The sequence below is a fragment of the Halichoerus grypus genome, chromosome 10, assembly GCF_964656455.1.
Source record: "Halichoerus grypus chromosome 10, mHalGry1.hap1.1, whole genome shotgun sequence".
Classification (NCBI taxonomy): domain Eukaryota; kingdom Metazoa; phylum Chordata; class Mammalia; order Carnivora; family Phocidae; genus Halichoerus; species Halichoerus grypus.
The window spans coordinates 133891667-133962862 of record NC_135721.1 but is presented as its reverse complement, the minus strand read 5'-3'; positions in this window follow the sequence as shown (position 1 = coordinate 133962862).

Below are 71196 nucleotides of genomic sequence, written 5' to 3'. Positions count from 1 at the left end.
GATGGATGCAGGGCTATAAAGACCTGGCCAACACGGCCCTACTCAGGACGAGTCCCCCTGGGGCAGGCTGAGGCTGTCATGGAGCCTGGACCTCCACCTACTCCTCTTCCTCCTCAACCTCTTCACCCGTGTGGGATCTCAAGAGCCCCTAATAATCCTTCTGGTGCTTACCTACCTGCATCTCAGAGCCTGCTTCCCGGGAGCCTTGGCCAAGGCAGTCCCCATTTCTCTGCAAAATCCTCCTCCTGGAAGTCTCTGTTCTCACACCTGCTCGATGGAGACAAAAGTGACCTGAAAGCCTAAACAGAATCCTGCCACATCCTAGATTGACCCCTTCTATCACTTCCTATTGCATTTAAAATAAAATTCCGGGCACCTGGGTGGCTCAGTTGGTTAAGCGACTGCCTTCGGCTCAAGTCATGATCCTGGAGTCCCTGGATCGAGTCCTGCATCGGGCTCCCTGCTCGGCAGGGAGTCTGCTTCTCCCTCTGACCCTCCCCCCCTCATGTGCTCTCTCATTCTCTCTCTCTCAAATAAATAAATAAAATCTTTAAAAAAAATAATAAAATAAAATAAAATTCCATTTCCATTTAGCCTGTACACACTGAAATGTCACCTCCTCCAGGAAGTCCATCCTGACCACTCCGGCCAAACCACGCTCTGCTCTTTGTCAGCAAATGGATGTAAGTGTCACATGTACTCCCGCAGACATTCATTGGGCAGTATTATTGTTATTCTATTAGTTCATTTTTCCATCCATCCTGCAGAGTGAAGGTCACCACGAGGAAGCTCTGTATGTTGCAGCCAGCCTGATGCTTTGACCAGCAATGTCTGGAACCCCAGGGGTATATGGGCTCCATCGTGGGATGTCCCTTGTCTGCACGTGATTAGCAGACCAGCTTTGACCAGCTTTGAGAAGGCACTGAGAGTCTTACCATCTAAATCTGATCTCAGGAAAATTAGAAGTATTTTTTAAATTATAAAAAATTAAAAGTAAATTATAAGTATTAAAATTAAAGGTGTGTGTGCACGTGTGTGCGTGTGTGTGTGTGTCTATGCGTGCAGTTGGTCAAGGGCAGGGTAGGCAAAACAGCATTACTCTCCCTCCCACTGACTTGAGCTCAAGCCCTGAGCGGCTGCAGGGTGTGAGTGCGGGAACAGGGAAGCGACTGCGTGGGTCCTGATCTCTGGCTGGCCGTCAGCGGGGACACCGGACACAGATGTCAGTATCTACAGCAAATGCGAGACTATTTAGGTACACTTTGGCAGAAACGAGTCATCCTGCAGACATAAACATTTTAATCAGAGTGACAATTTATTCAAACAATTTGACAATGCTCACACATGCAGAACAGATGGGCCGGGGTGGGGGGCCCAGCAAGCGAGCTGGTGGGGGGGGAACCCCCAGCAGATACTGGGCAGCCTGCTGGGGGTGCAAAATGGAAGATAAGGGGCTCCCTGCCCCTTCCTGCCAGCAGATAGGCTCCTGGAATGAGCACAGGTCCTTCCCCGTGGGGAAACCTGCCTGTCTGTTCAGGCACCTCTGTTTGATGTCCAGACTGCTGGAGTGCGAAGGAGATTATGGATAGAGGAAAGCCAATCATTAATTCATTCACCTATTTGGAGAATTTGCTGAGCATCTGTTATGGGCCAGGTACCGTATTGGCTGGTGTGTGTGTGTGCACGCACATGTATGAGTGGGTGCACATAAATGTGAGTGGGTACGTGTGTGGTGTGCATGCACACGTGTGTGTGCAAAGCCTAATCCATCATTAACGTCTTCGGGTTTTTGCATTTGGAGTCCATAGCTGTCTGAAACTGGCCCAGAAGCAGCCCCAGGACAAGGACTTTAGTCAAGGGGTTCATTTGGGAGGTAAGCCTGGGATGCTCCCACAGGGTGTGAGGAAATGAGGGAAGGAAGGGCTGGAGGCTGACCCAGGGTATGTTAATGTGCAGGTCACCCTGCAGGCAACTGGGGCTCAATCTCGCTGGACCCCTGGGAGGTGGAATAGGGCACGCCTCCGGGGCGTCCTTCCCCAGGGGTGAGGCAGCTAGGCACTGTCCTTCACTCCCACTCCCTTTCTCTTGTATCACTTGTTCTGGACAAAGACACCGCCATGTTGAGGACACTCAAGGAGTCTGTAGAGAGATGCTCGTGGCAAGGAGCTGAGGCCTTCTGCCAACAGCCGCGTGAGGTGCCATCTTGGAAATGGGCCCTCCAGCCCCAGCCTATCTTCAGATGATACAGCTCCTGTCGACATCCTGACCCCTACCTCACAAGAGACGCTGAGCCAAACCCACCTAGATAAGCTCCATCCAAATTCCCAGTCCACAGAAAATGTGACACAATGTCTGCGGGGTAATTAGTTACACAATAAGTAACTTGTACAATACCTATTTCTCCAATTAATCCTAAAGGAACTTGCAAAGTACTTAAGGACTGTCATTATCCTCATTTTGCAGAGGAGGGGATAGGGGCAGAGTGACACAGCCAAACATTTTCAGAGCTGGGATTAGATCCCGGGTCTGTCCCCCTCTGAGACTGCATTAGTCAGGGTACTCCAGAGAAACAGATCCATAAGACATATAAAGGAGAACATATAGGATAGAAATTGCCTCATGCGGTTATGGAGGCCAGGAAGTCCCATGATCTGCCATCTGCAAACAAGAGACCCAGGAGAGCTGTTGGTATAATTCAGTCCTAGTCCGAAAGCCTGAAAACCAGTGGGGTGTGGGGTGAGAGAGCTAGGGGGTCAATGGTGGAAGAGCCCTGGTCTACCTCTCAAAGCCCAAGGACCAAGAGCACTGACGGATGTCTCAGCTCAGGCAGAGAGAGCAAGTTTGCCCATCCTCTGCCATTTTGCTGTGTTCAGGCTCCCAGTGGATTGGGTGCTGCCTAGGGGCAACGGGGAGGGCATCTTCTTTACCCAGACCACTGATTCCCATGCTAATCTCTTCCAGAAACACACACACACACAGAAATAAGGTTTTATCAGCTGTTTTGCACATAAAATTCACCATCACAGAGACCAATTGTCTTAACCCAGCGCATACACCTCTGTCTGTCCCAACACTTGGTTTACAGCCAAGAGGAAAAGCGGGGAGTGACACTGAACTGCATGCAAGTAATTTCGGCCTACATTTTTCTTTTCCTCAGTGATAAGTTCACCGGGAAAGAGCCGCGAGGAACGGGCGAGCCCCCGGCGTGCAGGGTAGACGTGCTGTAAGACCCCCTCCTCTGAGCAAGGGTGAGCTGCAACCCCTCCTCCCGCCGCATGTGTTCTGAGGACAGACTCTTCCCATTTATCTCTAAATATAATCACCAGTTACCCACATCCCCCCTCCCAAGCAAGTGGAATGGTTTTGCAATTTAATTTAATCACCCACTGAGTTTCCAAAATTAATTTCCTCTTAGAAATAAATATTGTACTATGAATTATAAATCAGACCAGGCGGTAATTTACGGAGAACCTGTAAATTAAAATTTTGACTGTTGTTCTCTGCCGCAAATTGAAGCGGGAACACTGAGGGTGTCCCCAGGATTGAGAATACTCGTGGACTCCCAGGGAAGGTCAGGTCCGAAGGGACACGTCGTCAACAAAGGAAGGCCCGGGCTGCCTGGGGTGGTTTCCCAAATGATCTGCTTCTATTTCATGTGATTCGGATCGTCCAGCGCTTGGAGCGTGTTCCCTGTGTGTGGGCCACTGGGCGTAAATGATGAATAGCACGGTCCCTGCCCCAGGCCCCGGGAACCTCCTGGTGGCGTCCCCGTGGAGTGGTTGTGGTGGTCAGGCCCACGGGAAGGGCTCGGGTTGTGCTCAGCCCTTGCAATGTCAGCTTCTATAATCTTCATGGGCACCCAGCATGGTAGGTTCTATGATGAGTCCCTTTCATGGATGAAGAAACAGAGGCCCAGAGAGCTCCAGTCACATGTCAAAGATGGTGAGTCTGCAGGTGGTGGTGTCCAGGGTGCGTGAGGCCGCCAGGTTCCAGAGTTGGGGTCCCCATTCCCACACTCAGTCCTGGCTGGTCCCCTCTCCCTGCCCCACTGCCCACCTGAGGCCAGACCACTGCTGTCCATCTCCACCTGGGGGGCCATGTTGCCTCCCAACCAGTCCCCCAGCGGTCACTTGTCCCCCTCCTGTCCCCTCTCACACACACACACCAAAGAACTCAGGGAGAGCTTTAAAAATGTAAATTTGAATGCGAAAATCCACAGTGTCTCCCTGCCCTCTGCTCTCACAGGAACAAGACCGCATCCCCGCCCCAAACACCTCCCGGGGGGCAGGGGAGACAAACCCACAGCAGACGGACCCGCTAGCTGGAACCTGGCAGAGGGATGCCGGTTGTTTGCACTGTTCACAGAAAAGTGATGATCTTGCAGGTTATGGGGGGGTGGTCCTGGGGGCCGTTAGCATTTACACATGTAAGCATTTCTTGGGTGAGCAACTGTCACAAATCAGTGGTGCAAAGCCTCAGCAACATATTTATTGACTGGGTGCAAAACTTTCAAAAGTGGGGGGCGTTTATGATGAATGGGACAGACAAGACCCTTGCGCCAAAGTAGTTCCCAGTTCAAGGAAGAAGATAGAAAATCTGCGGATGACCCCGGGGCAGTGTGAGGAGTGCGGGTGATGGGGAATAGGAGGCCTGAGGGGGGCTCCTAATGGCTTCTCACTTGCGTCCCCCTGCAGCCCTATGAGCCTGGAGGTGCTACTATCATTGTCCCATCTTGCAGGTGTGGGGGGTTCTGAGAACTGAAGTGACTTCCCCTAGTCCACATTGCCAGGGCATGGCAGACCCCAGGCCTGACCGAGCAGCTGGGTCATCATGAGCCCTGCCTCTTCTTCCCCAGTTCTCAGTAAATTGTTGAGTGAGCTGGTCAGGTGAGGCCCACAGCTGAGAGGCCCTGCGCCCCAGGCAGATTACTCTCTCCTTCCAGACAATATTTGCTTATCAGTTAGGCTTTCTATAGCAGGTGCAGAAGCCTAAGAAATAAACTGAGCTAGTAAACTAGCTGAGAAACGAAAGGAAATTTGCTGGCTCATTTTTATCAGGAATTCCAGGAGTATTTGGCTGCAGGTATGGCTGGATCCAGGGACTCAAGCTCTGTCTTCTGGATTCTTTGTCTCTTCTCATCTGATTCTGCTTGGCTTCTGCTGTCTTCCAGTGAAGAGGCTGCCCTGCCCCACAGTAGAATGGCAGTCCCCAGTGTCTGCAGGTGTTCTTTTTCTCCACCTCCAAACCCAGCCGTAAAGGCCCTGACTGGCCATCTGAGTCACCTGCCCACAAAGCTTCGCTGACTGGGATTGGTTGGACAGAAGGTTGCTATCATCACCATCCCTCCCTCCTCCTCTTCCTCCTCCTTCAGCCTTACGATCCATGGAGGCTGAGTTACAGCCGGCAAGGAGCACAGCCCCAGCCCCAGTATGAGTGCCGTGCCCTCCAGGTCAGCTCAGAGGGCAGAGCTGGCACCCAGGTCTCCGACAGCAAGCCTGTGCTCTTTGACTTCTCCCCACGAGACGGAAGTGGTGTCCCTTTACAAGGGGCCACCTCCCACGCAGTGAAAGGGCCAGCATGGTCCCCAAGAATGTGACCGGCTGTGGCCGGAACAGCTGGGCAGAACATCTGGCTTTGCTTCTTGCCCAATTTTTCTCAGTGCATAAATTCCTCTTTCTTTGCTGCTTTCATCTGGCCCCAGGCCTGGTCCCCTGGGGGCACAGAGAAGCAAAGCAAATATTTACCTGAAGCATACTTGGCTTCAGTTTAGGCTCAAAGCCTTCTTAAAATGTGGAGTGGAAACAGCCAGACCCTCTGGGCGATGTCCTCGTGGCCCCGTCCTGTTGGTCCTAGAACAGAGAGCCCTGTGGGGTGGCCTTGCTGGGGCCAGGCTCCGGCAGTCCATCACTGCGGTCTCAGGGGTTGGGGGCCATGGTGTGGTGGGGGCTCTGAGGGGAGGCAAGAACTGGAGGCGCCTGGGACCCCAATCTGTAGCAACTCGGGTTCTAGGCAAGGAGGTGAAGCTTCCAAGCTGTTGATGGAAGCTTCAGGCAAATCAGTGTCCACTGTTAACCCCCAAGGGTCATGTTTGCAAAGTCAAGAGTGGCCTTTGGGGGAACTTTTTAAAAAAATTGTGGTAAAATATACATAACACAAAGTTTACCTAAAAAGTGTACGGTTCATTAAGTACATTAAGTACACTTCATGGGGTTGTGTCACCGTCACCACCACCCATCTCCAGAACTTTCCATTTTCCCAAACTGAAACTCTGTCCCCACAAAACAACTCCCCATCTCCCTTCTCCCCTCAGCCCCTGGTGTCACCGGTCTACTTCCTGTCCTCACGAATCTCCACCAGAACCCAGCCATGCTCGGCACTCCGCTCTTGGACTTCCAGCCTCCAGACTGTGAGAAATGAGTGTCTGTTGTTTGAGCCCCCAGCCTGTGGGATTTCGTTACAGCGGACCCAATGGGTTAAGACCCTCCTGTAAGCGAAGCCCACAGCACCTGTCCTTTTGTGACTGGCTTCTTCCACGGAGGACAACTAGTTTCGAGCTTCATCCATGTTGGAGCCGGAAACTTTTTGTCAGTCCTTCCGGCTGGAATGTTTGACTTGTTTACTTAGGGACCAAACAGAATGATCCTGGGTGCATTGAGAGTGGGCATAACCATGTCCTTGAATGATGGACATTCAGGGCTGACCCTGTGACAAATTTCCATTTATATGACCAAGAATAAACCTCACGAGAGACCCTCCTAACTTGGGCCACACCAATGTTAACTGTTGGTTTTGAGTGACAACAGAAATGGTTTGGGAAATTTTCTCCAACCTCCAGTCTGCAGACCTTCTCTGTATTTGCAGTGCTGTGGTCCCCTGGGACCCCCCTCCATCTGGGTACTCGGCAGCAAGGCTGCACTCAGACTCCCTCAGGAACGGCTCTTTCTGTTGGGGCTGCACCAGTTTGCCCGAGTCTCTCTTTCCTTGGCGGGAGTTCTCTCCCTGCAAGATGCATCTAATTCAGAAGGAGAGGTGCATATTGACTTTGCCGATCAGCATTTCTCACAGTGCACCCCATGGGCCACCTGCCCCCAAATCACCCGAGGGCAGGGGGTCACCCACAGAACCTGCGGTCTTAATCATTTCCCCAGAACATTCTTTGCCCACCAAAGGCTAAGGACCAACAGATTCTTTTATGTTTAAATTTTTTACAGCAAAGTTGTGTTACTTTTATAGTCAAATAAAAATCAAGATACATAGAGGTTTTCCTTCTTCCTTTTCAGTCTGTTTCCCTTCTTCCTTTTCGGTCTGTTTCCCTCTCTCTCCCTCAACGCCTGCCTGCCTTCCATCCTTCCTCCCTCCCTCCCTCCTTCCCTCCCTTCCTGCCTTCCTTTTAGAGAACAGAAGTTAAGACCTTGCTCAGAGATGTCCCAGCCCCTCCCTGCCCTCCCCTCCTGATTCAGGGATGGTTCCCAGATGCTGTTGAGTGACATGGGTTTGAGGTGAACAGGGAGGAGAGTTTGTCCTCCAGGAAGCTAGGAAGCTCAGGAACCAGGCCGCTCGCTGTGCTCCCTGGGAAATCTTCCTGCGCACCAGGCTCACTGCCGGTGTGGGGCACCAGGGCCCAGATGAGCTCGAGCAGACCAGCAGGACCAGAGGCCTTTGGGCGGCCATCCTCTTATTCTTTTCTAGAGAGCAAACAATACAGCTGATAAATTTGGGGGCCCTTCCAGCAACTTCTTAAAGGAGCTGCCCCAAGCCTCCGTGGTCCCGGCAGACAGGCCTTCGGAGAGAGGGCTGGGCGTCAGCAGCCCTATCTTCCGTTCTGAGGCTCTTCCCTGCTTTTTACCTTCAGAGCATTCGGCCCAGCGGTTAGCACACCAGTGATTTCTTCATCTTCCACGGCGTCAGTCCCCTGCCCTGTGCGGCATGCTCCCCAGGGCTGGGGACTAGGGCCGGGGCCACGACTGTGGTGTTTGCCACTGTGTCCCCAGGGCCAGGCACACAGTAGGCCTGCAGTGTGTGTTGCTCGGTTAACAGATGAAGGGCATACAATCCCCCAATCCTCCGAGTTCGCTGGATCACAGAACGCAGTCCTCCCGTATCTCCTGAGGGCCTGCTCTGTGCCAGGAACTTTGCTGAGCCCCGCTGGATCTCTGCGTCTGTGAGCTGAGTGAGCTCATGGAACAGACACAGGCTTTGGAATCAGAGAGACAGGATTTTGAACATCGTAGGCCACTTACCTGGGTGTGCTTGAGCAGCAAAGCACCCTGAGCCTCAGTTTCCCCAGCTATAAGATAGACATAGTGGGAGTATCTATTATGTCTGATCGTCGGGCAGATTGGAGAAATGTCTGTACTGCACTCGACAAAATGCTTAGCATGTAGTAAGTGCTCAGTAAATTACCTCCTGTATTAATTTCCTAGGGCTGTTATAAATACCACAAATTGGGTGGCTTAAAACAACAATTTATTTCCTTATGTTTCTAGCGGCCAGACGTCTGAAATCTGGTGCCTTGTAGAGGCTCAGAGAGAGAGTCTGTCCATGCAACCCCCCTAGCACCTGCTGGCTGCCTGTTCCTTGACTCGTAGCAGTAAAACACCAATCTCTGACTCCATTGTCACCTGCCCCCTTTCCTGCATGTCCCTATGTCTTCGTGTCCCTCCACTCTTATAAGGACATCAGTCACTGAATTTAAAGCCCACCCTAATCCAACATGACCTCAACTTAACTAATTATACTTGCAAAGATCCTATTTCCACATAAGGTCACATTCTGAGACTCCAGGTAGATGTGAATTCTGGGTGAACATTGGTCAGCCCAGAACACCTTCTATTGTTCTCGTGCTTGGTGCTTTGTAGACATCATTTCATTCCATCCTCCAACCCCCCTGGGAAGAAGGGATGGCGAGGAGGGGCAGGCAGCCCTCAGGACGGGCCCCTGTTTTTGCCTGGGCTTTGAATGCATGTGATTTTCAGAGACAGACCTGCACTGAGCCCCCACCTGGACCCCTCTCTCAAGATGGCATCTTCCCCTGAAAGCACAGGGAACAACATGGTGCTGGCTCCAAAGCGCCCTGCGTTCTCAGGCCCCACGGCCAGAAGAAACGTCTTGGTTATAAAACAGACTCGGAGCCGACCAGCTGGAGGCCCCCCAAGAGAGCAGGAGCGCGCGGCCTACTTCCAAGTTGATGTTGGCGCAGAGAGCAGAGCCGGGAGCTCTGCGTGGGGGGTGCTTTCTTGGGGCACAGGCAGAGGCCCGGCCGGGCGTCCAGCCTGGCTCGCGGGTTCTGGGTTTACACGCCCCGGTGTGAAGAGCTCTTGCTTTCTCCAACATTCCGGGAACCTGGCCTCAGCCTGGCACAGGCCTCATCCTTCCTGAGGACACGATGAGTGTTTGCTGCTTGACGTCAGCAAAATTCAACCCCAGGTTGTTTCCCCTGAGGGCGCATTTGTGGTGGGTTGATGTGAACCCGTTCTGAGGACAGAGGCAGAGGGATTCGCTGTGGCTCTTGGGAGGAGCCCGCCGGGTAGCTCAACCCCCACCCAGAAGAGAACCGTTTCTGTGCATGGATGTGCCGCAGCTGACCCCGGGAGGGTAACCCAGACAGATCCTGGCTCTTGAAACTTGACTTTTTCAGCACCTGTTCAAGTATGGGCCTGCTCTCGTCAGCCTCCGGACAAGCACCCGTCCTGTTTCTCTAACCTGAACGCCACTCCTTACACTCCAATCCCGGGGTGGGGGGCTGGTGACAGGCAGACTCTGGGGCCCCTCAGCCCGTGATTCTGACTTAGTAGGTGGGGTTCAGGAATCTGCCTCTATAACAGGTTCTCTGGGTCACTGATCCGAGCCGTCTGTGCAAAACCCTGGGACGAACACTGAGCTAGCTCTGAGGGGAGCTCTGGCAAGATTCTAGACCTCCCAAGTATTATGCAAAATTAGATTTTTTTTTTTTTTAAGGGAAGATCCAAACCAGTGTTTTCCAAAGCATAGGGTCCCTGGTTGCGGGTGAAGTGGTTTTCAGTGGTGCATGCACGTGGCGTTGAATGACACTGGCTCAGGCGGTGCAGAAATTATGCCCCTTTCCATCCCTCTGGGTGGTTCGGGGGGACGCCTCCTGGGGCATGAAGAGCCTTTAGCGCCTCCTGATGCTTCTAATCTCCCTTGTGACCCAAGAGACGGGCCCCAGGCCCGAAGACTTCAACAGGCAGCCACACCAGGCTGGCACGGAGTGATACTAGTTTAGAAATACTTATTTCTCGGAGTTGTGAATAATAGAGAAATTATTATTTAAAATAATCGTTTCAAGGCATGTGCTTCTGTAGTTACCTTCTATTAATGGCAAGGGACGCTCATTTCCATGTAGGATGGTGATACCGAGATTCCTTTTAAATTAAATTAAATTCCTTTTAAATTAAAAGTTGGTGAAAAACCTGAGGTGATTCGCAGAAACAGTGGCTGGGCCAAAAGTGTGGGGGTGATTCAGGAAATGCTAATCCAGGGGAAGCTTCGAGTTTTGTGTATGGGAAGAGAGAGGCCTCGGGTGGGGAAGGGACCTGCCCAAGATCACATAGCATCTGGGGACAGCCTGCGGTCCCCTCTAGGTCCCCACTGTGGATGCCTGTGAGGCCAACGCTGCCCAGGCCGGTTCCTGTGAACCTGGAGTGATTCTCAAGACACCAACAGCTTTAAAACAGACCCAAACGAAGCGGCCAGAGGGACCTCCCCCCAGCATGTGGTGGCTGCTAGGAGCGGAGGGCTGTGTATCTGGGTGACCTGCTGCACGGGCACGCCTCTCCGTTCCCGGTCACCCAAAAGGCGGGGTGGGGGGGCAGGGGCAGGGGGGCGAGAACATTCTTTGGGACTGACACAGTGGTTCCACACTGACCTCACCCCAACGACTGAAGGCTTGTTATTCAAAACTGAATTTCATTTCGTTTCTAAGTGCTCAGGAGCTGTGGCTCATGAGCAGCTTTTGTCTCCAAAACGGAGATCCAGGTGGCTCTCCACGGCTGCAGAAGGCTGACTTTGGCATTCGCTGGTTCTGGTTCTTCCCCAGCCCTGGGAGAGACACCCTGCTGGTCTTATGGGGCCCAGGTGTGGTTGGAGGGAACCCCCGGGGGCACACCCATGTGGGAGCCGTGGGAGGTGGGGTCGCCAGTCAGGCTCCAGGAAGCAGAGCCTGAGACAGGGGTTCTGGTGCGGGTGCCGAATCCCGGAGCAGCTGGAGAGGCAGCGAGGGCAGGGAAGGAGGTGAGGTCTCAGCTAGTGTCCAGCCTCAGCCGGGTCCCACGGGGAAGGACCCCAGGAGTGTAAACTGCCTCGGGTGGGAGGCAAGGCATTCGAACCCCCTTGTCAATCAGTCGTGGGCTGTGGGGTGCCCTTGCGGTGGGTGGGGAGGCTCCCCCCAGTCAAGGACATGTTTCCAGAGAAGGGGTGGTAGTCCTAGGGAGTGACAGTGTGCTGGGAAACCAGTTTTCCGGGCGTGGGAGGACCAAAGTCCTGATTTGTAGCTTTTGCCATTTCTGCGGTGTCCACACTCCCTCTGTGGCCGATTTCAAAGCTACCAGTGGTGTAATAACTGGCCCACAAATTCCTGGCTATTTGACAGTTAGCTCTCACAAGCCAGGAGGAGCTGAGCCCGCACAGCCTCGCCGCAGCTGGAGGGAGCAGGGCGGGTGGAAAGCGGCCGGGCGGCACCGGGACAGCATCCCTTTGGCCCAGTGACCACAGCTGCCTCCCTGCTTCCTCTCTCAGCCCTGGAATCTTTCCTTCCACCACGAGCAGAAGCGCATTTCGCACACAGCTCCAGCATGCCACCCCTGAATTACACCTTTCAGGCCTCCCCATCACCTCCAGGGTAAAGTACCCCCTCTGCACCTGGGTCCATGGAGCCCTGCCCTGCTGACGCCTGCCCACCTCCCCAGCCTCGTCTCTGCCACTCCCTCTCTCGTGGACCTCCCACTCGGCCACTCTGGGCTCTCTTCCATCCTCAAAGTCTTGACACCCCCCTCACTGCCAGGCCTCTAAGCCCCTCCCCACACAGCTGTCCCAGCCAGGAACACCATTTCCCTGCCCCGTCCTCTTCGCCCAACCAGCTTCTATGCAGCTTTGCTAGAACGTCCTTCTTGTTCCTGAGCAGGGCATTCAGGCCTTGCTGGGCCAGCTTGGGCCAGTGCACCCCTGTCTCTGGGCTCAGTCCCCAGTGTCTTCTGCTCTGGACTGGCTACTCCTTGACCATAAAGACCTTGCTTGGCTTCAGTACGCCTGAGTCCACGTCACTCAGCGTGGGGCCTCAATGTAGATAAATGAATGAATGAACAATTCAGTCTATCAAGAACTTTTAATGACTGAGTGATCAAGGCACCGGCCCGGTCACAAATGTCACACAGAGGAGCCACCATCTGTCCCCATCTGCTCCGGAGGACTCCATCCTGGGGACTTGAGAATGCAGGCGTGGCGTGGAGCTCAGAGCTGTCCCGGCACAGCCCCCACGTTGCACCTGCTGCTCCCTATGTGTGGCTCCCAGGCTGGGGGAGGGCAGAGAGCTGCCCCATTTTAGAGACAAGGACATTGAGGAGGTCAAGAGATTAAATCACTTGCTCAGGGCCACACGACTTCTCAGTAGCGAGGGTTTGACAACTTGTCTTCCAACCAACAACATGCCCTTGGCCTCTTTCTACATCACGCACAGAGCAGGGCCTCCTCATTTTATCTGCCGCTCTGTATTCCACGGGATGGGCGTGTCTTTCTCTGTTTAAATGTGCCCTGGTCCTGAGCATTTGTTTGGTTTCTTTCTTTATCCCTTTTCTAACTGGAGTTACAGTGGACACGTTTGTGTCCATCCAGTGGCATCACTGGCCTGGCTGGAAGGGGACGAGGGCGACAGATTGCAGAGTTCATGTCTTGAGAGATTTTGCAACTCAACTTCTGGGCAGTAAAGGAATCACCTTGCTCAAGGAGAGGTCTGCCCTCGTCCAGGCTCCTGGGAGGCTACCCCTAATTCCTCAGAGTGTCCAGCCTCACAGAGTGGCTTGGTTTACTTGTTGGCCATCTTGGGCCATGTGACATCAACTTGACCTCCAGAGAGGCTGGAGACAAGAAGGTCAGCCACGTGGGCAGCCAGCCAAGTCTAGTGGCTGGATCCTATAAAAGCCCTGGATGCTGAGGCTCACGAGCATCCCCAGTGGGCAGTACTCTGTGCATGCTGTCATATATCATTGCCAGGAAAAGTTAGCACTCTCCATGATTCCATGGGGAGAGGGCAACTGGAGGCTCCATGCTTGGAACTCTCCTGGGCACTGTCCCCTGTGTCTCTTCTCTCGACTGATTTGCATCTGTATCCTTTGCTGTAATAAAGTGTAACTGTGACTTATATCAGCTTTCGGTGAGTTCTGAGTCCTTCTAGTGAATTATCAAAACAGATAGTGCCCTTGGGGACCCCCAAACTTGCAACTGGTGTCAAGGTGAGGATGATCTTGGGGACCCCTGTACTCTGCAATTTCCATTTTGAGAATTCCTCTTCTGTGACGGGCCTTAGGACGTAAGTGCCTAAAGGGCCTCAGGCTGGGTCTTGCACGGCGGGATCCCTTGGCCCTAGCACACAGTAGACGTTCAACAAATAGTTGTTGAATTGATCCATTCAATAATGGCAGCCCTTGACATTCAGTAAGGCTTGGATGTTGGTTTTATTACACTCACTTTATAATGTGAAATTGGACCCAGAGAGGGGCAGTGACTTGCCCAAACCACACAGCTGATCCAGGATTTGAACCCTGGTCTGAGGTTTCAAAGCCACATTTTCTACTGTCCTCCATTCCTCCGCTCGCTGTGTGGCTGGGAAAGTGACAGGCTGAGAATAAGGAGGCTGGGGAAGAGGGAGTCGGGGGTGGGGCAGCACCCAGGGAAAACGCGGTGGGGGCCCCCAGGGGCTGCTCAACTGCTCAGAGCTGGGCTCAGCGGAGACCTGTCTGGGGCCTACAGTGATGCTATCTGTCCCGCGTGTGCGTGTGGCCTCAAAGAAAGGAATGAGAGGGCGGGAGACTGAGAGACAGGAGGGAACCTTTGTGAGTTATGAAAGGAGAGCCAGATGAGAGGAGATAAGCACTTCAGTGCTGTGCTTTTATTGCACAAATCTGCACTTCTAGTTGGAAGAAAAGATTTTTTTCTTTGGTTGTTATTTGCTTAAGAGAATTGGAGAACTAAGAGCTGTCTGGGTGGATGATTAATGGGAAAAAAATTACATTTCGATGAGGTCTCTCCTCCTGAAGGGTGACTCTCATCAAAGGGATGTGTAGAGTGAATGTCAGGTTCATTTCCTCATTTCCGCCCCAGCTGGGGCTGAGAGAGATGCTCTCGGGGGGGAGAGGGGGCGGTGGGGATGGGGTGGACAAGAAACAGTTGAAGGCTGAGGGGTCTCGTTAACAATCACTGCATCTAACGTGTACAGGTTGCTTCTTACGGGGCCTGGTGTGGCGCTGAGCATGTTTTCGGTGGCGTGTACATATGGCGGCCCCATGAACTAGGTGCCACGAACATCCCCATTTCACAGATAACAAAATGAAGCTCGGGGAGTTAGGGAGTTGGATCAGGGTCTTGGGTTTGAAACACGACTGCAACCAGATCTGTCTGGCTCTCAGTCCTGGCTCTTCTTTCAGACTCATTTAAGGCCTGGAAGAGAGTCTCTCCGAGATAACCTTGGGCAGGTGTCCATCTGTTCCCAACGGAAGTGTTTGGGAGAGCCAAGAAATGCTCCTGCTCTGCAAGTGACCACCCAACTGTGGTGAGTTGTCACTTACCCATCGTCTTAACAGGGCTTGGACACCTCTCAGGGTGGATCTGTCCTGTGTGTGGGAATGGTGGTTTGTGACTGGAAGGGGATGGAGGAGCCTCTCTGTCTGCTGCCGTGTGGTCCAGGAATGCAGAGTTCAGAAGGGGCTCTTCTTCCTCTCTCCACTTGAGACTCAACCCTGTGCCAGCTCCTCAAGTTCAGAGGCGGGGCCATTGGCATGTGGAGCAGTGGACATGCTTCAGAACAGCATGTGGACAGGGCGTGCCGGCAGGATCATAGAACATCTCTGGTGGAGGCCGCCTCGGCCAGCTTGAGGGAGTCAAGGCAGCCAAAGCTCTCTTCTCCTTATTTCCTGGTGGTTCCAACAGGGTCCTTCTGTGGGGAACTGTTGCAGAATAAAGATCAAGATTCATCTTTTAATTCTTCAAATATTTACAAATCTGCTAGACCTTGGGGTTAGAGCAATAAGACCATCATGATTTCTGTCCTTATAGAACTGATGGTGGATGCATGCATGGATGGGTGGATGCATGGATGGATGGATGCATGGACGGATAGATGGATGGATGTATGGATGCATGGATGCATGGATGCATGGATGGATGGATGCATGGACGGATAGATGCATGGATGCATGGATGCATGGACGGATAGATGGATGGATGCATGGATGCATAGATGGTTGGATGCATGGATGGATAGATGGATGGATGCATGGATACATGGGCAGATGGATGGATGGATGCATGGATGGTTAGATGGATGGATGGATGGATGGATGGACAGACAGATGGAGAGACACAGAGACAGACAGAGTGTCTGGGCTCAAATCTCAGCTCCTCCCCTCACTAGTGAGTGACCTTGGACAAGTTGCTTAACAAGTCCGTGCCTCCGTTTCCTCATCTGTTAAATGGGGGCGATAATAGTATCAACTTCAGAAGGTTTTTCTGAAGATAAAATGAGTAGTTATATAAAGTGCTTAGAATAGGGTGTGGACAAGGTAAGTGCTAAGTGAATGTTGGCTTATATTAGGGGAGGAGACAGACATTAACAAAAGAATAACACAAAAAAGTATAAAATTATAACTTTTTTTAAGATTTTATTTATTTATTTGACAGAGAGAGACAGTGAGAGAGGAACACAAGCAGGAGGAGTGGGAGAGGGAGAAGCAGGCTTCCCGCTGAGCAGGGAACCCGACGCGGGACTTGATTCCAGGACCCTGGGATCATGACCTGAGCTGAAGGCAGACGCTTAACCAACTGAGCCACCCAGGCACCCCTAAAATTGTAACTCTTATCAGTGCCACAAAGGAGAGAAGAAGGGTGCAGTGAGAACACTAACAGGGTGGGGTGGGAGAGGGAAGGAAAGGTTGACCATGGTAAGGAGGGAAAAGAAGGTGAGATGAGAAGTTGGTTCAGAAGTGGCCTGGGGGATGAAGGCTGAGAATAGCATTTTATGGTCAGGGAACAGCATGTGCAAAGGCCCTGTGGTGGGAAGAGGCACGATGAGAACGAGGTCTGAGGGGAGATCATGTGGCTAACACTCAGGGCCAGGTAATGAGTGTGGAGAGTCAGTGCTGAAAGGTCAGCAGGGACTGAGTTGGTGGGGGTTTCAGAGAGTAATGGGGGGACCTTCTCTAAGAGCAGAGGGAGAGACCAGGAAGGGAAGGAGAAGGGAGTCTGATCATGTTTGTATTTCTAGAAGATTGAGATTGGCAAAAAAACAAACTCTGTCAGTGCTGAGGGCCTTGGACACCCCAGGCTGGTCATCTGTTAATGGTGAGGGAAGGGACCCAGAGCTCTGTAGAGCTGGGGGGTGCAGGGCCCTACAGATGGGTTGAGGAGTAGCCAGGAAGCAGGGCTCAGACCCCCACCCTCGCTTCATACAAAGCATACCTTTGAAAAAATTTTGTCTGGTACACATTTTGGGACTTCCACAGAAGATTTCATTCAAGGGAAGTTCTCTCTGGTCTAATGAAAGGAAAGAAGAAAGAAAGAAGAAAGAAAGAAAGAAAAAGAAAGAAAGAAAGAAAGAAAGAAAGAAAGAAAGAAAGAAAGAAAGAAAGAAAAAAGAAAGAAAGAAAGAAAGAAAGAAGAAAGAAAGAAAGAAAGAAAGAAAGAAAGAAAGAAAAGAAAGAAAGAAAGAAAGAAAGAAAGAAAGAAAGAAAGAAAGAAAGAAAGAAAGAAAAAAGCAAAGGAAAGAAAGAAAGGAGGAAAGAAAGAAAGAGACACCACTCTTGAGCCCAACCCTTTATGTGCAGACGGGGACCCTGAGGTGCGGCGTGGCCAGGGATGCAGCTGCCCAGGTCCCGGCATCTCCTCTGCCCTCCCCTGGGCTTCCCTGGCGTACTAGTTTCATGTGTTCCCCTAACACATGAGCACAAACCCGGCAGCTTAAACAATATGAACGTATCTCTTACAGCCTGCAGGTGAGACATCTGCACCGAGCCCCACGGGGCTAGAATCAAGGTGTCGGCCAGGCCGCGCTCCTTCTGGAGGCTTGACAGTGGGATCTGTGTCCTGCTCATTTGGGTCATTAGTGGAATTCACCTCCTTGAGGTTGGAGGACTGACATCCCGTTTCCTTGCCGGCTGTCAGCGGGGCCTCTGGGCTCCTCGTCCCGCCTGTGGGCCCGTGTCTCAGAGCCAGCAACGGGGTGCGACGGCTTCTCACCTGGCATCTCCCTGTCCCTTCTTCAGAGCTGTAGCCGGCAAAAGTTCTCCATGAAAATGAAGTTGTTTTTAATTGTGGTCAAATGCAGAGAACGTAAAATGTCCCATCCTCATCATTTCTGAGTATACAGTTTCGTGGCATGAAATACATTTACATTGTTGTGTGACCATTGCTACCATCAGTCTCCAGAACTCTTTTCATCTTGCAGATTTGATGCTTTATCCCATGAAACACAAACTCCCCCTTCCACCACCCCCCCACCAGCTCTGGTCGCAGGGTTCTACTTTCTGCCTTTATGAGTCTGACTCTTCTGGGTACCTCCTATAAGTGGAACCATGCAGCATTTGTCTTTTTGTGCCTGGCTTATTTTGCTGAGCATCACGTCCTCTGGGTTCATCCATGTGGTAGCAGGTGTCAGAATGTCCTTTTTAAGGCTGGATGATGCTGCATTGTATATATACATCACAGTGTGCTTATTCATTTATCCATCAATGGAGACACACGGCTCACTTCCTCATTTTAGCTATTGTGAACAATGCAGCTAGGAACTTGGGTGTGCACATATCTCTTCCAGAACATGCTTTCAATTATTTTGGGTTTATACCCAGAAGTGGAATTGCTGGATAATAGGATAATTCTATTTTTAATTGTTTGAGGAACCTCCATATTGTCTTCCACGGCAGGTGCGCCAGGATGCATTTCCACCAACAATGCATGAAGGTTCCTTTTTCTCCATATCCTCGCCAATTCTTGTTATTTTGTTTTAGTTTAGTTTTTTTTTTTTTTTTTGATAGTAGCCATCCTAATGGGCATGAGGTGCTATCTCCTTGTGGTTTTGATTTGTATCTCCCTAATGATTAGTGATGTTCCCAGGTTCTCTGCTGGTAAGGACTCGTGTTAACTCGATCAGACCAGCCAGGTACCCAGATAACCCAGGATGATCTCTCCATCTCCAGATCTTTCATGTAATCACTTCTGCAAAGTCCCTTTGGGAAAGGTAGCGTAGTTCTGGGGCCTGGGACATGGACTGCCTTCCACAGTTGGACAGGTGAAAATGGAGCTGGAGAGTTTCTGGGGGCCCCGTCCCCTTCCCTGTCCTCAGACCAGGTGGAAGGTGATCATCCAAGGGCTGAAAGGACTGCCAACGTTTTAACATACATGCCCTTCCTGCTGTGATGTTCCCCTGCCCAGGTCTTCCGAAAGGAATCACCTGAGAGGCACACGTCACCGTCTCCGGCTCTGTCGGTCTGGGCAGCTCTTCAGGCCGGCTGTCATGCAGGTGTCCACAGCTGTCTCCCGGTGGGAGACAGACCTGAACCGTAGTGTTGCACGGATTGAAATGCGGTTTTGAGTATCTTAACAGTAATGCAGAAAGCGCAGGGTTCTATGACAACAAAGCTATGGTGACCTGGAAGTTCAGAAGGTTTCGCTGGGGAGGTGATGTTTAAGCCCAGAGCAGGAGTTATTTAGGCAAAGGGTGAGGGGAGAGTTTTCCCAGCAGAGGGAACAGAATATGCAAAGGCCCTGTGGTTGGGTAGGGCTTGGGTGTTCTGGGATCTGAGAAATGGAGAAGGTGGCTGACATATAGTGAGCGGGAGGCTAGAGAAAGCAGAGGTCTCACTTCCCATTCTAGAAACATCTATGATATTAAACACTTTCAATAAGGGACTGTCTGCAAAAGTCACGGAAATACCACAGTTAGGAATGGGTGTGGGGCCACATTACTCAATGGTAATCACAGCGACAGCACAACTTTTTAGTAAGAAATTCGGCCGTCCGCTTATTATTCCAGTAGTGGAGATTAAACACACAGCATCTGTGGGATGAAAATTAAATTGTGGGTGACCCATGGGAGCCACAGGGATGTGGGAGGCTTCCTTGCCTTCTCTTCCCGGCCCCGCACCTCCCGCCCCTGCTGCCCTTCCCATCCACCCCAGGTTGTCCCCCCCAAAGACCTTCCTTTTGAGTTGAGTCACAGATGAATCTTAGTCCCCATTTCCTGTGCTCCAGGAGGGCCTGCACAATGAAACAGCATCTCCCCACAGCAAAAGCCAAGCCAAACAGATTAATGTAAGATGCATCTGCTGTAGATTAAACATTTGGAAAAGCCATTTTATAAATATTTTTTCCCACAACCACATCCCCATATGGCCACGACTCCGGTCTCCGCTCCGACTGCTGCTGGCGGCCCCACGCGTGCGTATTTAACGTGCACTCCAGGCCTGGGACTTCAGCTCCCGGCCTCCCAGCAGCATTCCAGAGTGACTTCTAATCTCCTTTTGGGGCACTCATCAGACTGCGGGGCAGACAAGGCAATAGGAGCCTATGAACCAGGTGGGGCTGGGTGTGGGGGGCGAGTAGCCCTTCTCCTTCTTCTCTCCAGACACCCCGCTCACGGCCACAGCCACGGATTCCAGGAAACCAGGTCCTTGTCTTTCCAGAACAGCCATCCAGCAGAAAAATAGCCCCAGGGCAAGCTCTTGCCCCCTTAAACCACGACACTCTGGAGAATCGCCGATCCCTGTTGATTCTCTGTAGTGGGTTTCTCTAGAATGTGCTTCTGTGACCCACTTACCTCGCCTCCTACCCACTGCCTTCACCCGGACAACCATGGGCCTTGTCCACTCTCCCCCCTCCCTCCATGTAGCTCTAGCAGCCAAAGGGATCATGCTTCTGCCCTGGTCTCCAAGCGAGGCACAGAAAGTCTAAGAATTTGGGACTTTGGCATTGAGCACAGCTGGGGGACTTGACACGAACTGAAGACAAGAGGGGCTTGCAAATGCTTGGCTCCATGCAAGACCCCAGTGTCTTTGCACATCTTAGGATGACCAAGACTGAATTTCCCTTGAGTGTTGGGAGCTCGGAATCAGACAGAGGTATATTTAAAGACTTTTTAGAACCTAGTTTTGTTTTTTTTTTTTTTTGTCTGAGTTTTTGGGTCAGAACAGTGCTGCTGAAAGACTGGGAGCTTGTAAGAAATGCGTACCCTTGGGCCCTACCCAGATCCACTAAGTCAGAATCCCTACGGACAGGGCTCAGGAATTCCTGCTCCCCCAAGCTCTCCAGGGACTTTTGTACATGTTAAAGTTGGAGAGGCCCTGGATTCAGAAATGTACCCCTTAGATACAGCGTTCCTATTGGAAGGTGCCCAATGAACCCACAGCAGAGAGTGGAGACAGAAGTGGTTGTGGGTTAAGAACAGTGATTCTCAAAGCGCGTGGTCCAGGGAAACCTTGGGGTTCCTGAAACCTTTTCAGAGGGTTTACAGGCTCAAAACCATTGCCCTCCTAATACTAAGCCATCACTTGCCTTCTTTCCCTCATTCTTTCATGGCAACGCAGTGAAGTTTTCCAGTAGGCCCACGACATGTGATTGACGTCCTTGCTCTGGGTGCTTGTGATTCTGGTGCCTTAAAGATATATTAGTTTTCATTTCTAACATATTAAGTATCGATAGATACAATCTCCATAGACAAAAGCTTTTCGGGTTTCCCAATAATTTTTAAAAGGGTAAAGCAGTCCTAAGACCCAAACGTTCAAAAACCTCTGACCTAGCCCTTGTCACAGGGACCTTGGAACTTGGTTCTTTTTTCTTTTCTTTTTCTATTATGATTATTAGTTTCAGAGGTAGAATTTAGATACCATCAGTTGCATATAACACCCAGTGCTCATTCCATCAAGTGTCCTCCTTCATGCCCATCCCCCAGTTACCCATGCCCCCGCCAACCTTCCCTCCAGCAACCCTCAGTTTGTTTCCTAGAGTTATGAGTCTCTTATGGTTTATCTCCCTCTCTGTTTTTATCTTATTTTATTTTTTCTTCCTTTCCCCTATGCTCCTCTGTTTTGTTTCTTAAATTCCACATATGAGTGAAATCGTATGGTATTTGTCTTTCTCTGATTGACTTATTTCGCTCAGCATAATACCCTCTAGTTCCATCCACATGGTTGCAAGTGGCAAGATTTCATTCTTTTTGATGGCTGAGTAATATTCCACTGTGTGTGTGTGTGTGTGTGTGTGTGTGTGTGTGTGTGTGTGTACCACACCTTCTTTATCCCTTCATCTGTCGATGGACATCTGGACTCTTTCCACAGTTTGGCAATTGTGGACATTGCTGCTATAAACATTGGGGAGCAGGTGCCCCTTTGAATCAGTATGTTGTATCCTTCGGGTAAATACTGAGTAGCGCAATTGCTGGGTCGTAGGGTAGCTCTATTTTTAACTTTTTGAGGAAACTCCATAGTGTTCGGAACTTGGTTCTTAAGCAGAAGGACACAAGTGATTTCTGGAGCACAAGGAGGCCTCTCCCCAGCTCCCAGGAACCCCACTTTGCCAAGAGCCACCTGCAGGAGAGCAGTTTCTCACGGGCCTCCCAGTAGCTCACAGGGCAGGTGTTTAAAGCGACCCTCCCCTGACAGATGCTGGCATCGAATGGAAAAGCTGACCCTGTGGACACATTCGACTTCATAAAATGACTCTCCTCCCCGCAGCCCCCAAGCCAGCACAGAGACGAACCACAGCCCCCTCCTCGTGGCTCCCGAATCTTGCCAATGTCTACGAGGGCCCTGCCTCTGCCGCCTTCCACCAGCAGGAAACATCTCACGGGGTTTACTGGAGAAATCGCCTGTCGGACGAGATTCCTTGTCTGGAGTTCTGTGTCTCGAAGGCCACAGGCCCGGCACACTGTCACACGTGGTTTGTAAGTGAGGGGGAGGCACAGTCCCCCAGAACATCCCTTAAAAATATGCTTGCTTAAAAAACAGCCACCACCTTGTTTACGGTTCACATAAAGGACCACGACATCTTTCTTCCCGGGACGCCTGTGTTAACCGCCTGCAGCAGCGGAGCTCCGTGACTTCGCCCTCGCTCCCCACGGAGGCTTCAGGAGGGGGGCCGAGCTCAGCCGCCCTGGGCGCCCGTCATCCCACCGGGCGGGGTGCACACGCCGCCGGGCTCTGAAGAAGGAACCCATCTGACTGCGCAGGGAGGTGATCGGCAGAATTAAAAGGCTGAACAAATCCATCCGCGAGTGAGTGCGGGTGGGACAGGTTGATTCGAGGCACACGCTCGGGGAAGGGCTGTTTCCTTGGGTTTTGCAAACTGGGAAGACCCCTGGGCACCTCCTGCCTTGCTCCTGGCCCTCCCTGGTCCCCATCTGGATCCTTCCCCTGCTGGCCAAGCTTCTGCCATGACCGGCAGGTTTGAAATCCTGGCCGGGGGGTAAATGACCAACGGGGCACACAGGACGGCCCCTCCCGCTGTCCATGCTTCCTCTGGGCGGGAGCCCATACAGGATGTCGCACCTTTGGATCAAGGCACCGTGGGCGCATGGCTGCTCCAGTAAGTTAACATCTCCGCTTGGGCAGACTCAGCTGGCGGGGCGAGGCGTCCACCTGCCACGGAAGGCTGCCACGGAGCCCCTCGGCTGGGAACCATAGAGCATCCTGCATGCTTGTCCCTGCCAGGCTTTGAGAAAGGGGTGGCTTCACCTTTCCCTCGTCCTCCAGGGGGACGGCTGCTGGCCTCACTTGACGTCGGTAGCGGGTGACGTGCACGTGTCGGGAAGTTTGCATTGCAGTGGAGGAGGAGGAGGAAGGAGGAGGAGGAGGAGGAAGGAGGAGGGAGGAGGAGGGGGAGGAGGAGGAGGGCGAGCTGCCGTGGCATCTCAGGGTGGGGTCAGCTATGACATGCTTCTCCAAAGGACGGGAACAGAAACTTGGCTCAAAGATATGAAAACCCTCGTGACTCCAAGATACTGTCAAAGAAAAGGGAGCTGGAGTGTCATGAAAGCAGCAAAAGCAGACTTTGCTCAGGAACTGTGGCAGCAGGGGGGAGAGGCCTTGGCGTGGAAGGGTTCTGACCACCGCCAGGAGCAGCGGGGACTCCCGGCCAGGGAGTGGGGGTGCGGTGGGGGTGTCAGGATGGCAAATTACTGCGAGGGAATCTCAGGGTCGGGGGGCTCTGGATAAGCTGAACCAACAGGATTCTTGCTAAGGGCAGCCAAGGGGTGAGACACCCCCTGAGGGCTGGCCCGGGGAGGGGGCGGTAAGGACCCTGATCAGATGTGGAGGGGGTGGATTCTTTCCATACTGATGCAGCAGGATTGTCTGCAGGGCTCTGCGGGGGTGGAGATGGAGCGCGGCGTGGGGCCTCGTGGAGCCGAAGTCAGGGTAGCCTGACTCAAGTCTGGTCCAGAAGAGAATCTTTGTCAATATGAATGTGAGGGAAAGGGCAAGATATTTGGGGGAGGCAGGGTGCTCCCGAAAGCACACCTGGGGCTGCCTGTCTGTCAACTTACCAGACCCTGCAGGCTCTCTTTCTGGATCTGTGGCTCAAACCCCCTAAATCTCCAGAAAGGGCGTGGTTCTCATTCATGGCTGCTTGCCAAAAGCCCCCAGTCCAGCCCAACAAAAGCTGCTGAGGGCTCATTTGGTGTCAGCCCTGCCCTTGGCTCTGGGATCTACTGATGAACACAAGACTGTCCCTGCTCCAGGGAGCTCTTGGTCCAGTAGGGAAGCAAGGCAAGCTCATGGATCATGCTGCAAGACAGACTCCCACTGCCCACCAGGGTCCTATGGAGAGGGAGAGGTTGGTTCTGATTAAGGGGGTCCTGGGTGTGGGGCAGAGCACCCCCCACATTCTCCCCAGTCCCTCACCTCCCTCTCCTTCAGGGAACCACCCTTCCCATTGCAAGGATGGGTGGGTGGGGAGGGCAGTGCTACCAACCAGGAGCTCCAACTCCAGACCCAACCCAAGTCCATCCCTGAGATTTCATGCCTGGACGCTGGGAGATGGACGTTCTCTCTCATGCTTAGAGCCTTAGGGTGTAAGACCCTTGCTGTCCATGCCCTTGTGCCCCTGTTCCCATGTGTCCCTGTGCAGTGGAGTAGGACAACACCAAGCTGATCACACCCTAGTGGCATCCATAGAGCTCCTAGATCAAACCTCTCCTGAAGGTCTCCTCAGGGATCCTTTAGTTGTGTGAGCAAATAAATCGACCTATTTTATTTAAGCCGAGCTGAGTTGTTTTTTTGTCCCTTGCCACAGAGAGAATCCTGTCCGACATAGGGGATCTAAATTATCTTTATGGAGGAGGCATCACTGAAGTGGGTCTTTAAAGCAGAGGGAATCCAGATGGGGGACGATTGAAGCCAAGGGGTGGACAGGGGAAGTTGAGAGTATAGGCGAGTCCTTCCCCACCCCGCCCCAGCTTTGTCCTTCATGGTATTCCATATGACTCAGCAGAACGGACACTGACTGAGGAGTGTTTGGTTGAATGTAGACTATGACTTGAACGCTATGCTCACAGACACCTGGAAAGACAGGTTTGGAATCCTCGGTCATTGCCATCCGTCCCAGCGAATCAGCCCTGAGAGCAAATGGCTAATGGGCTCCCCAGCCAGAGACATTTAGCCCCAAGCTCGGTTTCTCCCCAGATGCCCTGTATGTGGAAAACTGCCCAGGACATGGGATCTGCACTCACCCCCTGACCCCTTCCAGGTTCACGAGCCTGCCTGTCAGGGAACATCTCACTTGAAATCAATAATTACAAAAGCAACTCCAAGTCAGCTCTTTTGGGTGCCAGCAACCAAGGTGGGAAATTATTTCTTGATTCTGTTCCTGGCTTTTGGAAATGGTTCCAGACGGTTCCATCCATAAGGATGTCAGGAAGGAGTTAGTGTCCATGCAGCAAAAGGCAGACACTTGAGCGATTGCTCAATGATCTAATGCGGAGTGAGGTTCCTCTTGCCCACCAGCATGGCACTTGAGCGCTTCTGAAATGCTAATGTTTTCAGACCCAGACTCCGTGGTTTTTCAGTATCTCACATAGCACAGTAAATTCTGATGTCAGCCACCTATTGATTTTACAATTTCCTTGTTTCCCCTTCCCTTGCTTTCTGTCTGTGATTTTATTTATTGAAGACTCGACCTCACTGGCATGCAAGCTCTGCCTGTTACTCAGATCGGCCCCGGGGTCCCAGGTCCCAACCCGCGGGCCACACAGGAGTCCACCTCCCTCTCCAGACTGGCAGTGGGCATGCCTTCTCGTCTGCCTTTGTCAGCGTTTGTCAGAGTTTGTCAGAACTCAACAGCATTGAGTTCTAGAAAAGTCAGAACGCCTGGGACAACCACCGGGAAGTTCAGGGAGGGCTCAGGAAGGCGGGTGGGAATACTCTGTCCCCTGCGTCTGAGTCCCTTGCCAGGTTCCCCCTGTCACCATGTCTGGTCCTCCCACAACCCCACCAGGGAGACTCACCATCTCCATTTTACAGAGGAAGAAACCAAGGCTCGGAGGTGATGCACCTTGCCCAGGGCTGAACAATGCCAGAATGTGCCCCCAGATCACACTGGATCCTAGGTCGGTATTGTCATCAACCACATTATTTCGCAGCTTAAATGATTTTAGAAGTTGCCCCTTAACTGCCGATGTTGCATGGGCTTTGGAGCTGCCCGACAAATCGGCTTCATGTCCCTTTCGCTCTCTTAGACGGTTACTTCTCACTCTCCACTTCTTTCCTCAAACCTCTGCTGCTCCCCATTGCCCACCTGGTTCGGAGGATTTCTCCAGCACCGCCCCATCCCCCGCAGACCCCACCCATCCCTCCCCTCAGGCACCAGCTGCTGTCCATTTGCCTCTGGACCACCCACATCTCCCCCTCTGCTGGGTCATCTCTACTAGCATCAAAAATGCTGTAGATTTTTCCCCAGTTTTTAAGAAAAATCCTCTTCTTGACTCCCACACAGATGCCTGAGCATCAGCTCCATCAACAGCCCCAAATGGAGCTCCTGGTACCCCCAACCCCAAACCCTGCCCCCGACTCTTGCCCATCTCAATAAATGGAATCCCATTCTCCTCATTCCTCAGGCCAGAACCTTGCCTTAGAGTCCTCCTTGACCTTCTGCTCATCTCTCCTCTCCCCCACATCCAGTCCCTCGGCAAATCCGGTTAGCTCTGCCAACCACCTCTCACCGGGTCACCAGGCAAAGGGGTCCAAGTTGCCCAAGACCATCATCACTGTGCCTCTACCCTGGCCTCCGCCCCTCCTCCTCCTGTCTTCCCCAGCTGTCTTCCACACAGCTGACGGAGTCCTCCTTTCAAGTATGAGCCTCCCCAAGAATAAGAATCAAAGTCCTTCCAGGGTCCACGGGTCTGAACTGGCCATCTGACCCCTCACTCGGTTCACAATAGACTCGCCCGTCATGCACAAGCAGACTCCTCACTTGCCTGGAGCGCTGGTCCCCTCACTTCCTGCAGGCCGCACGTGGGATGGCCTGGGCCCGCCCCTGCCCCCCGAGACTGTGATCTAACGGGTCTGGGATCGGCCTGGGCATGGGGTCTGAAGCTCCTGGTGGCTCAACTGTGCAGCAGAGCTGAGGACCGTGGCTCTAGCCCCTGGGTGTCTGGAAGGCAGGAACCCATATCTCCTCTGCTCTCCTGGTTCTTACGAAGTGTCGGGAAATGGTGGCTTGCACCCAACTGATTAAAGTGGGTAAGACAGGAGGGCCCTTCTGCCAGGGACAACCAAGCAACCAACCATCCCAGGTGGCAGCCCCAAGGCTAAGTTAAGGGCGGAGGGAGTGGCTCAGGGAGGCAGGAAGCAGGTGGGCTGGTGGCTTGTGCTCTTGAGTCGGGGGCCTCTCCCATTCTCTGCTTGTCCTTGGAAAAGTTGCTTGCCTTTGGCAACTACCTTAACCGTCTCATCTTTGGAACGGGCGAGACTGTAACTGTCCTCCAGTCCTGAAGGTTAAATGTGGTAACAACATCTGTTGGGTTTTCAGCACCATTCCTGACACAGTAGAGGCTAGAAGCCCGAGCAGCACAAGGCCACAAGCCCCACGAGGCTGGCTGTCATGACTTGGCTCACTACCCAGCACACGCAAGTGCTCAGACACAAGGCTGTGGGCCCCATGAGGGCAGGAATAAGGTCTGTCTTGGTTACCATTGTAACTCCAGCACTTAGAACATACGGCATGGGAAGAGAGGGTAAGTGCTCAAAAAGGTTTCTTGGATGTTGAATGTAAATAAACATTTACGTTGGGGGGCTTCTGGCGGCACCTCAAAGAAACAGAAAGTCACTGTCCTTCACGGCTGACACCAGGGGCAGGAAGGAACTCAGGAGTGCTGGGCAAGAGCCTTGCTGGACACGTTAGGGAGACTTCTGCTGCAAGTGGTAGAAGATCCTGCCTTAACTGGTTTAGTAATAAGATAATTGCTTAGGCTATCGGGCAAGAAATCTAAAGGCGGGGCAGCTCCAGGGTTGGTTGATTCAGTGGCTCAGGGACAGCGCAAGACTGTGTTTTCTTCTCTGCTATCCTCTGTGTGCTGGCTTTGTCTTTGGATGCTTCCCCTCAGTGTCACAAAAAGGCTGCCACCCCTCCAAGCATCTCACACAGATATGACAATATTCCAAGGCAGGGAAGGGGCCATCTCTCCGTGTAGGTCTCTTTGCAAAGTGAGAAAACCTACGGCAGCAGCCCCACCATGTCTTCTCATATCCCGTTGTCTGGAACTGACTTGCATGCCTGTTCCCCAACCATGAGTCACCTGGGCTGGTCAGCACTCATCCCCGAGTAGGGGATCAGGTTGGCCTCCTGAACGGAGAAGAGAAAGTCAGCAAAGAACCGTCAACATCAGTCACCTGTACCCCAAGAATTAAACCGTGAAGGACAGGTAAAAGGAAGGCAGTTGAGTCCCAGGCAAGCATCTCGAGGCAGGTGCTCCAGCCCAGAGGGGCTGATTCCTCATCAGATCAGTGGCTTCTCACAAGAGTTCTTGGGGAAGTCCACTCCCGGTGGACGGGAGCAGAGATGATGAAGGCAGACGCCTGGGCTGAAGAGCACGTTTCCCTAGATATGACCTTGTTTCAAAACCAGGTATCAGTGCTCCATTCAAGCAAGGCTGGGGAAGCGACGAGAGATCCAGACGGGTCACCAACATGGTGTGTAGCACCCTCCCATTGCACTGGCCTGGCCAGGACCCTGGAATGCTCTGGAGCGTGCCAGGCTCCCCCCAGGGAGAGCCACACTCACGGGCTGGCCGGACCCTGGCTTCTGGACACCCTGATGGGCAAGACATACCAAGAAAAACCACCTCCCTTTGCAATATGTTAGTAAGCCCCACGCTCCCCTCCCTGATGCCTTGTGGGGATGCTGTGTTTCCCACCTGCGGAGCGGAGCCATTCTGACCTCCCCCGGCAGGTTCTGCTTCATTAACTCACCATACCTACTGCAGACCGTGCATGACGGGAGAAACCGCTCCTTTCCTGGGTCCCCCCCCCCCGCCCCCGGGGGCCCTGGGTGGGGAGGCTGCCAAGACGTGGAGGTGGTTGGTAAACTTGAGAGAGGTTCTTTGCCTTTTGAGACTGTTTCCTCATCTGTAAAATAGGGGTGTTAATAATAGAACATAGAGTACAATTTCAAGAAGTGACAGTTAATACAATTACTATGATTAGTCTAATTACACAGTGTGATATATGTGCCTCGGGCTGGCTCCTGGTGAGCCCACACTCTGATCCTGCTAGACACAGTTGGACTTGCAAACAGTTTTCTCTTGAGTGAACTAATTCCTAGCGGGGGGACACTGCCAATGCCGAGGACGTGTTTTAGGCTGAGGGGAGACAAAGCCTCAGCCTGTGTCTTTAGAAGAACTTTCTCCTAGCGTCCTGAGAAACCCTCGGGACGAGGCCTCCCTGAAGAAGAGTCTAGAAGGAACGGAGGGGGAGGCACGTGACTGCGTCGGCTGGGGCTTCTCTAAGTGCCCAGACCCTGTCCATATCGACAAGGTTTGGAGATGCAGGGGCTCAGGTGCCCCAGCTCCTAAGGGGTGAATAAGAGGTCATTCCCTGCCTCCCGTGCATTCTGGTTTGTCCGATTGTGGAAGCAGAGAGAATCCGCTGTATTTCCAGCCTGACTTCCATCTGAGTGGAAGTCTCCCGTGGACCACCGGCAGTTACGATACGAGATGGTCTCGCTATCATTCCCATTCCTCAGGTAAGGAGATGAGAGCCTATAGCACACACTGGAGGTGCTCTGCTCCGGTCCTGCAAGCCCCCTGACCCCTCTGTCCCCCCACCCCGGCGCTGCCTGCCCCTATACTCTCAGAGACCTGCTGGAGTCTGGCAGGATGGAGCCACAGAGCCCGGGGTTTTCGTGGCTCAGCCTCCAGATGACTGTCCCCAGGGACTGATGGGTGCAGGGGTCGAAAGCCCAGTTCCCTTGGCTGGAGTGAGGACACACCAAGGGGCAGCTTCTACTCCAGACCTACTGGTGGGATTGGGCGAGGTTGGGACTACATGTGAGGTCACACGTCCCAGAGTCCTTCCTTAATAAATCACTTGCATGCAGATCTCAGGATCTGCTTGGGAGCCTGCCTGACCTTAGAGGCAGGAAGAAGCTGGGTCACTGGCCCACGGCCCTGCAGGGAGCACAGTGGGTCTGAACGGTGTCGGTTCAGTGCCAAAGCTCCCTCTTGGTGCTCTTGCACGTGGCCTAGCCAGTGGCCACCTGCATCGCAGCAGGACCTGAGGTTCCAAGGAGGGCAAGCCAGACAGAGCCCGCCAGCCCAGGAGACTGTGACCCCTAGGCGAGGGGCGCCCTCCTCCCCAGGGACTATTTCAGGGAGACCTCACCTTATTTGTGGGCATACTCATATTAAGAGCACATGGTGCATGTCCCCTGGGCTTGACGTGGCTGCTCTTACGGAAGGAGCACTGGACTGGGAGTCCAAAGGTAGAGTTCCAGTCCTGGCTTCCCCACCTGTAGGGTGTGTGACCCTAATCATACCTTCACCTTTGCAGAGTGCTTCTTCAAGGGCACGGAGGTATAAACACACCAGCCTCTGGTCAAGGTAGGAACTTGTACAAGGGTAGATGTGAAGGGGACACACTGATGAGGTCCGCCCAGCTCATTCTGCACTTGCTTTGGTGTGTAGGCACCGAGCACCTCAACACCGAATGTGTTCTGACTCTCTGTTTTCCTGGACTCATTTCCCCTCTGCTGGGCGCCCAGAGTACCTTTGCCATTGTATGCTTCTTGGATTTGCATGCGCCAAGTTCAAACCCAAGTCAGCATGCATCCGTTCCCAAGCAGAACCCAGAAGACGGGACCTGTCCGTGACAACTTAGACAATGTCCCTGCAAGTGGGGGACTCACACCCCAGAAACCGCAATAACATTTGACAGCCACTGAATTTTCATGGAAAACCTCTGAGGTGGGTACGACTGTCCTCCCACTTGTCAGGTGAGAAAACTAAGGCTCACGAATCATGACAGATCTAGAGGGAGAAAGAGAGGTCTGAAGGCAGAAAGGGAGGGAGCACAGGCACCTGTGTGAGATGCAGAAACGCTTGTTTACATTTAGAATACAGAGTCAAGCAATGACTTGGAGTTTGTTGTTGTGTGTGTATGTGTGTGTGTGTGTGTGTGTTTCTTTGTGTTGGCTTATCTCCTTCTAGAAAATCACAGAAATAAATACATCCTGGTAATAGAGTAAAGCCAGAACCCAGCCACCTTTCCTTCTTGCCCTTGCAGGCAGGCATGCAGGATGGGGGATTACAGCGTCAGAAAGCTGGCTGCAGGGGAGAAGTGTGGCCTCCCACAGTCAATTAATGGCAATAATTACACACTGTAAACAGTCTCGGATATAATTAAGGCTGGGGGCCCAGGGCTGGGTGTGCACCCTGTTGAGACTGGCATCATCAGACATGGGGGCTGGAGTCTCAGTTCCTTCTGGGAAACATCAAAGCGTTGGTCTAGCCCTTGGGGTGGGCTGCAGCCTCCTCCCCGCCTCCTCCACTGCTCATTCTCCTAGGACAGAGCCCATCTTCTGAGGGGAGCCATGTTCTGGCCAGTTGCCTGGTGCTGATGCCCAGAAACAAAGCCCCTAGTGACCCTCCCAGGCCCCCTGAGAGAGAGCCTCACCCAAGCAGGGAGGGGGTGGCTGCTCCTCAGACACCAGAAACTCACTGGGTCTAAAAGTGAGCTCACTCTCCCTCTTTTCTCTCCCACGGTGCTGCTTCACCCACAGCTCCAAAACCCACTTCAGGGCTCAAACCCCGAACCTGGGGGTCTACCTTGAAGCCTCTGTCTCATCTCTGACACCCGGTCCATTCATTCATGTGTCTTCTATTTCCACAAATATTAATAGGGAGCCTCCCATGACCAGGCTCTGTGTCATCACCAAGGACAGTCAGTTTTACCTCCTGAATGTGCTCCATTCCCACTCCACCTGCCTGGAACAAGTCCCTGTTGCTTCTCACCTGGACAACTGTTGCCAACCCCTCCCCAGTCTCCTGGTTTCCTCCCTGAGCCCTCAGAATGAGCTTAGAGGACCCAAGTCTGGCCAGGTCCCTCGCTGCTTAAAATTTCCCAAGAGCTTACCATTGTCCCTGTGATGGGACAAAATCCTTAGCAAGCTGCAAGATCAGGCCCCAGACACGTCCAGGCCACCTTCTTCCCCTCTTGCACTCTAGTGCTCCAGCCACCTGGTTTCCTCTCTGTTTTCCTGCTTCTGAGCATTTGCCTGGGCCCCTTCCTTTGCTGGGAATGCCCCGCTCCCCTCGCCTTCCCTCACCCAGAAAACTCCAGCTGGTCCTTTTTATGTCCATTTTATGTCCACAGCCTTTCTTCACAAGAACCTCTTCCAACCCTCCTGCCTGGGTAGAGCCCCCCAGTACATGTTTCTAAGATTCCATGATGTCACCTTTTGATAGTTAAATATTTTTGTAATTGTGTGTTTAATGTCTTCCCCTCCTGATAATTGTTTGTAAATTCCGTGATAGCAGGGCCCTGTCTGGCTTGTTGTTGCATCTTCAGCACCTGGGACAGTGCCTTGCACATAGTAGGTCTTCCCTTTATCGAACAAATGGGTGAATAAGTAAATGCATGTGTGAATAAATGGCTTTTATTTTCCCCTGGGACATAGAGAGGCAACACATTGCGTTTTCTACTTTCTCTTTCTTTGATCTGCCTGGAGCATTCTATTTATTTTTGGTTTGATTCTTGTCATTTGTTATTTCAAGCCTTGAAGTTTCCAGATACCATCAGGTTTAGGGTGGTAGTGGTTAAAGATGGTTACAAATTATCTGACTTTTCTTTCATGGTGGGTTAAGTCCATGTTGCCTCCACCTGAATCTGGGCTGGTCTGTGACTGGCTTGACCACTTGGGTATGGTAAAAAAGGATGCTCTGCCAGCTTATAAAAGGACGGCCAGCTCCCACCTCCTTCCTTGTGGAGCCCTGAGCCACTATGTAAGGAGTCTGATTACTGTGAGGCCACCATGCTAGGAAGAAGCCCAAGCTTCTTGAGAGAGCAAGGGAGAGATGCTGGGCCAGCTCCCAGCCATTTGAGTCAGCCCAGCCCAGGTCCTAAACACGTGCATCCCCGCTGAGCCTTGTCCACCTGACCCACAGAATGCTGGCCCATAATACTAAGTTGCCATTTGAAGCCATGATGCTTGGGATCATTTGTTATGCAGCAGCAGACAACTGGGACAGGGGCTTCTCAGCTTTGACAGAGAAGACAATACTTTCAGATATTTAAATAATGCTACGCCTGCCCCCACTCATCACATTTGCAAATCCTCCCATGAGAGAGCTTGCTCTTTTAAAGCACTCCTCTAAGTAAAAACAAACAGATAAACAGCATATCCGTGGGTTTCTGACTTATGGGACAGGAACATTCTTTTGGTTTTGTGTTTTGGAGGGCCTTTCCTTGTGGTCTTTAATTTTTCCAAAACAGACTCTCAGCTGGTTCTCATTATCCATGTGACTGCTGGAAAATTCTAATCCCTAATGCAAGACCTATATTTTTAAGAACAGCAATCAAGAAAACTATGTTCAGGAGAAATGGAGCATTCTAGATTGTGTGCGTATTGGGGGTGGTGTGGGGAGAGGGCTCTGAGACAAGAAAACCTACCATTTCTTTTCAGCACCTGGGCCCAGCCTGGAGCTCACCTTCCATGGGAGGATGCTGGAGGTGAGATCAGATGGGGATGGATGTGGAATTATTTTAAGAGTTGAAGGCTTTGTCTTTTCTGCCAAAGCGGAGGACCCCCGTTCTGGTCATCTATTGCTGTGATGTATCTCTTGGCCGAACAGAAGCGGTCCCCCCTCTGCAGCTGGGCTGTGAGGGTCTCATCTGCAGGGGGAAAGACACTGGGGACTTGGGGCCCACAGATCCTTCCATGGAGATGAATCACAGGCATACGGGCCAGCTACACAGTCTCAGCATCTAATACTTGCCAACAGCTTCCACGGGGCTCTCGTTGACACCGTTCTCAGACTGAGTCCCTAGGAGAACATCTTTAGGCAGCTTCATGGATGGGTAGGCAGGAACACCTTGGGCATCAGGCGGGTATCACCTGGAGGAGGCGGCAGCACTCCATCTCCCTCGTAGCAGAACGGTTGTTTCCTTCAGAGGAGAGCAGTCAGCTGCTGGGTCAGTGAAAATAGTCAAGAGTGGGAGAGGAACTTTAGAGAGGAGACGAGAGACTGAGAAAGAGGCCTGGGTGAACCTAAAATACTAGGGTGAGGGAAAAACTGGCTTTTCAGGAGAGAGCAGAGGTGGGAGAGTGTGTGCTTAGGTCCCCAGAAGGGACCAGGTTAAGCCCTTCTAGGGTGGAGAAGGAGAGGAGAGAACCACGGTCAGGGTGGTCTGGGAGGGTCCCGGGGGAAGATGGGTGACCAGTGGGTCAAGCAGGACATAAGGGCTTGATGTGCTCAGAGGTGCCAAGGGGTTGACCTGCTGGCATGTGAATGTTCCAGACCCTTTGGTTTTATATACTGCTGCCTACCCAGCAGCTCAGTCCATCTTGTCTTCCCGCTCTGCTTCAAAGGTAAAAGCTTCCAATGCTCCCGAGAGAGAGAGAGAGAGAGAGAGAGAGAGAGACTGCCTTCTCTCTGCTGCCTTCACTGTAATCCACGCTGCTCTGCCCCAGGCCCAGAGTGGGCTCTGGCTTCTCCAACTCAGAGAGGCCTTCTCTGATCCCTCCCTCACATCATATGCAAAAAGCAATTCTAAGAGTATTTGTAAATCTAAATGTAAAGTCAAAAGTATGAGGCTTCGAGACAGAAACATAGGAAGTGATCTTTATGCCTTGGAGTAGGCAAAGAATTCTTGAGCAGGACATAAAAAGCATTGGCCAAAGAGGAAAGACTGCTAAACTCTTTTAAAATAAAATTAAAATTAAGAACATCTATCCAGCAAGAGAAACCAATAAGAGAGTAACCAGCAGGCCACAGGGTAGGACAGAATATTCACAACACAGATATTCAACAAAGGACTCGGATATTCGGAATATATAAAGAAGTCCTGCAAACCAGTAAGAAAAAGATAACCCACAAGAAAGAGGATACTGGGTGCCTGGGTGGCTCAGTCGTTAAGCGTCTGCCTTCGGCTCAGGTCATGATCCCAGGGTCCTGGGATCGAGTCCCACATCGGGCTCCCTGCTCAGCGGGAAGCCTGCTTCTCCCTCTCCCACTCCCCCTGCTTGTGTTCCTGCTCTCGCTGTCTCTCTCTGTCAAATAAATAAATAAAATCTTTAAAAAAAAAAAAAAAAAGAAAGAGGATACTGCACAAAAAGGGAACATTCCATCTGCCAGTCAACACATCAGAGGGGATTCACCTCATTACTCATTAGGATAATGCAAAATAAAGGCAGAGTAACATACTATACACACCCACCAGAATTACTAAAATTTAAAACTCAGGCAACACCAGATGTGGGCTAAAATGTGGAGTAACTGCTTGCTGGTGTGAGTGCAAACCAGATTTGACTTTAACAAACGCTTTGGCAGTATCTGGTAAAACTGAACTATTTCTACCTTAGGGTCCATCAGTTCCAATCCTGGGTGGAGACCCAACGGATAGATGTACATATGTGCACAAAAGCCACACACAAGAACTTCGGGGCGGCACTATTCACAGCAGCCCTGCACTGGAAACAGCACAGTGTGCGCCCCATAAAAAGGGTGCATCACGGTGTCCAAAACTCCACTCCACAGTGGAGTAGTGCTCATGCCCAGCAACATGGAAGAATCTCGTACACTTGGAGTTTTGTGAAAGAAACCAGACAGCCGAGTGCACATACAGTATGACTCCCTCTACATTCAGTTCAAGAAGAGACAAGACGCATCCTTGGGGACAGATGTGGGGGGGAGACCGGGATGGGGCGGGGGGCTTCTTGGGCTGGAACTGGTCTTCCTATGGAGGGTGACCACATGGTGCGGTCACTTTGTGAAGACTCAGGGAGCCGAACGCTTGCTTCTGGTTTGTGCGCTTTTCCGAATGTGAGTTCTACCTCAATCTAAGTTTACCTAAAAAAATAACTAAAAAGAAAGAAAGCAGACCTAGTCTTCAGCCACTCTCTCTCCTGAGAACCCATTTTATTTTCCCCAGGTACTTATGAGAGGGAGTCACAAACATATTTTTGGGCTCAATTTTGTGAGTTCAAAGACGCTGTGTGACTTTGGGCAAGTTAGAGTATCTGTGTCTTTGTCTCCTCATCTGTTAAATGACCATGATGGTCACGTCAGATGGTACTTGCCTCATGGGTGGATGTGAGGCTTGACCGAGTTAATGTGTTGAAAGACAGGCAGCGTGAACTTGGACCGGGACTTACGCACAGATTTCTATGGGCATCAGAGTACCTGCTGTTCTCGGGGATTATCCTGTTAACGTGATGTTCTTCTCCCTGGCTGACATGCAGACTTCGAGGCAGCAGGGGTCTTACCCGTCTTCCTAGGATGCTGCTTGACCACTCTAGGTATTTGATAAATATTCATCAAATGACTGAGCAAGGTGTCCGGGGACCCTTGAGGGGCCCCAGAACAGGCAAGAAAGGAGGCATTTCGGGCGCATGAACTGATGGAAGGTCAGTGTGGCCTCCGGTGGAAGGGGGGGCCATCTGGGACCCCTTACATGTCCAGCGCCCAGAAGGGGGCCGCTACACAAAGAACCACACCTTGTGATCAACGGGAACCTTGGGAGGGAAGGGAAGGAGAAAAGGGGCACACTTGTCTTTGCTAGCACCTTCTCTCTGTGTCCCTGGGACCCTGAGCCCCTGAAACAAAATGAAACGTCCAGTGTCCCTCCTGCCATGGTGCTATAGCATTTTCTTTTAAGTTATGCCAGGATCACCAAAGACCAGAAGCATGTTCTCTGGAGGCATTGAACCAGACACTAAGTCTCTGCTGCACCCCCATCACAGCTCCTTAGAGCTGAGACCCCGGCTCAAAGGAGCAGGGTCCCTGGACCCCAGCCCCTGCAGGGCAGCAGGTGGAGGCCAGGTGGCTGGACTTGCCCGGGAGGCGATCGGGGATGGTGCGGATGGGCGCCCGCCTTTCCCAATGAGCTCTGTTTGACAGGACGTAATAAAAATCTTTTAATCTTTGTCACTGTGGGTAGGCGGAGAGGCCAAAAGTCTCCATGTTTTAAAGGGAAATTTTAATTAGTATGTAAATTCGACTCACAGCATTAAAATGTCATTTGCTAAGTAAATGTTGCCGCACTCCGAGTTCAGGTATTTATTTGATCCTGTCCTGCCAAGGTGCCTTTGTGGGTTTCCCGAGTGTGTAATAACAGCATTTCAAAAACAAAATGAAATTCTCCCTCTGTTACAATGCACCCGGGTTACGGCTTCGCCGTCGGCGATGTGACTGGAATATTTTAAGTGAGCAGCCGGCGGCTCTAGCAGCCGCATGCCTGTCCCCCTCCTTCCTGTCTGTCTGAGACGGCCTCCGGGGGCTGCGAAGGAGACCCTCGCATCCCTGAGCCCAGAGCCTCAGCATCCGGCTGGGGGCCTGGGGGGTGACTGGAGCTACCTGCAGAGGGGCAGAGGTGAGGAGCGTCCAGGTTTGCAGATTGGAACACCCACAAAGGAAGGGGCAGAAGAAGAGCATCGGGGGCCACGTTTTCCTTAATTCCAAGATAAATGATGGTTTAAAGCTAGGGATCCAAAGAGCAGGAGCTGATTATCTGGTCCTCAATGCACGGGAATTTCGCCTGACAATGATCAATCACCCCGTGAATGTTAATGAAGCATCACTAAGCCATCCCCGTGTGCATGTGTGTGTGTGTGCATGGGTGTGCATGCGTGTCTGCAGCTCCAAGCTGCCTCGCACAGTAGGAGACCATTCAGCTCCCAGCCCTGTCTAGACAGCAAGTGTGCCAGCCACTGCCAGGCTTGAGCCTACTCTGTGTGTGTGTGTGCGCGTGTGCATGTGTGTTGGGGGTAATTCTGTAGATTACCATACTTTCCAGATGCACAAACGGAGACCAGTGGTCCCACTGGCCCACCATCCCCAAAGCTCCCCCTCCTCTAACCCACCCCTGACCCAGCCTATTGGGGGGATGAATTGGGAGGCATGTTCAGGAGCCTGGGAGGGGCTGGGACGGAAGTGCGCATGAGTGAGTTGGTTGTCATGCTGGCTGGGTCACTCACCAGTTATGAACCCCACCCCAAAGGCTGCTACCCAACCCCTATCTTCTCCAAGTCAGAAAATGGGATCACAGGTCTGGATGGCTAAGCCCCAAAGCCAGGGCATCCTCTGGGGCTCACCTCGGGACACCATCTGCGACAAGGGGCAAAGGAGGGGGAGGCCAGAGGAGTGAACTCAACATGCAGGGACCCTCGGCCTCTGGTACATCATCCCCGCCTGGCCCTGCCAGAGTGTGAATGGTTACCCTAAAGCACCCGACCTTTGGCTGCTAAATATTTACATTGTGACACCTCCCTAGGGCCCCAATAAAGAGGCATCCCTCCCCCTACAATCGTCAGGCTTGCCCACCTACCCTAGAGGAAGACAAACATGTGCTTTAGAGGCACAAGCTTTCCAAATGGCCCTTTCGCGCTCTGGTTAGTGCGTCCACAAAAAACCTTGGCGGAGGGCCTAGTGCATGCGGGCGCCATGCTCAGCGGTGAAACGGGTGGCCGGCGTTGGCCCCAGGAGGAGAGCAAGAAGTTCCAGGGGAGATTCGGGAAGCGGGACACCCTATCCAGAGCCTGGAACACCAGCGACGGGGGCCGGGGCAGGGAGGGAGGCAGACAGACAGGGAAATGTGGGGGGCCCTCGGAGATGGGCCAGTTGGAGTCAGTGCTTATCTCCTCCTTCCGCCCACTGGTTGTGGACAGGGCCAGCGGGAAGCGGGCGGGAGCTCGCTGCAGGGGTCGGGCAGGAGGGCTGGTGCCAGGAACAGGGGACACTGTGCTTTTCATACCTGAGAGGCAGCTGTGGGGTGGCTGCTCTCGGCCGGGCACCTACACCCTTCCTGAGTAAAGGTCCCACTTAGACCAATGAGACCAGGGAGTCCCAGTCTGTCTACACCAGTTCTTCCTGGGGGCCATCGTGTCCCGCCCCTGTGGCATTTGTCAATGTCTGGAGACAGGTTGGGTTGTCACAACCGGGGAGGGAGGGGCTACAGGCGTCTAGAAGGTAGAGGCCAGAGATGCTGCCGGATGGAGGAGCCCATCCCCTCGACCCTCCAGACGGAGCAGGAGTAAGGAGAGCCAGGCTGGGGTCGGGGCCACGGCTCACTGGCTGTGGGAGATTAACTTCTCTGAGCCTCAGTGTCCTCGTGGGGCGGTTGGTGATCATCACAGAGCCTGTTTCAGAGACGTTGCTCAGGAAGCGCCCAGCATAGCCCCCAACCCCTTCGGCAAGTGGCAGGTTTTACCATTGTGCTGGAACTTCCAGCCCATTCTGAACACAGACCCTTGCTCGTGCCAGACTTGCCACTCACGAGGAAGGGGTGGGAAATGGCTTGTGCCTTTGTTTCCCCAACAACTTTACCGAAAGATCCCCCTTCCAGGCTACTTTGCCCTCAACCCCCTGCCCATGCTCCAGAGTTTCCAGTCAACAGCCAGGTTTCAATATTTCTAGAATCCTGAAAAGGTCTCAACATGTAAAGATGCTTCTGTGGGCCTTGGAAGGGTCTATAAATAAGGAGGAGCTGGGATGAGGTTTTGCCTCCAGAAAGGAGACTCAGCTTTACCTCCTCCTGGGTCCCTCTCCCCATTGGCAAAGTTGCAAAAGGCCTTTTAGCAGAGCTGGTGGATTAGCTCGTGGGCACTTTCGGGGAAGGAGCCCAGGGAAGCAAGTCACCCACGACACCACTTCCTACAGGGAGGGTCTGAGTCAGTGGTCTTTGGCCCTCGCTGCCCACTGGAATCACCTGGGGAGCTTTGAAAGCATGGATGCCCGGAACCCACCCTACAGGGCTGACTTCCTCGGTAGGATGGTGATCCAAGGAGCAGTGGGTCTTAAAATCTCCCCAGGTGACTCTCATGTGCAACCAGGGCCAAGAACCACAGGCTCAAGGGCTGCAGTGGGCAGAATGGTGAGAGAGAGAGGAGTGAGGGGCAGATCCTCATGTGCTCCTGCAGGAGGCATGGAACCAGGATTTCTGGGGAGAGGGTTCTTGGGCCCAAGTTGCAGGACGGGCTTGGATAAAGTCAAGTAGGGCCACCTGGATTGGCTCCAGCGTGGAGGGTATAGGAGCGCCACCCCAGTTCCCAGAGCTTAAGCCTCCGTCTGAGCTGAGAATTCAAACCCATCACCTCCTCCCACCACGGACATGTGCCCCAGGGACCGAGCCTGCGTGGTGACGCCGAGCACACGGGGCAACGTCTCAGCTAGAGGAGCCCGGGCATGACCTTCTAGCTCTCCGTCACCCTGTTTCATTCCTCTGACCTTTACTGAGAACTGCCTTCGTGTCAGGCACTGTTCTAGATTTGGAGACACAGCCAAGAAGAGGACACTTGCCCTCAAGGAGCCACGGTCTAGCCAGAGAAACGAACAACACACAGGGGATCAAATAAAAAAGCAAGAACGTTTCCAACAGTGATAAGTGTTCCATGGACAATCACACAGCAGTCCCATTAAGATGGAGATTATAATAAAACCCAAGGCCGATGGGAAGGGTAAATTAAATAATTCATGAAAATAGGCATGGCACGGTAACAGGCTTCTAGCAGGTGTTCCGACTGTAATTCCACTCGCCATCCCCGTCATGCAACAGCGCTTGGTAAAGAGAATCAACGTGGCATCAGGAAGAATATCAAGGACGGAAAGTAATTTGGAGAAAAGCAATGGAGGGTAGAATATAGGGCCTTCTCCAGCCCAATGGGTGGCACCAGGATCAGCGCTGGGCCCAACGTGGTTAGCATTTCCCTAAACATCAATCTCCTGTCCTCACACAGCTTAGGAGGCCCGAAGGGTCCTCATTAGCCAGGCCACCCTGGGCGAGCTCTCTACTGCCATCCTATCAGAGATGAAATCGGGAAATCTGCATTCAACGGACAACCGTCCATGAGCGGAGGGGAGCCCAGGACTCCACATAGAACAGGGCCTCAGACCTGCCTTGGCTTTAGGCTGTGCTGGTGGCCAAAGGCGGGCGGTCCGACCCCAGGGGATGGAGTCTGGAAGGTGGCCAGATGAAGGTTTACCCACGTGGGCATGTCCTGCGGCGTCCCCAGTGCTTGAACCGGTCTGGCCTGCAGCTGTGCTCAGGTCAGGTCTGTGGGGGGCAGGGGAGGCAGGGGGGACCGGGGGGGTCGGGGGGCGCTGGTGCGCACTCTCGGCCAGCTGCACTCCGTGACATGGCAGACAGGCGGTCATGTCCATGCACTGGCTGGGGGGCCGTGAGGAAGGGGCTGAGGCGGGGCCTTCCCCCAGGAGGTCTGCAGGGGGCAAAATGAAGGGCAGGAACCCCGATGTTTTAAAGGAAAGGACTCCTTTCAAGATGAGCTGAAAGAAAAAGTGACCTCATTTCATAAGCAATGTGGAAAGGGGAAACCGTGGGGGTCTGGCTCAGGCTCCACGGGCAAGAGACCCCGAGGAGACCTGCATACGTCCCCCAGTGGGAAGGCCTGGCCAAAGGGGGGTGTGCTCCAACATAGCACAGCGGGTGGCGGGGGGCAGCCCTGCTTTTCTCCCCGTGGCTCCTGGCACCAGTGAGTGGCTGGGTTGCAGGCCCACCCAGGTCTGTCCCGGCTGCGCTCGCCTAGGTGGAACGAATGAGGGAACTAGTGAGTGAGCATGAGGCCCGGGAATCCCGCCTCTTCACATATGGGGCTGTGGTCCAGCTGTGGCCTGACTCGCGGGGCGAGCTTGGGCTCGTCCTCCCTCTCTTGGCCTCACGTTCTTCCCGTGTTTAAGTTGACAGACTCCTTTTGGCTGTCCTTTCCTTGGTGACCGTCCGGCCCCACGCCTCATTAGCCTAGGTCGTGGGATGGGGGCGGGGTGGGGCTTCTCCAAATCAAGTCACCAAAACTCAAGACCCCAACTAAGTAGATCCTGTTTTTTCAGGCTTTTTATTTCAAAGCCATGACCCTCAGGAGCCAAGGGTGCAAGGGACCCATCCGGGACAGGAAGTAGGTCTGGGCTCTGTCTCCTGGGCTGTTTGGATCCTGAATCCACTCTTTTCTAGACATAGCCTGTTTTCTCGGCAGCCCAGAGAGAGACAGAAAGTACGCGTGGTTATCAATTCATCATCCAACAGAAATAAAATGCCTCTCAGGAATGCATTTCAACCCTCCATCCTGCGAGCCCAGGGTCACGAGTTCCTGTGGCTTACAGACCAGTGTCACAGCCCCATTATGGAGGATTTGCGTGGGCCTGTTGGGCACACTCCTGCGGGCATGAGGCCACCAAGCAGAAGGGCGGGGCTGCCATGATCCCCATCTCACAGATGAGGAAGCTGAGCCTCACAGCAGCTGTCCTGTGACCAAGGTCACACACCTAAGAGAGGGGGACAGCCGGGATTTGAAACCAGTTGCCTGGGAGCCCAGTTTCCCGCTCTATTCTTCTTGCATCTAAGTGTCCAAGGCGGATACTGTCAAGACCCCTTTCTCCAGTTCTTACCTGGGTCCCACCCACTTGCACAAGTGCCTAAGGACAGCAACCCCCTAACCGAGAGCCAGACTCTAACCCAGGCCACCTGACCCCAGTGATGGAGCCCTTTACCCACGATAGACACCCTTTCTCCCACTCAGTCCTTCCCAATACACATAGGCTAAGTGGGGTGAGAATTTGGAAGTCAATACCTCTGTGAGTATTTAGAAGTTTTAGCAGAACTTAAACAGAAGCCCTGGAAAGAATGCTGGCATTTTCTGCCCCAGAGGGCTTTCTCCCTTGACTCTGTCCAGGGCAAACAGAACCCTTATAGGAATGAGGCTTTATAAATAAAGGCCCGATTTTATTTCACTGCCTAGAAATCTGAGGGAGGGAAAGCATCTGAGAGGGGTGCTTCCAATGCTGGTGACATAGCCCAGGAGAAAGTTTACTGAAGAACACAAGAGTTAAGGAGAAACACATGATGATTTATCACTGCTCCCCACCCTCACCCATCCTCTGGCCAATGTGTGATTTATCTGTGTACAAATATCAACGGGGTGTCTCCAATGGGACAAGATGATTACATTCTTTGGGTTTAATACTTTCCTTATGTGGTTTAAATCCTTCCAGTTCAAGAGCCACTCCTCGGGGGCCAATGGTCCTTGAGCACAGGGTTGGCAAATGTGAGGTTGGCCAGGAGACTCAGCACTGTCTTGGACTTTCAGGAACTTCCCTTTAGATGAAAACCCAGCAAGGTAGGGAAAACTGCTAGAACCATTTAGGAAGAGTTGCCTGACGGAGGCTTTTCAGATCTCTTTGAGAGGCGAGATTGCACTTCCTTGCAAGAAGGGTACCTGTCCAGGTAACAGCTGAATCGCCTCGTTACACTGAGGGCCTCATGAAAAGGCTCTCACTCAGGGAGCCGGGACCGCCAACTCTTTGAAGAAGAGAGACGGCCACATTCAAACTGATTTGACCTTGCAGGGCAGGATGCTCAGAGCCGGGCCGCCCGGCTAGGGTTTAAGAGCAGATTGTTTCCAGAAAGAAATGAGGCAGCTCTTTCAGCCTGGGGCCGGAGGTGACTTTTTTCCCTCCCTCGGATTTCTAGGCAGTGAAATAAAATCGGGTCTTTATTTATAAAACCTCATTCCTATATGGGTTCTGTTTGCCCTGGAAAGAGTCAAGGGAGAAAGCCATGGGGGGGCAGTAACCTGGCTTGCAGGTAGAGGGAGCGAGGCACAGAGAGCAAGTTACTCACCGTGGGTCACAAAGCCAAGCAGTCTCCAGGTGATAGGAGTCCAATCTGTGTTTCTGGAACATTCTGGAACATTCTGGAACATTCATCTTTTCCCTGGAGGGGGGTTTCCCAACCACACCATTGACATTTGGGCTGGATGTTCCTTGTGGCAGGGGCTGCACTGTGTATTATAGGAGCTTTAGCAGCATCCCCGGCCTTGGCTGCTTGACCATAGCCCCACCCCACCCCAGTGGTGACTACCACTCCAGAAAGGCCCCATTGTGCCTGCTGAGAACCACTTGCCTAGAGGATAGGGTGGCTCTCTCCGTGTGTCTTGTTTGAAGAGCATAGGGCCTAGACCTTGGTTCTCTTGATTTTCTATTTCTTTTAATTATTCATTAAACAAACATTCCCTGGGGGCCTCGTGGTGGGGGGGGGGGTGGTCCCTGTGGGACGTGCATGCAGTGTGCGGGGACCCCGAAGGTGGGCGGCTCAGACATTGCATCTGCAGGAGGCAGACCTTGGGCCTGCAGCTCTCCGCTCCTCGGGCCACATTCTCCTAGAATCATGACATCCCTCACCCCTTCCCCCAGCCTCCTTCTTCCTCATCAGCCCTCTGGCCGCTCCCTGCCCTAGGGCACGCTTTCCTAGCTCAGAACAGCACCACCCCATTCTTACTAGGAGGAGGAGAACTTTTCACTGGACCAGGCTCCCTGCTAAGCTGTGTATGCACACCCCACAAACACGAGCACCATAGCCCTGCAGGGTGGGGCTCAAGGTTCCACTTCCCAGAGGAGACCCCATACCCCCACGGCGGATACCAGGCCTGCCCTCTGTGCCCCGCCCCCACTCACTGGCCCTCTCTGTTCTGCTCTGTCCCACCCAGGAAGGGCTTTCCACTGCACGTGGTGACCCTCCGTGGGGGGGGGGGAGGCGACCTCTGTGGCCCCCAGGAGCAGCCTCACCTGGTGTCCGGCTGGTCCATCAACATCCCGGCCTCCTCATCCCAGGGGCCCTTGCTCTGCTCCGCCCCCCGGAGTCCCCAGTGGAGGGGAGCCTGGTGCCCATAGCGGTGACCTCTATCCACTGTCTGCCCTTCCCTGCTCAGGCCCCCACTCCCCACCGATGCTTCCTGGGAGGAACTCCCAGAGAAACCGCCTCCCTGGCTGGGTCAGGGTCGGCCTCTGGGGGGGCGCAGACGAAGAGCCAACTGCACCCGTCCTCCCCACCGGCCAGTGGCGCCCTCACATGTCCTCCACACGCTGCCTGCCTCTGAGCATCTCCGTCACCCCGCGGGCCCCACGGTCACTGCAGAATAATGCCAGGTTCTTGTCCTGTGCCCGCCCTCCCCTGTCACACGCCGCCTCTCTCGCTTTCGTCCAGCCACTCCGGGCCTCCTGAAACATGGGCACCCTCAGGGCCTTCGCGTGCTGGCCCCACAGCCTGGAATCCGTCCCCCCAGGCCAGCACGCGGCGGCTGCTTCGCCTCTCCACCTCCGACCCCCGCGCGCATCTCACGCAGCCTCCCCGGACCAGCAGCCCCGCTCCGTCCTGTCGCCCGGCTTTGCTGCGTCCACACTCAGCTCTCTGCACGTGTGTATCTGTCGGCTGCTTCTCCTGCCTCTGACACGCCAGAGGTGAGCCCCACGAGGGCAGGAACCTCACCCACCTTAGTCACTGCAACATCGCCATGGAGCCCAGGGCCTGGGAATGGTAGGGTTCGAAGGATGCTTATAGGAAGACTGACAGCGCAGATCATGGATGGGCAGGGGGGTGGGGGGGGCTTGAAAGGGAGCACTGTGAGTTTCTCCGCGTTCCCAGGACCCCAGCCAGCGGGCATCGAGTGTCCACAGGAGCCTGTCCTGGGCGCTGGGCACCGGGTCCTCATGCCAGCCGGAAGCAGACAGCCGCGAACCAGGAGACACTGGCAGACTTGGCGCGGCTCCCTCTGTGTCCCCCCATCGTGCAGGAGGCCCCCCAGCTTTGAGCAGGACACCAGCACTTGGCGGTGTTCCAGGAGAGGAGAGGGACAGAAATCCAGCCCCACTGGACAGCTGAGGATCTAGGGAAATGCATTTAAAATAGCTATTCTAGCAGCTGCCTGCAGATTACTTTTTCCGTGCAGACTGGATGGCTTTAATAAAAAATGAGAACTTCTCCATCTGCTCTTTAAAGATAAGCCCCCAGTTCCCCAAATCGGTAAGCGACAGAGGCCCAAGGGGCTCGGGTAGGCTGGGAGGCGCGTCAGGCCGGTGACAGAGCCGATTAGCCAGGATCCGGATTGGGCGGCTCTGGAGGCTGTAGGGGCCTCCCAGCTGTGGGACGGGAAGCGGAGGCCAAAGAGTAGGACTTGGGTAATTAAGATGTCATTTAGTCCTGTGATCGCCCCCTTGGACCCCCAGGGCCACGCTCCAGCCTCTCTCCTTTCCAGCTGTCGGATGGGAAATGGCCCGGTCACCACGGGACCAAGAGTGGTCCCAGGGCTCCCCCAGGAAGCAGTTTGGCGGACCCCCTGCTGGAGCAGGTCCCACTCCACTGGAACAAGATTAACCACCAAGAAAGGGGGCACGTGCACCCCAAAAGACATGGCTGGTGGAAAACCCCAAATGCTGCCTATCACAGCAACTCTTCTCCAGTTATTAGAGAAGGAGGGGGTGGATGCAGGTTCTGTGGGGCCTGATGCTTACGCTGTTGGAGGCCTTTGCTGAGAAAATGAAGATAAAATTGTGAACACAGAATTGCTAGAGCCCTTCCTAGGACCTTGGAAGTGAGCGGCCCCGGGCCCCAAGCTGCGTGGGACTTCACAGTATGTGTGTGCACACGCGCATGTGTGTTGTGTGTATACGTGTGCGTGCAGTGCACAGCGCGGTCCTTCCACCTGAACCTTCTTTGGTTTGGGGTTGCAGACACAATATATAATAAGTGAGATGTATTGCTGTGTGCCGGTTCTCACCTCCTGACCCGGCTTCCTGCTCCGGCCCCCGAATCGAGAACTACCCCTTGCCAACCACGTCCCAGAATTTGGTAATGCAGAATTGGAAGGGTAGTGGACAGAAATCGGATGGGAAAGGCAGAAGGGGAGAGAGGAGGACCTGCCCAGAAAAGCCAAGTTTGTCTACATGAAAAGAATAGAGATTTGGTGGACAGGAGAGAGCTTATCCCTCAACAGGCAGCGAGTCTGAAAAAGCCTGGAGCTTCTAGAAGGCCAGCTCTCCAGAGTGGATGTGGTCTGCCTCGTCACGTTGTTAGTCACGAACAGGATCCTCTGATGTTCTTTGAGAGACACCAGTAACTACCTGACTGCCTGCTATTGACTTGTGGTTGTAGGCACCAAATCTGACTCTTGTATCAGTGGGCAGCATGGGGAGTGGGTTTTAACAGGGTTGCACTCTACCCCAGGAGGAATTCTGTGTGCATGCATCCACACGTGTGCACATTTGTGCCCATGTGCGTGCATACATGTGTATGGATATGAAAGGTAAGGTACCAGACCTCAGGGCTTGATGAGCCACAGAGCATCACCCATCTATTTTCCCTTTTATGGTCTTGAGATATCACTCAAACTTGGAAATGAGGGGGAAAGATTATTATGTGTTCTTCCAGAATCATACTAGAACAATGTCTAACGTGCCCGAACAAAAGTGATCTGATTCTCGGATGTAACTTTGTGTGACTTACCATTTACCCTTGTTTAGAGCCCAGATTAGAAAAGTGACTTGTTAACTTGGAGAAGATTGATAAGTTGACAGTGATTGTCCAGAAGAGATGCAAATGATTAATGGTCAATAGAAAAGATAACCTCAGTTTACCTTTTTTCCCCCAATAAGACATAAGACATGAACCAGTTTTATATCTTTTTTATGGTTTGCTTTTGCCACTTTTGAACCAACTTCATCATCCTGCTAGTTCCCTCATTCATGAAAAAATTACTGTGATGTATTCTCCCTGCGTGCTTCTCTGAGAGTTATGCTTTTGACTTTTTGAATATTTTACTTTGACATAAGTGTCCTTTCTCTAGTCTCTTTGGCAGGCAGTAAACTGATTTTATACCCCCTAAGTTATTCCAAATGAAAAGGCCCGACTTATGGCATATGAACATCATTCTCCTGGTTCTATCTCCTTTTTAATCCCTGATTTTTTTTTTTAAGAACCCAAGTTGTGGTTTCAAATGTAATCCAAATAACCTTTTGCTCTACAAGGCTCCGTGTTGACTAGTCAAAGCACACAGCTAAATAATCAAAAGATACTTGCATTTTCAAAGGACATTTAAGGGATCCAGATCACAACTCACAAGACACTTCTGAGAAATGCCCTCTGCCTTCTCTGCAATTCTGTCATGCCCAGCATTGCTTCAGAGCCCCTCATTCTCACTGCTTCAGCCTTCACACACCGCTCTCATGCTCCCGGACATGCTCCTCAGCGACTTGTGTTAACAATGCTTTTGATTGCAAGCAATAGAAAACTCAACTATAAGAATATTTATTGTTCACTTAAACAGGTATATATGGTCATAGGGATGGTTTAGACACTCAACAATAGCATCAAGGATCCAGGCTTTGCCCCTTCATATACCCAGTTTTGTCCTCCAGCTTGTTGCCTCATTGTCACCAAGTGGCTACCACAACTCCAAACATCATGCCCTTGCATGCAGCATCCCCAGCAGGAAGAAGAGGGCAGAGACCAAAAACCTTCTCCCCAAAAGATCCGGCCTTTTTATTCAGGAAGAAAATTGTTCCCAGATGTAACCCAGTAGAATTTTTCCTTTCTCCTCATCATCTAAAACCAGATCACACGACCACTCCTAGTTATAAGGGAGGCTAGGAAAGCAAGCATTTGACAAAGTAGAAAAGAATCATCATGGCTGGCTGAGACCAATACACAACTCATTCCATGGGACAAGTGGGGATCTGCGTCCAGCCTTAGGCCGAGCACTCACATATTGATCTATTTCTAATGAACACATGCCATTGGTACCATTGTTTTCTGATTTATGCAGGAGGGATGAAGAAGGTCAGAGAAGTTAAGTGGCTCGTAAGGAAGTGGCTGAGCTGAGATTTGGCTCAGATCACTATGACTTCAAAACCTGTTTCCTTTTTTAAACCCTTAATACCTTATTTTTTGTTTTAGCAAGAGGAGGGCATGGAGAGAAAGTTCAATGGCTGGGTGATGGGGGCTGAGGCACCTCCCAGACTGTGATGCCAAGACCCCCGGGAACCTTGCATGGGCATCTGGTGGCCCACCCCTCGCAAGGCCTGGGTCCCCAGCTCTGCGTGTCCTGCCTTCCTGGTAGGCTCTCTCTCATGCCTCCTGCTTTTTGAAGGGGGTAGATTCTGTGTCATCACTGTCTAATTCAGAGGGCTCCGTAGCATCCCTCAGCATCAGAGGTGAGACGGACCCTCCGAGATGCTCTTGTCCTCAGGGCCAGCAAGGATGGATGGTGTGTGACTGTCAACATCAGGAGGGGAAGGGAAATATCAGAATCACTCTGGGCCCCGTTGGGGCTGAGTTCTGATGGTCTTGATGGGACTGTATTTTGGGAGGCCCGGTCACTGTCAGGGCACACAAAATGCAATGGGGACATGGCTAAGCTCTGGTGACACTTCCTTCTGCTCCATCAGCCCAGGAAGAGGAGCAGGGCGCCCACGAAGAGCGCCAGGTTAGAGATCTGGGTTCGAGGCCCTGTGCCACTCCTCACCGATCAAGTGACCTTGGGCAAATCCTTTCCCATCGCGAGCCCGTTTCTCCACCTGTAAAATTGGGGGGGTGGTAACAGTGGTACCCCTTCACTGGGAAGCCGCAAATTTGAAAGAATGGATACTCAGAAAGCTTTCTGTAGTGCAGGGAATGCCATTCAGAAATTTACCACCATTACTACTGCAGCTAAACACTTCCTGCGGTTGGTTTTAGGTTAGACAAACCATTTGATCAATCACCCAAAGCTTTTCCCACCCTGCCCCTCCTTTCTCTCCTTTCTGTGTCCTGAATCCGCTCTTTCAGCCACTCCTGTGGGTGGTGGTATCTGTCTCTCCTGCGAAGATGTGCTGGGTGTGGCAAGCAGAACAACCCAGACTCTAGAATCCTCCAGAATCTTCCAGAATGCCAGTCCCCCAGCTCACTCGTGGTCAGACCTTGGGCGAGGCGCTTTACTTCTCTACACCTCCATGTTCTTTTCTCCTGTGGGAGGGGTGATTTGGGGAATGAAGTGTGATCCCACCTAAGAGCCCCCTGCCCAGGTCCCGGCCCCTCCCTGGATCTCCATGAAGGTCAGTGCTCTCCCCTCTCAGGACAGGACTCCTCACCAGGTGAGATTGGGTCCCACAGTCTCTGTAAGACATGACTGAGTGGAGGACGAAATGACCAAGCGGGTCTGGGAGAGGATACTGGGGGTGTTAGTTTTTGATAAATGGGGTGGGCGGCACTGCACATGGGAGGGGAGGCGGGAAGGCCGCGGCCACTTAGGGAGTTGCTTCCCGAAGTTGTTGACTCACCAGGGAGCTTTCCCCAAGGTTCCCCACATTCTGTAGGCCTCGCCTGGGGGGTGCTGGGGTTGGGGGAGGACCCAGAGGAGAGCGGGGTGGGGGGGCTTGTCTTCCACACCCAGCCCCAAGGGCATGTTCCCCCCCCCCCCCCCCCCCCCGGCCCTGTGAGCGAGCAGATTTATTTGCATGGGAATGAAAAACTCCCTGCTGACCTCTCTACTACGTTTTCCTCACTTGTGCCACTCAGGGTTTTATAAAAGCCCTTGAATTAAACATGCTGCGTTTCGGGCTCAGGAGGAAGGGAGGAGGAAGTGAGGGCGGATGTCCTCTGGGCCGTCTGCCCTGCAGTCACCACCCGAATCCCCCACCTGCCAGCCCAGGGAGGCTCGCCTCGCCCCCTGAGCCCGCCTGGCATTTATCTCCAGCCCGGCCCACGCTGCCCCCTCACCGGAGGCTGGGCACGGTGATAGCTCGTTGAATGATTTTATGCTTTTTCTGTACAGGACATTTTTAACGCAGGTGTTTACATGCTGGGGAGAAATTCTCTGAAGGAGGAATAATCTCTGTTCGTCCTATCATGTCCCCACGGTCCCAGGAATCTTACAAGCATCCGGAGCTGCACTGGCCCATGTGGTAACCCATACATATGCCTGTTTCAGTTGTAATAGAAATTAAATTAAATTTAAAATTCTCCTCCCAGTCACATTGGCCCACATGTGGCGAGTGGGTACCAAATTGGACCGTGTGGATGTAAAGACATTTACATGATCATGGAAAGTTCCATTGGACAGCACTGGACTTGAGGAAAGCCCTGGGTTTTTTTTTTTATTATTATTCTGTATTTTATTAGTGCTTTTTTAGTAACAAAAGTAACAACTGTTTGTCCTAAAGCACTTAGAAAATACAGAATACCACAAAAGAGCAAAGAAGGACTTGGGTGTAGCTGTGGGCTCGGCGGCGTACTGAGTCCCCGAGCACTCGCAACAGGGACCTGCCATCGTCACCTCGGGCACTCTGTTGCTCAGCCACTGACCGTCCCCAAGGAGGGGCAAGGAAGAGAGGAAGGAACGAAGAGGACACTTGAAACCTCCCGCACCATTTGAGGTATTTTGTAAAGGGCAGCCAGTGCGCAGGGCAGCCTGGGAATGTAGCTCCCAGAGGAAGGGGGGGTGGGTGTGGGGCAGTCACCGGTGGCCTGTGGACTGAAGTGGGGTCCCCCAAATTCATATGTCGAAGCCCTAACCCCAGTGCACTGTGTTTGGAGGTAATTAAGGTTAAATGAGATCGTAAGAGTGGGGTCCTAATTCAGTAGGACCAGTGGCCTTGATAAGAGGAGGGAGAGAGACAGGGCTGTCGGCTCCAGCTCCTCGGTCTGCAAACCCAGACTGATCTCTGACTCCCAGCCGCCAGGACGGTGCGGAAATACTCTTCTGCTGTTTAAACTCCCCTCGTTCTGTGGTCTTTTGTGATGGCAGCCCAGGCTCACGCAGACATTCTGCAATTCTGGAAACCCAGCTCCACAAACCGGCCATGCTGGGCAGAATCACGGCCCCCAGAGACGTCCGCTCCACAATCCCCGGAACCGGGCGCGGCTTTGCAGTTGGGATTAAGTGGAAGATCTCGAGGTGGGGATGCTCCTGGACGATCCAGGTGGGCCTAGCAGCAATCACAAGGGTCCTCATGGAAGGAAACGGAGGTGACAGGGTCAGCGACAGAGCAGGGGTCCTCGCGATGCCACTGCTGGCTTTGAGCTTGGGGGAGGGGGCGCTGAGCCAGGGGACTCGGCAGCCTCGCAAAGCTGGGAAAGGAGGAGATAGGGGCCTCCAGAAGGAAGGGGTCCACCGGCTCCTTGATTTCCGGCCAGCGAGACCCATGTCAGACTTCTGACATCCGGAACTGTAAGAGAATAAATCTGTGCGGTTTTAAGCCGCTAAGTGTGTGGCAATTTGTTAAAGCAGCTGTAAGAAATGTCTACACCGGAAAGTCTGTAATGTATTGACGGCACACTTCAGAGTGTGGTCTTTTCTGGCGAGGCCGTCCGTCTCTGTGTTTGATACTCATTTGCTCAGTGAATAGACAGCTCAGCCTTTGGTCCTCCCAGCAGACCCGGTGGTGGGGACGGTGAAGTGGCTAAGATGGCAGATTTGAAAGCCACGCAGTCCTGAGTCTCCCCCACCTGATATAGCTGTGTGACCTTGGAAAAGCTACTTGCCCTCTCTGAGGCCTAGCCTTTCCTGCCCCCCCCCCCGCCCCGGCAGCTGCGAGGTTGGGCCTTCTGTCCTCGGCGGGCGTTCCTTGATCATTGGCCACACGCCAGGTGCCGTTCCAGGGGCTGGGGAGGCTGTGACATTCCAGGAACCGAGCTCCTGACCTTTGTGGAGCCCACGCAGCCCACGCAGGTTTGGGGGTAGAATGGTAGAATGTCACTCAGGCACAGGACCAGGTCCGCTGCAGGCGTTCAAGCGACTTCCTCACTGAAGGGATCACAGCAATTTCAGTGTCTCACTAAAGTTGATGTGAGCAAGTGCAGGTGGGAACTGGAGTCTGGGTTTCGTACCCCGGGCCCAGGGGTGGGGGGCTGCAGAAAGGGCTCCCCTGTCTAATGCAGTTCAGCTTCTAGGCTCTGTTTCTTTTTAAGGTGCGAAGAATCCCCGAAGTGTGTTAGGCTCGGACAGACCCGTTGCGGGTTGCATGGACAGCGAGACCTTGGCCGCCCAGCCCCGTGGGCCTCGTTCCCTGACTCAGCCTGAGGTTCCCAAGAAATGGCCTTCCTGGGTTTCTCTCCCTCCCCACGGGTGAGGCTGCCAGACCTCGGTAATTTTGGGAAATCACTGGAAATATTCCAAGAACAAGAGCAAGCCTTGCCTCTCCCAGGCCCCTGACGGGCCTGGCTCCCAGCAACAGAGGCATGAAGCCGAAAGCCTGGGGTCAGTCTCAGGGCCAGGGGATTTGTGGGGGAACAGGGCCATTCGCTGGGGGCCAAGGGCCAAACGAGCCGCCACATATGTTTGCTTTGGCCAACTCGGTTTTTGAAATCAGAAAAAAAAATGACACTGACCCCCAGTTTCTAGCTTCCTTTGAAACTAGAATGGGGGTGGGGTGGGACCATTCCCCCTGCTGCTGTCCCCCTGGCCCCCGCAGCCCCTGGGTCCCCTGGGCCTCTTCTCTCCTTTATGTGACCTTATTGGCAGTTGACTTTCTGGCCGTTGTTCTAAGACAGCGGTTCTCAGTCACAGTGGTTTGGCCGCTGGGGGCCTCGGACAATGTCTGGAGACATTTTCAGTCTTTACAGATGGGGGGCTGGGGCTGCTGTGGCATCTAGGGGATTGAGGCCGGGACCCTGCAAGGTCCAGGGTAGCCTTGCAGCAGGGAGTGATCCCGCCCCAAGGGCCAGTGGTGCCCCCGGCAAACTCTGATGGAAGAAGATAGGTCTTACTTTGCAGAGCTTGAGGCAAGGCTTGGGTCCAGACAGTCTTGTAAACATGATCCCACCTGCAGAGGGGAATGAATGGGGACAATGAGGTAAAAGAAAAGAGAGGAAAGAAAGCCAAGGGTAGTCCCCCAGTGGGGTCTGCTGTGGGCCGCCTGGCTCAGGCACCTGGGGTCCCCGGGGATGCGGATGTGCTCAGAGCCCACCACACAGGAACAAAGTGGGCGGGCATTGATCACCAGCTCCTCTCTGCTGGATGAGGGTGGTCTCCCCGGACCCTTGAGTCAGGGCTGCATCTGCTCACCTTGAGCCGGGAGCCTGGCAGTGCGTGGCCTTGATCACAGAGCCCTGTTCCCCGGCCACAAACCCTGCCAGCACGAAAGCCCCCTCTGGTCCACGGCACTCGAGCCCAGGACATCAGACCCAAGTCAGGGGAGAGCTGGGGGGAGAAGCCACACCTGAGCTTAGCTCTGCTGTCCATGAACTCAGCGACTACCCCATGCCTGCCCTGCCACATCCTGACTCAGAAACCCCCTGTTCTTGAATCTTCCAACCAAGAAAATGTGATACAGAAGAGAAAGCATCGCAGGCTGGCCTCCAGTACTGGGGGACCCTGGGGCTCGCTGAGGCCCCCGGAACTTGCTGAGTTTCTTTAACTACACTGAGGCCCCCGGAACTTGCTGAGTTTCTTTAACTACAAAATTCGGCCTTTGCTGACTTTGAGTTCAAGCAGGTAAGGAGCACTCAACTTCAAATATTGATCTGTTCAGTGCAAACAAAGGAAACTCTGTTCCGATAGCTCTAGCCAAACTCACAACTTTCTGTTCAGAAATTCCAGAGGTTCTCACGGTCTGCCTGTGCTCCCCCCTCTACCCCCTGTCTGCAGGAATAGGCTGGAGCCGTACTTCCTGGGTCAGGGGACCCTGGTCCCCAGGAATGCTGATGCCTGCCATCTTGCTGGTGGACCAGGAAGCCGGTTCCCCACACCACCCTGGGGGCAGGGCCTTCAGCATCCTTGAGCCTCCAGGGAGGTAGAAGGAAGAGGCTCTCAGCCTGCGAAGGCTGCCCGTTCTTCACTTGGAAATATCATCAAAGCCCTGCCCCCATCGCCCCCTCCTTCCGCCACCCCCAAGGTTATTCATGAAAGAATTAAAAATGAGCCCAATGCGAAGGCAATCTGAGTAATAAATGTGTTGAGACAACTAGACAGCCAGTTGGAAAGAAGATAGAATTAGTCCATTCCTCATCCCGAACACAAGAGTAACCCTGCATGGATCAGAGACACCGTGCAAGGGTTAGAAGGAATTCCCTCTACCGTGGGTGAATTTTTTTAAGCTGGGTAAAGGGGAAGACTTTTGATGAAAAATCAGGACTGATAGTTTGATACAAATTTTATGTTTTTTATTAATTTAATTAAAAACTGTCTCATGGGGTGCCTGGGTGGCTCAGTTGGTTAAGCGACTGCCTTCGGCTCAGGTCATGATCCTGGAGTCCCGGGATCGAGTCCCGCATCGGGCTCCCTGCTCTGCGGGGAGTCTGCTCCTCCCTCTGACCCTCCCCCCTCTCATGTGCTCTCTCTCTCATTCTCTCTCTCTCAAATAAATAAATAAAATCTTTAAAAAAAAAAATAAAAAAAATAAAAAAAAAAAAAACTGTCTCATGGCAGAAAGCACCACATGCAAAGTCAAAGGACAAAGGGTAAAACTGCGAAAAATTCTCTGCAATATATATCAGAGACAAAGGATTAATATTGTTTAAAATACATAGAACAGGGATGCCTGGGTGGCTCAGTTGGTTAAGCGTCTGCCTTCAGCTCAGGTCATGATCTCAGGGTCCTGGGGCTGAGCCCTGTGTTGGGCTCCCTGCTCAGTGGAGAGCCTGCTTCTCCCTCTCCCTGCCACTCCCCCTGCTTGTACTCTCTCTCTCTGCCAAATAAATAAATAAAATCATTAAAATATAAATAAGATAAAATAAAATACATAGAACATTAAAAAAAAAAAACAAGGAAAACAGACCAACAATACTATAGGAAAATGACCAAAAGACATAAACACACGTCACAAAAAGGGATATAAAATGGCCCCTTTTTAAAAAAATTTTTATTGTTATGTTAATCACCACACATTACATCATTAGTTTTAGATGTAGTGTTCCATGATTCATTGTTTGTGCATAACACCCAGTGCTCCTTGCAGAACGTGCCCTCTTTAATACCCATCACCAGGCTAACCCATCCTCCCAACCCCCTCCCCTCTAGAACCCTCAGTTTGTTTTTCAGAGTCCATTGTCTCTCATGGTTCGTCTCCCCCTCCAATTTCCCCCCCTTCATTCTTCCCCTCCTGCTATCTTCTTTTTTTTTTTTCTTAACATATATTGCATTATTTGTTTCAGAGGTACAGATCTGAGATTCAACAGTCTTGCACAATGCACAGTGCTCACCATAGCACATACCCTCCCCAATGTCTATCACCCAGCCACCCCATCCCTCCCACCCCACCCCCCACTCCAGCAACCCTCAGTTTGTTTCCTGAGATTAAGAATTCCTCATATCAGTGAGGTCATATGATACATGTCTTTCTCTGATTGACTTATTTCGCTCAGCATAATACCCTCCAGTTCCATCCACGTCATTGCAAAGGGCAAGATCTCATTCCTTTTGATAGCTGCATAATATTCCATTGTATATATATACCACATCTTCTTTATCCATTCATCTGTCGATGGACGTCTTGGCTCTTTCCACAGTTTGGCTATTGTGGACATTGCTGCTATAAACATCGGGGTGCACGTACCCCTTCGGATCCCTACATTTGTATCTTTGGGGTAAATACCTGGTAGTGCAATTGCTGGATCGTATGGTAGCTCTATTTTCAATTAAAATGTCCCTTTAGTTATGAAACAGGCCTAATAAGGGAACGCCAATGTCAGCTCCACGGAGGCACCGTTTCTCACCCACTGGAATGGCCAAGGTCAAGAGCTCAGCCCCACCTCCATTGGCAAGCTTGGGAAAGGCCCTCACTTGCCTTGCAGGTGGGAGTGCAGCATGATAGGATCAGTGCTTATGGAGGAAAACAAGGTGAAATCACACAAAATCATATATGCACCTACCCCCAAACCAGCCACCTCGCTTCCAGAACTTACGCTAAAGACGTGCCTCCCGTTGTACAGAAAAGCACCGACACTAGGTTGTTCTCACTCGGTTGTCCCCATTGCGGAATACCGCAAGCATCCCCAGAGCCCACACGCAGAACCAGAGTTGCAGAAACCAAGGCCCTTCCACCCCGTGGCGCATGACGCAGCTGTGGAAAAGTATGAGAGGGACCTCTGCAAACGAATACGGGGTGATTTCCAGGAGATGGTGCTCTCTCTAAACATCAGAGTGCGGAAGGGTGCAGGTAGTGCGTGTCCTGCCTTCTGTGTAAGGAAAGAGGAAATAAGAAAACATACAGAGAAAGAGACGCACAGAAAAGATAACCAGAAAACTATTAACTTGATCCCCAAGAGCACGGAGTCGGGGAAAGTGAGGGACTCAGGAGGGAGGCTCTTCACTTTCAGTCCAGTTGTGACATTTGGGAACATGGTGATGTCCAAAACATAAAAACATGTCCAAAAACACAAAATTAAATCATTAAGAATGGAGTGGGGGGAGAGGATCTAAGAGCGAAAGGGAACGAACAGATGAGCTCAAATGTATTTCAAATGAGCCCCATAACCAGCCTGAAAGAGGAAAAGAGAAAGGACAAGAAAGCTAGAACTAATCCTACTCACTCACACCCACCACGGTCCTGGGCAGCCCCGGGGCCCAGGGCTTGGGGCTGCACGGGTACTGATGTATACCCAGCTCTTGAATAGACCTTTTTGGGGTGCTCTGAGCAACACAACTGTGAAGTTGTTTGGGGTTATGAATTGAGCATATGAATAAGTGTGATTTGATTTTCCGGAGCCAGGATCCTCACCAGGGAAGAACGGGCATCAGATGGTTGGCATGGGAGATGCACGGCTGACGTGACGTTGGGCGTGCACAGGGCTTCAGAGAGTAACTTCTTGAAGGAAAGGACAGGACGCAGGACTGGGCGGTGGGGGCTTCAGACCATCTGTGGACTCGATGACGACATCTCCGTCAGCCCGATGGGGGGTCTCTGAGCCAGGACTGCCTGGGGAGGTGTCCCGTGCTGGGTTGCAATGGGCAGGCTTTTGTGGCACCAGCTGCTCAGCCATTTGCTAGAAGCCTTCCAGACAGGACCTTGACTTCAGCTTGGAAGCTGAGGGAACTTGAGCTGGCCGCTGGACATGCCACCCTACTTGGCCGCAGGTCTGACAGGCAAGCTTCTGGGTCTGCAGGTGATTTCCAAGATGCATTTATATGTGGTGTGCGTGGTATGTTCACACTGCCATGCGTGTGTGTGTGTTTGTGTGTGTGTGTGTGTGTATACATAGGCAACTAAGTCTATATCTAAAAGTCAGGTATTTCTTAGCTCTGTCTACTAAAGAGGCCTAGAAGCAGACACCCCATAGTGATGAGTGCCCCCTAGTACCCAGATCTGGGTTCCTAAAACCATTCTCCATGAAAAGGAACAGGCTCCTCAGAGAAACAGTTAATTCCAGGGCCAGGGCAAGGAAGGTTCTAGATCAGCCTCAAATAGCTTGTTATTCCACAAAGTCAGGATGTGCTAAGCAAAAATGATGCAGACATGTCAGAAGAACACAAAAGCAGCTTCAAGTGGCTCCCACTGGCTAAATCTGGGACAATTTAAACACCAAAATGATTAAGAACAGTAGTGAGTGATAAACCATTGGGTAAAAAACGGGAATTCATGAGTCCATACCAATGATAAGTAGATGAAGGAAGGAAGGAAGGAAGGAAGGAAGAAGGAGGAAAGGTTCTTGCTTAAAGTAGAATTCCGATTGCAGACAGAGCTGTGGAAAGTGCTAGAGTGGGGAACATTTTGCAACCACAGTGGTGGAAACCGGTCAGGGCCCGGGTCCCTGATGGGTCATTTGAGGATTTGTTGAGGAGCTGGATATTTGGTGGTCTTAAGAAAGAATTGTAATGATGCAGCCAAGGAATCCGACAGTATCTTGACCAGGTGACCAACATCCCAGCACAGGGGTCCCAGAGAGAATACACGTCACCTCGTCGTGGACCAGCCTGAAGGCCTAACCTGACGTTAACCGAGTGGAAAACATCAGACTGATCCCCAAATAGGAACACTGTATTGTTTTTACAGAAGGGGATGGGGAAGAGGGACTATACTTTTCAAAAAAGTCTAAGCCATAATAAAGACATGGGAAGACTGCAGAACTATTCCAGGTTCCAGGAGGCTAGAGAGCCAAAACGATTAAATGCAAAACCCAGTCCCAAATTGGATCCTACACTGCCTGAAAAAATGCTATAAAGGGCGATGTCGGGCCGATTGTTCAAACTGGTATGCAGATGGAGGGTCGGATCAAAGAATTGCACTTGCCTTAACTTTCTTGACATTTGCCCCCTGCTCTGTGACTGGACAGGATGGCACTCCTTTTCGGAGGGAACACACGCTGTAGGATGGCTCAGAAAAATCTACACGGACGTGTGTGGGGTGGGATGTGGGGGGCGGGGGGAGACTGAGAGAGGAACGAGGAAGGAGAGAGAACACACAATGATAAAGCACAGGGATAAAATGTTAATGGTCAGTAAATCCGAGTAAATGGTAAATGGCTGTTCTCTGTATGGTTTTTATTTTTTATTTCCAACTTTTTTGTAAAGTTGGAAGTTATTTCCAAATAAAAAAAATCTTTAACCATGAGCCCGGTGCCTCTTCCAGACAGTTTTGCCCTTGGGATGCCCTGGTGCTCCACCCCTTGGGCCCGGCCTCTGGACCCCAACTCCTCCTCAGTGGAGCAAGATGCCCCTGAGGCCCTTTGTTGGCCAATGTCAGGGCTGAGGAACATGGAAGAGTCCACACTGTGCTGTGAAATCAGAGGGAAGACAGGAGTCCCAGAACCCCGGGAGCCCCTGGGAATGGAGCTCAGGAGCACCCAAGCCTCTGTTGCTCAGCCCTTTCTCCCTTCTGGTCCCTGGGCCTGAAGGATAAGACAGATGTGGGCCACTCACTGCCCTTCCACGTCTGTGTTCCCAAAGCTGACCCTTCTCCTGACTCCTCTCTGGAATCTGGTCGCACCCCAGCCCCCAAACACCCTGCAAGCGCAAACCACACACGGGCCATCTGCCGGCCCCTCTTCCCTTGTTTCTTGCAGTGTGGTCCTGGGACCCAGAAGCATCACACCCGCCCCCCAGGAGCTGCTCTGACATGCAGAATCTTGGGCCCCATCCCACACCTGCTGAGCCCAAATCTGCATTTTAACAAAACCTCCAAGGAAGTTGTGTGGGTGCATTCACACCTAAGAAACCCTGAGCTAACCCATTTAATTAAAAAAAAAAAAAATCACATCCAGAAAATGAGGGCTAGGGTAGCCGTTCCTTTAAGTGTGTAAATCCCAGGGGCTGTAATTTCTCGGGGCTGTAGGCTCTTTGGCCAGGCTGAGGACCAGGGCCTTACGTCTCCCCAGCAGGTGGCCATGCTGAAGGCCCCAGCACCCACCGTCTCACACCTGTAGGACAGTCCTGAGTGCTGCGGGACATCTGGCCGCCCACCCCACGCCCTGCCTCTGTGACCTGGATTCGGGGAGGAGTCACTCCACACGGGCTGGAAAGAAACCCTGCTCTCGCTAACTAAAGCCAAGAGCACGAAGACGCTAGTTTACCACCAACAAAACAACCATCTGGAATTCGCAAAAAGCATCTGGAACGAAAGGGGCCCCCGGGCGATTCGAGCTGTTAATCTCGGTTGAATGTCCTTTGTGATCAAGAGAGTTTGGTGGACCGTGAGGTCTTTTGTGGGGATTGGGAGGAGTGGTGCGGGCAGGAGCCGGGTCTACCTGCCGGGCCCACCGAGCTGCGTGCCTGGTTCTGGTTCTGCCGCCGGCTAACCACACCGCCGTGGGCAAGTTACGTAAACGACCCGGGCCTCAGTTTCCCCTTTGTGCAACAGGGATGCTAATACCATCTCCTCCATTTGTGGGGACTGAGGAAGTCAGAGTGTGCAGAGCACTTAGTCCAGGAGTGCCCAGTGCTTGCTGCTGGGTGGATCGTTCTGTGTCCCGCTGGTGGGGGGCAGGGGGGGCCACACTGCACTGGGGTCAGTGGGGGGCCCCCACCAGCCCAGGGTCTCCAGCAGGCCGCCTGATTACCTGCACTCGTAAAGCAGGAGTCACGGTGACGGTACGTCCCCTGGGACTCTCCCCCCAAGCACAGCACTCTTACTGTTCCCACTTGCTAGCCGCGAAAACACCTGCACAAAGGAGCTTAGAGATCTCCAGAGATTAGACACCCCTTGGCCCCAGCTCCTGCCCTGGGATTCGGTGTTGAGCACAGATCGTCAGGAGGCAGGTGACTTCCCTTGGGTTTGGGAAGATGAAGGTTGAGAGGGCAGCATGAGGGAAGGCTCAAGAGAGGCCAGGGAGCTGCCTGGTCTCCAGATCCGTCTCCCAGATGCCCCCAGTGGGCACAAGCATGGGCCCCGGTTGCCTTTTCCAACCTACTTCTCAGAAGTGGGGGGACACCGGGAGCTCCACCTTCAGGAAGAAAGCTGGCTCAGGTGACCCTTCAGGGCAGAGGAGCCCCAGGACCTTGGGCCCTTCCCCGCTGCACTGATTTCGTGACCACCTTCTATTTCCTGGTGGAAATGAGAGTCAGACCCTCCACGTGGAAGCCACCCGTGGGCCTGTCTCTGAGGTCAGCTGGTAGGACAGGGCGCAGGGTTGCCCCCAAGGGCCAGGGAGGAAAGGAGACACAGGGCTGCTAGAATCCTCTCCATGTCTCCAACCCCCAGGAAAATCTTCCGAGGGTGTGTGCGTCTTGTGGGAGTAACAGCTCTCAGTGGAAGCCCAGGAAAGCCCGAAGCTCTTGTAGGACCCAGCACCATAAAGAGTAGAGGCCACCGAGGCCTGGAGGACCCATAACCCAAGCTCATTATGGGGACAGACCAGAGGCGACCTCGACGAATCGCCTACCCCTCCCCCCATTTGCAGACGCCGAGCAGAGAGTTTTGGACTCCCACTGAGTGTGCAAGGGGGTTTGGAGGCAATCTTTTTGAGGGTGCAAGGCGATGGCTGCTGATATTTGGACTCTAGTTCTATACCCACCCAGAAGCTGACGGCAATGTCTATAGACAAAGCAAATGAATAGACAAATGGCCTGGGGCGGGTGTTAGGGGGGAGCCCAGGTAGTCTGGTCACTTCTCTTATGGGGTTTGTTTCATTCTCACCAAGAATAAAGGGAAAGAGACAGTGCAAGATGCCGAGATCCCATTCATACCTCCAAAGCCAGGTTTAACGTTCCAAGACAGGTTTACCAGCTTTAGGTAAAACTGAGAGTTTTGGAGACAAAATGACCCCCCGAAAGTCAGCAGCAGGATCTGACGGGCTGAGTGTGGGGAGGTGCTTGCCAAAAGGTCAGTGTCAAGACAGAACTGAAGCTTATTTGCTTGACCTTGGGGACAAGCCTCTTAGTGAAGTGGCATTCCTGGGTCCCCAGAGCAAGACAGTCACCTTGCACCCTCACGGACCGAGAGGGCGACCTGGAGGTGTGTGGGGACCTGGGGGTCTGCAGCACCCCCTCCACCAGCTTCCATCTTCTGACAGTGCTCAGCGTGCCCTTGGAGAAAAATAAAAGGAAAGGGACCAGGAATGAAGGGGATGGAATGAATTACCCAGCACATCAGACACTTCGGATGAAGCCCACGACCTCGCAGAGTCTTGCATGAAATCTTACAAGTAATATAAACAGAGCGGCAGCCAAGCTCACCCCCAGAAATATTTGATAATAAAACACAGCTGACGGCACTGGTCTTTCCCAAGCAAAGCTTGTCATTCTCACCGTTAGAAATGCTGACCGAGACAAAAACTGTAAAATGAAAGCCAGTTTTCTTCCCCCCACCCCCAAAGAGCGAGATTTTTTGTGAACTGCACACTAAATATTCATTGAAAATTGGAACGATCCATAAAAATAATTTAAGACAGAACTTCTTCTTGAGGTCTCATGTTGACCAAGTATTCGTGAGAGACCTTGGTTAAGCCCGGCTAGGATAATCACTTTGATTTGAAATCTGTATCTTGATTATTAAAATAATAATCCCTCCAGTCCCTCTTCTTGGCTCACCCAAGGGTAATGAAGCCAGAGCCTTCTTAGCTGACCTGTGATGGAAGAGACACAGGGCTGGCAACGGCGGTTGGCCGGTCTTCTCGGGACTTTATAACAGTAAAGTCTTACAATTGTTAACGTGCAGAGAAAGACGCAGATGTGGGAGATGAGAAACATCTGGGCCCACAGCCCCATCTTCTTGCCTCAAAGCTTCCCACTCCCTGGGGCCCCAAAATGGCAGCAGGAATTTTGGCAACGAAAACAAAGCTCGGGGGTGGGGGGTGCAAGGAGGGAAGGAAGTGGAAAGGACCCCAGTGCCATTCTGCGTCCTCAGGTTTTTTTCTCATGGGGGAGACACATACAATTCAAGGACACACATCCAGCGCGAAGTGTGGGCCGTTGCAGGAGGAAGAGCAGCGGGAACAGCGGTGGTGAGCGAGGCAGGCAGGGAGCAGGGAAGAGAGTAAATGAAGCAAGGCGGGGCTTTCCAGGAAGCAGGGAAAGTTGAGAGTTTGAAGCCCAGAAGACAGATTTTATTCAGATCTCTGCCCCTGAGATCCCAAAAGTAAATTTAAAGAAATTGACTCCATTAAAAAAAAAAAAAAGCACATAAAGCGAAGGAATTTGGAGAAGCACAGGACAGGGAAGTCAGAAGCACTGACTGGGAGAATTGAAAGAAGGAGTCTCCCAGAGGAGGTGACATTCAGGCTGGGTTCTTGAGGGATGTGTAGGAGTTTTCCAGGGAGACCGAGCTCCAGGCACAGAGCCTCAAAGGCAGGAGAGAGCCCAGCCAGTGGCCTGAGAGCTCCAAGGACACTCACATGTAAGGTGTCACACCTCCCTGACTTCTTTGAGTCTTGTCTTCCTGGCACAGCATTCCTGACACGGGGAACACTGCTCCCAGCCCCTCATGGCATCTTCTTCCTCCTCTCTCTTGTGCTTATCCCATCCCCCCTCTCAGTGGCTGGCCTGGGAGTGGCATTTGGTGAGGAAGCAGATGTTGGATTTGGGGAGTGAGGACAAGGAAGGGAATCATCATTCTACTGTACTTGCTGGTGCCCTAGTCCCATCCTATGCCCTTTAGCCAAGCCTGCTTTGGGCTTAGCCGCCTTTCCTTGTTGGCCAGAGTAACCCAAGTGTTAACAGCCATCTAAAATCAGAGAGGAGGCCTCAGAACGGTGGATGGGGACTCATGGAAGGTGCCAGATTAGACGGCAGGTGCTCTGGGCTCAGGATGCTGCAGCTACATCTGCCTCCCAGGGCTGGGGTCTACCAGGGCCAGAAGGTCCTCCTCGGGGAAGGAGACACCGTGACATTCTCCAAGACAAGAATTCAATAGATCAGCGCGCCGACCATCTTCCCACTTAGCCACACCATGAAAATGCCCCCTCCCTTCCCTGAGAAAGGAACACTTCCCCCTGGATGGTAACTGGGGTGATGGAGAGCCACCGCCTTTTGTGGAAAATAGTCTTGTTTCAAGCTGTGATAAATCAGAAGTTCTTAGCTGAACAACTACCTGCAATTCACAAGAAAACAAGAGTTCTGTGTGTTTGTGGTGTGCAATTTATAAAATAGCTTCTGTTGTTAAAACGATGCTCAGAACTTCCCACAGTGCTGGACGTGTTCTAGATCTTGATTGGGTGGTGGTCATGCAGGTGAACGCATTTGTCAAAAGTCAGGGAACTACAGGGTTAAAATGTGCCCGTTTAATTACATGTAAATTCACCTGGACTAAGGCAAAGGTTTTAGAGGAAGAAGCGATCTTCAGTGGTGCGTCCTCTTGGTTAAATACAACTGTGTCATCGCATTCAGCTTGGAGCACCTGTAGCCTGGGGTCACAGAGTGTCTCCCGCCCTTGGTGCCTCTTCTTGCCTGTGGTTTGCTGGTTACGTACTGATTCAATTATGCCAGGTGCTCAGAGAAACGGGACACAGAGGTGGCCCTGCCAATGGATGCTGTTATAGGCATGAGACAGAATGACAGGGCCATGAAGGGGGACACACTGTGACTTTAAAACAGTAATTGTCCTAGCAGCGAGGAGGGACTGTGATCACTTTTTTTTTTTTTTAATTCCATAGTTATTCCTGCTTTGCCTTCACTCAGGGGCGAGCAATGCAATAATAATGGGAAGTATTCAGACAGCGACTCGCCCCGTGCCGCCAGCTCGGTCACACGACACAGAGCGAGGCTGTCATCAAAGGCACAGGGTCTCCTCTGCTGCAGGCGGCGTGGGCATCGGCCAAGCTGTGCCCGGTGGGGATACGCGGCCTCCAGCACGGCTGCCCCGCTTGGCTTCTTTATCTCTCCCCCTTTCTTGCGTCTCCTTTGTGAGAAAAGGCTCCGTGGCTGAAGAGCTCTCGGGGTAGGAGGTATGACTGCTTTCTCCTTTGGTTGGTGTCGAGCACCAGGAAGAGGCACGAGGGGACGGGTACCTGCCCTCCAAGGGCCCCGGCGTGATTACCTTCCGGCCACATTTCAAAGGGGCTAATCAAGCCAGACAGGCCTCCCTGCCTCCTCCCCTCCCTCCATCCCTCCTTTTCTGCACAGGCTCAGGGAGTGCGGGAGGGGATCCATGGATGAGACGGTTTTGGTTCAATCAATAAAATACTGTTTAAGAAAATGAAGTTAAGTGCATTATCCTTCCATTACATGGTGAAGGCTAACCCAGACCCTGCCAGAAACACAGGTTCTTGAAGGTGACAGGTGTCCGCAGTCAAGCTGCTGCATTGGAGAATAAATTCGGTCCCTTGAAACACAGAGTCCCGGGCAGGGGGCAGGGGGCTGGGAGCCAGAACAGCTTTTCAAATGCATTTTTGAAGAAGGGATTCCAGAGTCCAGAATGAAAGCTCCTCTTTCCCTCGCACATTTGGGCCTGGGGGGGCCCCAATACCATCTCTGCCCCTCGGCCCTTCCTGAGTCACCTGTGGCCGCCACCAGGGTCCCCGCAGACCCCACCCCATTAGAGACCCCATGGGTCTTGAGACATCCGTGGAGTTGTGAAGCAGGAGGACCCATGACTTCTGACTTGGGTCCTCAGACATTTATTGTGCACCACTGTGTGCCAAGCAATCAAAATAAGCAACACTCACCTGTGTCAGTCAGAGCTCCAAGACCCTTAAATGGATCCGCCCACTCAATCTTTACAACCACCCAGGGAGATGTGCCCGTGGTTCTCCCGCATGACAAAAGAGGAAACTGAGGCACAGGAGTTAAGTCTCCCGAAGTCACGACGGCCATAAGTGGAGGAGGCAAGATTCTGACTCCAGCCATCTGGCCTCAGCGAAGAGGCCCGTAGGCTCTGGGCTCCACCAACAGGGACCAAAGCCCGAGGCCGGATTACAAGAAGGCCCAGATTCTGGCCGAGATAGGCCTGCCCACACGTCAGCCTCCGAAGCCTGGCGACAGGTACCCCGTCTCCATCCGGGGCCTGGACCAGAGAAGATGGCCCGTGGTGGACGCGCCCCTCGAGGCCCGGGCCGCCACACCGAGGAAGGCCCGCCTCGAGGCCCAGTCCTCGAGCAGGGAGTTTGTTCTTCCATAAAAGGAAGCTGGATTTGCAGAAAGAGCCACATTTGGCTGGTGAAGTTCATCCAATCAAAAGTTGTACCCGAGTTGTTATAATTCAAACTCAGATGTCGATTTCAACCCCTATCTCACGACTATTTTGAGCCCAGGAAAGCCCACAAGCGTGTCTATTCTGAGACAGCGACACAAAAAGATCCAGTTAGAAAAATGTTCAGAGAAACTTGGGAATTATAATTACTCCTACACCCGAGAGCATTCAACTGCTCTCATTTTATAAAGTGGCTTTGCAGAAATTGCATCTTAATGTTCTGCCCCAAAGGCGGTTGGGAACTGGGGAGGGGGGGAGACAATAGTTTTAATTGACAGAAGGCTCCCCCCACCCCAGAGGCTGAGGGAAGAAATGGGCCCAGGCACCCGGAGGCAAGCAGGTGTCCTGGGAAGATGCGCAGGGGGGCGCTATGGCAGCTTCGCAGAAAGGGGCTCCTGGCGGCAGGAGGGGGGAGGGAATTAGGGGGAGCCCGAGGCTCAGCAGGAAAAAAGTATCAGCCTTATTTATAAATGACAATGTTGGCCTCCGTATAGTGGCTGTTTGACGTGATGGCCAGGACCGTAGTAAGCCGTGGACATGTCTGAAGTCACGCCATTATCAGAACAGCCCCTCCAAATACGTTCTATTAGCATCTCCCTTCCATAGCTGACAAAAGTAAGGCAGAGAGACATAATGACGTCCTCAAGTCACACAGCGGAGCACTGCGGTCAGGACTGGAACACAGGCTCTGGCTTCAGTCCTCCAGAGCCTGTAAGTCTCAGACTGACTGTAGCAGGTGGAATGACGGCCCCCTGGACAGTGTGTCCTTGTCCGAGCCCCTGGAATCTGCCCATGTGGTCTTCTGTGGAAAAGTGAGGTGTTCGAGGATGTCAGTAAGCTTAGGATCTCGAGATGAGATCTTCCTGGATTACCTGAGTGGGCCCTAAGTGGGCCCTAAGTCCAACAAGTGTCCTTATAAGACACAGAAGAGGAGAGACATAGAGAAGGGGAGAGACACAGGGGAGGGGAGAGACACAGGGGAGGGGAGAGACCATAGAAAGAGGTGGGGAGACTGGAGTGAGCAGCCACAGGCCAGGGAAGCTGGGGACCACCAGCAACTGTAAGACGCAAGGGTGCCCTCTCCCCTACAGCCTCAAGGAGAGGTGTGGCCCTGCTGACACCTTGACCTGGGCCTTCTGGCCTCCAGAACTGCGAACAAATACATTTCTGTGGTTTTAGGCTCCCCAGTTTAGGGTCACTTGTTAGGACAGCCTCAGGAAATGAATGCATGAGCCCAAAAAGGTCACTACTCTATTAAAGATGAGGCCGCTGAGGCTTGGGGGCGCCGTGGCTGTGCGCACAGATGGTGGGTGGCCGAACAGAGACTCAGGCCACATCTGTCTTCACTCCAAACGCGGCCCTCCCACCAGCCTGTGAGGTGTCCCTGGGAAGGCAGCCTGTCAGGGTCAGGGAGCCCATCGGTCAGGGCTCTGGAGGGCCGACCGCCGTGCAGCATGGGTTGGACAGAGGGTTCTGGGCCACCAGTCCTTTGGTGCTTGGATCTGCTTACACACTCAAACTTCTAGGAACCCGAGGCAGCCCTTGCATCTTGAAGACGCTGTCTTTGGAAATTCTTGCTTGTGAGGGGCTCAAGCTGCCTTCTGAGGCTCCTGGTTATTCTGCTGGTGTTACTCTGAGCACGTCGGGGTGGAGGGACTCACGCAGTGTCTGGCGATCTGCCGCCTCACAAGACCTGAGCCGTGAGTGCCTCCCACCCTCGGATAGCTGCGGTCAGCAGTCAAGTTCCCCCGACGTGGTCTGACTCAAGGTGCGTTCTCCAGAGAGGGCTGGCTCCAGACCCAAGGAGACAGGACGTTTCTCCCTGTCTCTCAGGTCACCTTGCCTGGCACAGGGTTGCCCTTAAAAAGTTGGAGATAATGGGAATAGAGCGCCTGCGTGCTGGGTGCTCCCTCCAGGCCAGCCAGGCCTCTAAACCTTTTATGTGCCCCATCTCATCCCATCCTTACTGGACTCTCACAGTGCCTTAGTATTCCCATTTTACAGGAGAGGAGAGTAAGTCAGACTCACCTGCATAATAAACTTTAACTTTGCTCTGGTTACGAGGTCGGTGAACTTCCGAGCAAAGATCTCAACCGAACTCTGTAAGCGCAGCGGCTGAGCTCCCGGCCTCTCTTCCCTAAGATGCCCCCTGACGGCTTCAGCACTTGGCAGCAATCCTGGAGCCTCGGAACCCTTTCCCTGGGTAACCGGACAGAGCCCTCCCCAGGCCAGCCCCAGCGCACCCCCCGGAAACACCTGACCGGGATGGACAGGGTGCGGTCGGCGGACTGGCCTTCACTGAGTTGGGTTCCCTCGGTGTGACTCGGTCTGGGTTTACTTACATTGACTTAATCTGAGTCGACTTGAGAGGACATGAGTTGACGAATTGAGTAAAAGACAGTTGGGACTATTTCTGGGAAGCTTAAGAAAGTTCCTTTTGCTCCTCTGGGCCCACCCAGTGCCCATCCCTCTGACTGGGCTGGAGCTGAGGGAGAGGACAGACCGGCTCAGAAGTGACAGCCCCGGGAGCCCACCCAGGCCCCCCCAGCACTGCAGACACCAAAGCGGGCAAAGTCAGCGGCGTCGGTGCAAGGAGCCACGTTTCCGACTCTGCGCCAGGGCAACACACGGGCCATATGGGCACAGAGGGGAAAAGCAGAAGCAGGTACACGGAGCAAACCCCGAGCCCCGCCCTGCCCAGGGGTCACGAACACTGCTGTCTGCTCCAGACCTAAGTGGGAGAAAGGGAACCCAACACCCATGGCCTTGACCTACCAGAGCTTCCTGTGGGGGCCAACATGACTCCAGGGCCCATGAGAGTGACCACCCTCCAGGGTTTCATTCCCGACCTTGGTTCTGGAAGTTTCTTCCCTCTTTGGGAAAGGTGGGCTTAGAAGTCAGACAGATCTAGGTGAGCAACCCTGGTTGACTTGCTGTGGGCAAGTGGCTTCAGCTCTGTGGGCCACTGGTTTCTCATCCCTGAACTGGGAACAACACTGCGGAGTGGAAAACACTCCATGGTGAGCGTTTAGCTCTGTGCTTGACATGCAGCGGGCACACAGTTGATGCTAGCTGCCGGGACAGCCCTGGGAGGACGAGGTGGTCGGCCCCCGCAGGGCCACCAGGGCAGGAGAGGAGGCATGAAGTCATGGATGAGGCCTCCTTCCACTTGCCACCGACGGCCAACACGTCGGTTCCTTCTCTCACGTTGCTAAAGGACCGTGCTGGCTACGTGGGTTGAGCTCAGTCTTCACATAATGCATTTCACTTGTGTGATCTCATGCGGTCACCTAACGACCCCGTTCTTACCTCCTGTCTACGGATGATGGAGCCCAGGCCCTGTGGCCAAATGTCTTCCAGGTCGTGGGACTTTCAGTGCAACAACTGAAAACTGGGACAAGTGCATCACCCTAGACCAGAAGCACTTCCCCAGCCACGGGATCAGCCCTTAGCAGCGGCAGCGAGCATCCAGACCCGGGGCAGGCTGTGTCTCCACGGGGTCCATTCTTGAGTGGAAGCAACTCAGCCAGATGTGGGATTTCTCCTTCCACCCGCCTTCCCGCAAACCCCTTGAGAAGTTACAGCCAGGTTTGTCCAAGGAGCGTCCTCAGCACGAATCCACCATGTTTCCCAGCAGCCCCACAGAGAAGATACCCCCCAGTCCCATTTCACAGCATGTGCAAACTGAAGCCTCCAGAGGTCGGTAGGTTCCCTGGAGGCCTGTAACCACACAGGTCCGTACCTGCACGCCCCCGGGGGTCTGGAGCAGACTTTGGAAATAGTCAGAAGTATTTGTGGGAAAGAGGAGTACTGTCTCAGGTTTCATTTGGGGTATAAACACAGCAGGATCCTACACAGTCATTTTGTAAAATTCCTAAACCCAACCCAAACCAAAACAAACAGTGAAGGAGACGCCAGTCAGCATCAGGGGACCTGTCTCATGAATGTTGGTGCTCACCTGAAGCTCCAGCCGAAGCCCACCAGGGGCAGTGGGGAGGGGGGCGTAGAAAGGGGTGGTGGCCGGGGGGGGATGGGGACGCTGTACAGACCCAGGGAAAGAAGCTGCTTCTCAGCCGAGCTGCACCCTGTGGGCTCACAGGCCCTGCGTCAAGGCCTTGAGAATGAAAGTTGCCAACGCCCAGCCATGAGTGTTTGGGAGGGTGACCCGGCCAGCTTCTCTGTGGGGGACCGATCCCCACCCCCCTGGGCCACAGCCCACTGCCCTCAGACGCTGCACCTTATTTGGCAGGACCCTGGAGCAAAGAAATTAAGCAAAAATACTGATTCGTTCGGCAGGTGGTGCAGACATCTGTAAGCTGGCTTTGTCTGGGGCAGCAGGATCCAGGGTCTGGGTCCCAGGAAAGGGCAGCCAGGGGGCCCAGAGATGTTTGCCAACTGGGCCCCAGGAGGAGAAAGTGCCGTCTCCTCCGTGGGTTCGGGGAGCCTAGGAAAGGCAGACCCTAAGGACCCAAATCACTAGGGTAATAAATTGGGAAGAAGAGTGGTCATCAGCCCTGTTCCTGTTGACTGAGAGTGTATGACGTGTCAGCACTGGCCAAGTGTTTCCCGACATCCTCTCATTTATTCCCCACCACTGCCTCTGGGGAAGGGCGGTTCCAGCCAGTGGTCCCAGTTTGGAGGTGGCTGGACCCCCAGATTGAAGCCTCCATTCCTACTCCTTGCTCTGCTATTCAGAAGCTGGGGGCTCTGCATCGAGTGGGGACATCCCCAGGCTGGTGGGGGGGGGGGGAGGGGAAGAGGCTGCCAGGCTTCTGACTCTGACGCTGGCTGCCCAGGTGGTCTCAGAGGCCCCTCATTGCCCTGAGCCTCATGTCCTCGTCTGGGACCCCAGCCCCATGTATAGACGGTTTGGTTGGTGTGGACTTACTTCAGCCCCAGACTTTCAAGGAGCCCAGAGGCTAAAGTGCCCCCAGCAAGAGCCCTAAGACTGGTATACCCTGAGGCCA